Source organism: Pinus tabuliformis, chromosome 6, assembly GCF_031772625.1.
Source record: "Pinus tabuliformis cultivar Carrire ecotype Pingquan chromosome 6, CPIR1, whole genome shotgun sequence".
In the NCBI taxonomy this organism is placed as follows: domain Eukaryota; kingdom Viridiplantae; phylum Streptophyta; class Pinopsida; order Pinales; family Pinaceae; genus Pinus; species Pinus tabuliformis.
In genome coordinates this window covers 794,999,117-795,071,205 of record NC_142292.1, presented here as the reverse complement: position 1 = coordinate 795,071,205, position 72,089 = coordinate 794,999,117, and the positions used below count along the sequence as shown (strand labels likewise).

The 72,089-nt window shown below is 39.4% G+C and overlaps 1 protein-coding gene across 1 annotated transcript; it reads left to right on the top strand.

The window, feature by feature from the left end:
- Nucleotides 1–30,851: 30,851 nt before the first annotated feature.
- On the top strand, nt 30,852–69,719 carry LOC149261195 (calcium uptake protein, mitochondrial-like). Its single transcript, XM_089368077.1, has 11 exons — nt 30,852–31,020; nt 31,221–31,398; nt 33,008–33,057; nt 33,316–33,383; nt 33,813–34,036; nt 34,673–34,756; nt 36,116–36,329; nt 68,520–68,696; nt 68,834–68,953; nt 69,117–69,303; nt 69,414–69,719. Exons 1-11 carry the CDS (start codon nt 30,852–30,854, stop codon nt 69,596–69,598), a joined length of 1,656 nt encoding a protein of 551 aa, XP_089224203.1. The 3' UTR covers nt 69,599–69,719.
- Nucleotides 69,720–72,089: the final 2,370 nt, after the last annotated feature.

The following is a 72,089-nucleotide window of genomic DNA, read 5'->3' as shown; positions in this document are numbered from 1 at the left end:
AGTGTGCTTGTAATAAAATAATTTATCCAAATGTGCTAAAATTATTCCCAAACACACTTTTGCAATAAGACTCGATATAACACTAGGACTCACCTAAGACCTTGTCAATGAATTCGACCCTAGCTTTGTGGTTTAAGATGGAAGAAAAGCTCTGCCGATTATTCATGTTTAGAAACACATATAGTTCAGTGACGTTAAAAAACTTCCTAGGATGAAATCTATTGCCAAAATCAGATGCTTACCTAGGTGTTGTTACATAATTAAATGGTCATACTAGCATCATTTACAATAAAACTTGCAGAAATTTGGTTTACAATAACATAATTGCACTGGCTGATGACATTGATCTTCGAAAAATTTGTTCACTTCTTTGTACCCTGCTTTCTTGGACTGTTGACAAAGTGTGGTCAACACACCCAAAGAGGACTTCTCCTGCATGCAAGATACCATCCTATGCAGAAGACCTTCTGAAGTTACAAAATCAACATTGACTTGTGTCGAAGGGATGTTTTCAAGAACGAACTGTTCAACAAGAAATGTTTTCTTGTTGGCCAAGGATTATGTTGATTAAAGTCTTAAACTATTGTTGTTGATGTTTGTATGCTTAAATGCTTTATGTTTTATAATATGCTTAAAAATTTGATGTATGTTTGTAATTGCTAGAATATAGATGGTTGATGCTCGAATAATTAGTCATTGATGTACATACTAGTAACTACAATGGAATCGTGGATGCCATATCTATCTTGATTTATGCAAAAATATGCATATTTTCATGTCTTTTACAACTAATTTGGTATTTGGGATGTTTATTTTGAATATAAATGCAATATTAGACGCTTTGCTTCCTAGATTTTTGGAAAATGACGCTTCCGCGTCCCCGCTTCCAAAAAACGTCCTCGCTTCGTGCAACATTGGATTAAAATATTGTTGTTGATGTTTGCATGCTTTGATTGGTAGGTGCACTATATGGATGTAAAAAAAAATACTTGAGATGGGGAGAAATTTGTGGAAAAACTTGGAAGGTTTTGTTGTGGAGGAGAAAGACCAATTTGTTTGTCTATTATAGAAGTCCATTTATAGATTGAAAAAGTTGCCCAAAAAATAATCTAAGCAAATTGATTTTGTAATGTTGGAGATTGAGTTTCAATATAGTATTGTTAATCCAACATTAACTATAGAAGAGTTGAACACGTCTTAATCATTGCCTTGTAAGTCAACTACTTGTTACTTGCTAGCAAATATTCTGAGTTGATTGGTAGGTTGTAGCATTATTTGTTGTCTTTGTTTCAGATTAAGAATTTGGGTGAAGTGCATTATTTCTCAGGGGTATATAGGTACGCAAAGAGCTGAAGAATAAGAAAGCATTACTAAATAAACATAAATGTTTTAGGAATATTGTTGAGGACTAGGATTAAGGATTGTGAGCAGTGTTGTTAAAAGCGCGATCGGGATTAAATCGGCGCGGGGAACGAATCGGAAAAAATCGGAAAAATCGGGAAAAAATCGGAAAAAAGCGGGAAAAAATCGTTTGGTACAAAAATATTCATTTTTTTTCAATTTTTTTAATATCTAAACCATCTAAAACATAAAATAAATACATTGACACATAAATATGATAAAAAAACTAATATATAAGATGTTTAATATCATTTCTAGCGCTAAAATCACACATAACATTGAATCATGTCCTGAATAGTAAGTCCTGACTCCTGAGTCCCAACTCAGCCTCAAAATATCAACAAAAAATATGATAATGTATCTCATAATGTCATAATGTCATATACAATAAAATGAAAGTCTAATCCTATTGATTTCCTCTGCCCCTCTTGCGAGAAAATGCCACAGCTTTCCCTTTCCCTCTAGATGTAGATGCTGGTGCCCGTGCAAGTGGAAATGGCAGTGGAGTCTGATGTGCTCTAGACGTTGAAGAACTAGAAGTAGGAGCTATAGGAGGTAGACCACGTCCTCTACTGGTGGCAGGGGTAGCCCGGGCAGGTGGTGTCACCTGGAAACATTACAATCTCCCAATCCTGAAATCCTGAAAAACTGATAAGTCTGCTGAATTTTAAATGAAATCTAAAATTCTACTTTCTCCATATGAAATCCAATGAGGCTGGAACCACTCTCAAACATCCTGAGTCATTTCATGGTAATGTTAAAAATTTAAGTAAAAGGATGAAAATGAAGATTAAGGAGAATGTCACTTTTACTTTAAGAATTTAACATTACCATGAATAGCATATCCATACTAGGGCCTAGACTTGATCATTAAGCTATCCCACTCAAAAATTATTTGTTTCTTTCAAAAAACATTGCATGAAAAAACCCAAAAAAAGTTATAAAACTATGCTGTCCTGAGCCCCCACGATTTTTTCGTTAAAAATCGCGCTTTTTTCGAAAAAATCGCGATTTTTTGAAAAAAGCGCGATTTTTTCAGTAAAAATCGGCAAAAAAAAAGTAGGCGATTTTTTCGTATAAAAATCGCGATTTGATCGGCAAGGTGAAAAAATCGCGATTTTCCGATAAAATCGCGATTTTAACAACACTGATTGTGAGCCTTAATCTACACCCATCGATGAGCTGTAAATTGTTGAGGGATGTGAAGTGAGATGTATAAGATGAGATTGATTGGATGAGGTTAGGAATTTCCTTTCACAATTCAATCGAAACCTTGATATATGTTTTAGTTTGTAGAAGGATAAAATTTCCTATTCAGTTGGTGTTGTTAGTTAGTTTATGGCTAAATCTTGGATTGGATTGCAGTGAAATAGATCTTCAAGTACTTATAGGTAAAAAACTAATTGAGTTTGTTTATGGTGGCTGTGTTAAGGACAATATGACAAAATGGCCAGTTAATTAACTTAATTCTTATCACAGTAGTACTTAGCTGGGGTGATTATGCCTGACAGTGAAAGGTCAGGGACTAGGTGAATTTTGACTTAAGTTCCATTGTAACTTTTCAAATTGTTTGTATCTTGGTAGACCACATTGGAGTTAAACTTTTATTTCTTGTTTAGTTTTTATTCAATTGGGATTGGTCTTATCATTTACCTGTAGGTTGCTTAAGGGGTATATCGCCTGAAGTTGTTGACTAGCTCTGGTTTGACCTTCACACTTTCACCCTCATCAGATAGGCTAATTTTAAAATAGAGATTATCTAGAATTGGCTGTTTAATTTTTATCCAAGGCTACCTTGGCTGTTTTTCCATGCAAAAACTTATTTTTGAGCTCTTTCTAGTCAAACCAATCCAATCTCATTTGGAGAAACCCATAGATTGTCGTCATCTTCAACTTTCATGTATTCCTACGGTGGCACTTCCCCTCGTTCCAAGGATGGTGCAGTGTAAAGTGGACCACATAGACTATTGTACGCTGACTTGGTAGGAACATTGAATGGGGCCCACATATGTTGAGGCAGCCAGCTTGGCAACTTGATCGTGAGACCTCCTGCTTGCCATTCATAGCTCTCAACAACTCAAGCTAGCCTACAGGGCTTGGTGTAAGGATCACTTGCTAAGACACTTTTTTATATTTTTGGAATATTATCATATTTTCTTTTGTGACCTCTAGCTTAATAACATCATCATCTACGACCTTTACCTTATGAACTATCTATACACTATTTTATTTGGTATGATTTGCTTCACAACTGTGTAATTCCATTGATTTGTAGATGTGTCTTGCTTGTTAGTCCTATCTTGTTTGTAGACACCGAATAACCATATAGATATCGATTTATATTGTTATATGTTTTTAAACATTTTCATGTATTCTGGTATTTTGAAGGGCAGTCGTGGAAACATTGAGTGGACTTTAACTACTTTTTGTCGTGAAACAATTTTTCTAGATAGTGTAACTTATTTGATTTGTAGACATGTGCTGCTTGTCAATCGAATCATGTTTGAAGAAACTATATAGGTATTGATTATTTTTCAATGTTTTCATGTATTTTTATTTTCAAGGCAAGCTTGGAAATGTTGTGTGTGTTGCACAATTTTTGTCAAAGTTCCAAGGAAGTGAAAGTACCAATTTTTTCAACATGATCAGGTCATCTATTAACATTTTATGTCTCATTATAAACCCATTCTGCAAGTTGTTATGTAATGTAAATGATGTTAGTAAGACGTGAATGTATATAACAATCTAGGTAAGCCTATTATTTTGGCGAGAGTTTCATCCTAGGAGGTTTTTCGTCTTACTGATTCATTTGTGTTTCTAAACACGGATGGTCAACAGATTTTTTCCCTCCAACCTCACCCCAAAGCTGGGTAGGAATTCTTCGTCAAGGTCTTACGTGAGTCCTAGTGTTTTAGTCGAGTCTTATGTAAAAGAGATTTGGGAATAATTTAAGCTAATTGGTTAAGTTATTTTATTACAAATCACTTGGTCTACTAGATCATATTGTGCCGCAGATTGGGTAGGTAGTGTTAGGGTCTAAGCTGAACGTGTATTCCCCCATTGAGGTCCTCCACCAAGGGAATATTGGATATTTAAAGAAAATTGGACCGTTGGACTTTGGTGGTTCAGTGAAAGTCTAAAATTTTAAGGAAATTAGTTCAAAATAATTAATTTTGAGCTAATAAAAATAGAACTAAATAATAAATTCGAAAATTCCTCCAAAAATAAAAATTCAATGGCTAAGATTCAAAGATGATCAAGTATATTTCGACGATGGAAATTATTTTGACAAGGATCAAGCAAACTAGCCGTTATTTTTCCATTTGGAGGATTTATTTATAAATTAGAGTCATTTGAGTCTTTAGCTATTTGATTTCTGGCTAAGAAATTGTTGTTGAAGCATTGACGTAACGCTATTGTCCTGCTTGGAACTTTTGCTTCTATCATAATAAAGACTTTGGAGTGTAATTCAAGGTATTCCATGTTCCTTGATTTGTGGTATGTACTGACTATGGGCTTTCCTATGTTTTGCTGGTAATGATAAGATTTCTTTTTCATTAGATGGAGATAAAGTCATTCTATTGATAATTTTGGGCTAATCTAAGATGATTTGATTCCCCATATGATTAACGACTTGTTTTGAGATAAATACATAGTGTTTGCAGGTACTTCAGTCCTTGGTCTCGAAGTTCAGAAACTTTGGGCAGGGACCAACTTTGGTTGGATCCTGAATATTTATGTGTTAGATATAATCTTCGCTAAGGCTATAGACATTTATCAAAGAAAATATCCATAAAAAAATTTATTTCTCAATTTTTTTTTAAAACCCTTGTATATTTGTAAAATAATTTTGTAAATTAATTTCGCTAATTGGGGTTTTGGGTGTTTTATTTTCATTTTGGCAGGTGAAGTCAAGAGAAGAAGCTGAAATAGAGCTAGATCTAGGGCCTTGAGAGTAAGATTTAGTATCTAGAATTTTTTGCAAGGCCAACCATCGAAAATTTTGCAGCGAAATTTAGATATGAAACTAGAATTTTTTTTTTAATTTTTGTAAAATTGGGGTTTTGAGTTTCAACCCTCTCGGGGCCAGATCCGGCCTCTCTAAGGCTAGCATCCTCCTCCTCCTTTCCCGTGTCAGCCTGTTCTGCCCCTGCGTCTGAGTTTTAGGGCTCTCTGAGGCTAGCCGTGAGGCCTAGAGGCCTTGATCTCATCTTATTCCCCATGAGTCTTGGTTTGAGGGGTTTCTAGCCCTAGCCATGAGGTTGAGGGCCTTCGACTTCCCTCCTCCCCTCGGTTTCCCTAAGGCTGCAACCCTAAAGGGCTTGCGATTGCCCTTTGAGGCTCCATTTAGGGTGTTGTAGGCCTTAAGGGCCTAAAAACCCTATACCACAACCCCTAAGGGCCTCTCGACCTCCCTCTAGCGAAGCAGCAGCCCTCTAGGGCTTGTCATTTGCCTCTTTATGCCCCCACCTTGAGCCGCTAGGCCTACAAGGCCTTTTCTAGCCTTCCTTGACCCTCTTCCTAGCTCCTCCTAGCCCTAGTTTTTCCTAAATCCATCTCTGAATTTTCTGGACTGAATACTTGGTGGTTTTGCAGGTTTTTGCCCTCAAAAAACATATTTTTCAGGTGGCAAGCTCATCCTAAAGTTTTAGCAAATTTAGACCAAGGTATCCTCAAGGCTTTGGGCTTAGTGTTTGCTCTCTAAACCCTAGATTTTCACTGTTTTACTTCTGTTGTAATTTTTATTTTATTTTATTTTATAATAGTTGGTGGTTGCAAGGGGCTGCGAGTTGAGAACCATCTTGGAGAAAATTTTCTCGTAGGAATATCACCCAAAAAATGGTGGGTAACAAGGCCACTATCTGCTTCCCCATTGTCTTCCATCTCACAACCTACTTTGAACATTGTTTCTCAAAATAGTTAATGAAAAGGTTCCACTTAGATTAGGCATTTAATCTAAAAATCAACCAACATCCTTGCATCAGACCTAGTTCTTAGGAGTTGCATCATCATATAGGTTAGTTCATCATATTAGTGGCAGCTATCCATCCAGTTATTTGGCTATAATTTCTAATAAGCAAGAAGTTTTGATTCCATCAGGCACTGGGCCTAACATTAAATCTAATCAAATTCTTAATCTTGCTAAATTCTACCAAGTAGCTAGCCCACTCAACTGTGTCTCCCGAACAAGTCTATCGGGACTACCCTCCATCGCTGCTTGTTGGGAGAAAACTAGAACAGAGTGGGCGGGGATCAAAGTGACAACCCCCACCCTGAGCGGTTCTTCCGGTGCCTGTAAAATCCGTGCGACAATAGTGTGGACTTTAACTATTTGTTTACGAGAATCAGTTTTGCGAGATGAGGCAAAGATAACATAGATGACTAGGCACAAGCTTTGGATTCAACAAAAAATAATTCTGCCTTTATGGCTTTTAGAATTCTTCTAGGATGTTGGGAATGGAAAAACCCCTTCTTATTCTGAATTTAAAACCATAGATTGATTTGTTAATCAAGGTTTTCATTGATGTCAATATGGAATTATTGGGATAGCAAATATTCTTGTGATGCATAATATGATGATGTCCTTGCTCATGATGGGAAGTCCCTCTTGTTGATAAGGATGCCATTATTGAAGATGTCAAGCTATTAATGATGCCATTATGATGTCAAGCCACTAAGAAGATGTCTTGTCCTAGATGCTTGAACTAACCATGAAGACACCATAACCTCATGTATCCTTGTTCTTGATGAAGAAGCCCTAGAAATCATGATGATGTTCTTACTCTTAATGAAGAAGCCGAGAACCGGATGATGTCCTTACCCTTGATGGATACTACACTATTGGAGGACTATACATGAATGACCACACATGATATTGATGACATACATGATGACACACTATGATGAAGAGCTTGGAGTCAGAACAATAAAGAAGCCCTAATGATCTTGTTGTCCTAATCACTTTCTGTAGTAAAAATTTCAAGAGCAGTCACAAAGAAAAATAAATTTGGACACCTTGGAGGCATCCTTTCAAAATTGATCCTACACCATCTTAAAGAGGATTTTTTCCTCTTTCTTATGAGCTCTTATTTGCCCCCAAACTCTCGGTGGTTGATGAGATAATGATTTTTTAAATAAAGAAAAATATAATTAATTGTGAGCGACCTACACTTACACATTCATGTCAGCCTCCCTCTAAAAAGACGTGTCCCTTCAATTTTAAAATGAAATCACTATATATACATGATTCAGACTTCATTTATAGCATTCAATTTCAGTCAAGACAAGAGCAGAAGTACAGGGTAGCGAAGAAAGGAAAACAAAGATTGTTTGGATTTTCATTTTCTTGGACGAATTCAGATTGCCTTGTCTAGATTACTTCTCAACCTTGTGAAAGAAAATTGTTCACATCTGTTGCAAATGTGTGGAGACATAAAGCTCGCACTTGTAAAATGTTCTGTGCTGGCATCTTGCGGATCTATAATTGCACTGCAATTTGGCCCTAAACAGATCTGAAATTTTGGCCCTAAAGGAACAGATATTTCAGACCTACAACTCTGATATTTTCGGACCTGCAACTCTTATATACTTGGACCTGCAGCTCTGACATACTTAGACATGCAACTCTGACATATTCAGACCTATGATTTGCTGAGGAAACTTAGACTGTAAAACTTGACCTCAAGCAACAAACAAAACATTGTTGATGAGACCTCCTTGGAACAGAAGCCACAGTCACTTTTGAATCCATTCATTGAGCAAACATAAACTTCAGTGGACAGACATTTGAATCAGAACTTTTACCTAAAACCTCAGATCTTGAGGGACTGTTTATTGAACCAGACATTAAAGGCTTGTTGAAGGAAAATTGAACATCTTGGAGAATATCTTAGCACAACTCAGTGAATACATCTTGAGAAAGACACCATTGTCTTGAAGAACCCTTGAAATAGTTTATTGGAGACTCTTGAGCATACTTTGGAAAGATACAGTTTGGACTTGCTTGAAGAAAGTTGTTGGAGACATCTTGGAGCTGCCTCTTGAGTATTTCTGGAACACACTTGATCATCCTTGCCCTTGGAACTGACTTTGAAGATTTGTGGAGATCCATGGAGAACATGGTGCACTAGCCATCATGAGGTGACATTGGAGAAATTGTTTGGGTACCGTGAAGAATAGCGGAGACACCTTCATGTGAAGATCAAGGTTGTCATTGATGACGTGACGTGGAGACTAAGTGAAGGGATAACTGAAGATCGACAGGGCTCGTTGAAGTAGACATCAGGAGCCGTGAAGTATAACCAAATATATCTTGATGAAGTAAACTAAGGGTTGGAGCCTTGAAAAGACAAGCTTAGTGCCTTGGAGGATATGGTTGGAGCCCTAGAGGTTGGTGCCTCAAAATTGACAAGGTTGGAGCCCTTGAGGTTGGTGCCTCAAAATTGACAAGGTTGGAGCCTTGGAAGTCCAAGTTGGTGCTTGGCAAATATAGGTTGGAGCCTCGAAAAGACAAGGTTGGTCCCTTGGAGAATAGGGTTGGAGCCCTAGATTATCAGAGTCCTCAATAAACCAGGTCGGAGCCTGAACCAGATATAGGGTTGGAGCCCTTGTGGTTGGTGCCTCAAAATTGACAAGGTTGGAGCCCTTGTGGTTGGTGCCTCAAAATTGACAAGGTTGGAGCCTCGGAAGTCCAAGTTAGTGCTTGGCAAATATAGGTTGGAGCCTGAACCAGATATAGGGTTGGAGCCCTTGAGGTTGGTGCTTCAGAATTGACAAGGTTGGAGCCTTGGAAGTCCAAGTCAGTGCTTGGCAAATACAGGTTGGAGCCTGGGAGATTGAAGATCGATGTCTTCATCTAGGGTTGGAGCCCTATATATATTGTACTTGATTTATTGTAAAGAAGAAATTAATAAAAGCATTTATTCTTATTCTTCATTTTGTGTTCTAAATATAAGGGATCTAAATGGTAAAAGTAACAAAAGAAACACTGGTTCACCCCCGCTCTCAGTATTTCTAACATGATTAGCCTTGCAGCTGTTCTCTTGTAATATGGTGTATATATGTTGGTAGAATTTCTGATTTCTTCTCCCCTTTGTACTTTTCAATAGTGTCTTTTTATTAGTGGCAAGTTCATTAGTCCTATAATCCTTCAAACAAATACAATATGAATGTAAGCTTGGTGCTAAAAAGCATTTATGTTTGACCAACCTACTAGGTGTACTGGTTGTAGGCTGCATATTCTAGTTGTAAAGAGTCAATGATGATAGGCTGCTCACCAATGTCGTAAAGAAGTAGAATTCCCTAAGTTAAGAGGGAGCCTAGATAGAAGAAATCTCCCTAAGCTAAGAGGGAGCTTGGATAAAGAAAATCTCCCTGGTTGAGAGGGAGAGCATAGTTTTGATTGGAGAATGAAGGATATGTTGTTGTATGTGAAGTAGGAAAGGAAAGTGTATGATTAAGGAATCTTCTGTCAAAGATTCAGTTGATAGTCCTACTGTGTTGAAAAGCAACATCTGTTGTTTGAAAGACCCCGAAGGTTTGTATTTGATTATGTACATGTGAAAGTATTTTATTGATTGGGATTGCGTTTGTACAAGTAAATCTCTTGAAGATTTTTTGCTGGTTATGATCAATTTGATCGGGAGAGATTTGTGTTCCTTGATCTGGTGGATCAAGGGGTGTTGAGGCTTTGTGAGTAAAGCATTGCCTGAGAGGACATCTGGCCGACACTTTGTGTTGATGTCTAGGTCCCGAAGTTGGAATGGTGGCATTGGTCTTGAGCTCTGACACACACTCAGAGCCTTGGGTTGATGGTTAGCAAGTAAGCTTGATGGTACCTAGAGAGGCTGAAAGCTTGAGTCCATCTTAGTCTCACTTGGATAGATTTCCCTAGTCTGGAATCTAGTCCATGGCATTGTGGTGCCTAAATTGTTGAGAGATCGATGGATAGATTGCTCTTGTCAGGAATCTAGTCCATGGCATTATGGTGCCTAAATTGTTGAGAGACCAATGGATAGATTGCCCTAGTCAGGAATCTAGTCCACGGCATTGCGGTGCCTAAAATTCTTCATAGATGATGTGGTTTGAAATCTTCCATGTACTTATTTCATTATATGTAAATATGAATACCTCCCTAGTTAAGAGGGAGTGTTGGAAAATGTAACTAGGTTCGGTCTTCATTATTGTACTTGAGTCAAATGTAATATATTTCTCAAAAGAAAAGCAAAAAGAATTTGTTAGGTTTCTATAATACTAGTGTATTCTCTTATTATTATTGTCATTGTACCCCTTATTGTTATTGTTGTGCCCTTACATTATTATTATTATGTCGGCTCTAATTATATTGTGACCCCTTAGATTCCTATATATAGAAAGGAGGTCTTGTCATTTGTATCATCCAAGAATTGTTCATTTATGTAATGTAAAGGAGGTTGCCCCCTCGAAGAGACTACACTCTAAGTCGTTGATCTATCTCTTTCTTCTATTTTGTGAGTTGGCTGCATAACAATTGGTATAAAAGGTTTGGATTCTAGGGTTTTCGCTGCTTCAAACAGGTCATCGTGGCATTTTCGTTATAAATATTTTTCTACGAAGCTTCAGACGCTGAAATTAAAGCCCATTTGAGACGAAATCGTGATGAACCGCATGATCGAATTTCAGATCTTGTCTCGCTATATTTTCGGAGATATGAACAGAGGAAGTTAGGGTTTTTGCAAGCTCCCGAATTGGATCTCAAATAGGGCACCTTGGGAAATTCGTCATAACTTTTTCTCTCAACATTTGGTTCAAATTTCGTCATAAGTTAAGTGACAGAAAGCAGATAGACTGTAGTTTGTTGGGTATCGTTTTCAAAACCTAAGGTCGAAACAGTGACACGTGGCACGTCGTATAAGTTCGCTCTACTGAACCAGTCTATAATTAGGGCATCACAAGAGATTGGGCATAACTCTTTCTTTGGGAATCCAATTGCGATCAGACTTGTGTGGTTGGAAAGAAGACTCAGAGGGCTAGCATAATAAAATGGCTTAGCATTTCTCTCTGCATTTCTTGAGTATCTGCTATATTCTGTGTATGCGTTATTGTATATTGCACTACTGTTATTTTTATCTCTGTGAGCTTCTCGGCTACTATACCTCTTGTGTGTTTTTCTGGTTGGAGTTTGCTTGTGTTCGAGGGATATTCCTAGAAAGGGATATTACAGTGGTATCAGAGCATAGATTTGGCCCAGCCTGTGGAGCTAGCAGTCTATGACACCGAGGGAGAAGCCCTACATCTGTTACAAAGGTAGGAAATACAGAGATATTGAGCGTAGGTTGGAGAACACCTACGGAGAGGGAGACTGTGTTCGTGTGGTGGACACAGAACAGGAGGAGCCAGTGGTGAACACAGAACAGGAGGAGCTTGTGGTGGACGCAAAGCAGGAGGATCCGATGGTAGATGAGGACGGGAAGAGATTTGCGAACATGCTCCTCAAATCAGTGCAGGATCTGTCGAGGCAGATCAAGGTGATGGGGCAGAGATTCACGATAGTGGAGGCTACACAGCGTGAGAACCCACGGGTTTTCTGGGATCGGGTACATCCCACCATTTGCCAGAGCAGGGTGCCACTCAGCGTGATACTACTCCGCAGATGGCCTCACATGCCCCTACACGCTCTACCATGCCCACTTTCTTAGGAGCAGACATGGGAGCCGGAGCCCAGCAGGAGGTAGAGCCCGGTCATATGGGCGATTATTTTGGAGAGTACCAAGTCTATGGGCAGGACTTCAGGGATTCTCTTTCATTTAGAGACTTTGTTCAGCTCTAGCTGGATAGTAGACCCCGCGACCATGACAGAGGATACTGGCATTATCATGATGGTGACACCCACCGCGTAGCTAGTAGATTCCACTTGCTACGTTTGATGGTTCATCAAACAGTACGGCAAAGTCTTGGGTGGAGAAGCTAGACATCTATTTCCAGCTTAACCAGATGTCAGAGACAGAGGCCATCAAGGTGGCGACATTACATTTGGATGGTGAGGCCCAGGATTGGTGGTTCCATGGGATGATTGCACTCGGACACTCCACAGTGATGACATATGCCAAGTTCACCAGGAGATTGATAGAGAGGTTTGACCGGAGGGATCCAGAGCAGCACTTTGTTGAGCTAACGAGGCTCAAACAGACCGGAAGCCCAAAGACCTATATCGCAGATTTCTTGAGGGTTTCAGTGATGGTGCTAGATCTATCCGCGACACGGAGGATCTACATGTATGTTGAGGGGTTAGCAGAGCCACTTCGGGGTTTAGTCCGATTCACTAGACCAGCCACACTCTAGGATGCTATTAGCAGGACTCGGGACTTACAGGGTGTCTTACCCAGGACCCGGACACCTTACCCCCAGAGACAGACTTTCCAGCGTAAGGGGAAGGATGTCAGAATTCCGCCTCCAAAGGGGAATCTAGGATGAGCACAGATTGACGATGATGCCAAGAGGGAGCTGAAGAAGAAGCGATTGTGCTTTTACCTGTCAGGAGCCGTGGGCACTGGGATATAGATGTGCTGCTGGCAAAGCACATTTTATTGAGGTCTTCTTTGAGAGCAGCAAGGAAGAGGATGAGGAGGTTGATGTGGAGGCAGGAGATAGTCATGCTGTGCAGGGTCCTTCGCCACCTCCACCGCCAACAGCAGGTGGTGCAGTTTTTGCACCTACTGGAGGGGCCCTTGCAGCATTGCGAGGAGTCCCCAAGTATTTGACGCTATGCGTATGGGGGACAGTACGTGGCCAACGAGTATCAGTTTTGGTTGAGAGTGGGGCAACCCACAAACTCATCGATGCACAGATGGTTGAGCGGAGAGGTATAAAGACAGAGAGCTTTGATGGATTTTCAGGTTTGGTCCCAGGGGATCAAACCATGGTGTGTGCTCGTTATGTCCCAGAGTTATCAGTGACGATGGGCACCTACACACTGACTGACCACTTTTTCGTGGTTGATATTCTGGGCACCAACATGATACTGGGTGTTAAGTGGCTTATCACTCTAGGGAAGGTCACGACAGATTTGAAGACCCTAGAGATGGAGTGGGATGATGAGAAGACAGGGAGGCATGAGAAGATACGGGGACAGCACACATATCCGCCTCAGACTGTTTTGGCTCATCGGATGGAGGCAGTCTTTTGGATGAGAAGATACGGGGACAACACACATATCCGCCTCAGATTGTTTCGGCTCATCGGATGGAGGCAGTCTTCTGGAAGGGAGACATAGAGTGGGCAGTGGAGCTGCGTGCATTAGAGGCAGGGACTACAGGGTAGACGGTACATCCAGAGATAAAGTCCATCCTTGACCAGTGTGCCACAGTGTTTGGGGAGATTTCGCTGGGACAACCACCGAACCGGGGGTTTGAGCACACCATTGAGCTTGAGCAGGGCATACAGGCAGTGATTACTACCCCCTATTGGCATCCCAAGGCCTATCGGGATGAGATTGAGCAGGCCATTCAGGAGTTGCTGGCTCTTGGGCACATTCGGCCGAGCGCTAGTCCTTTTGCTTCTTCCGTGGTGTTGGTGAAGAAGAAGGATGACACATTGAAGATGTGCATTGACTACAGGGCCCTGAACAAGAAGACACTGAAGAAGAGGTACCCCATACCCAGGATCGATGAGTTGATGGATGAGTTGAGAGAAGCACGGTTCTTCTCAAAGATTGATTTGAGATCTGGGTACCATCAGATTCACGTGAGGGAGCAGGACATTCCCAAGACCGCCTTCAGGTCTCACATGGGCACTTTGAGTTTTTGGTGATGCCCTTCGGGCTAACCAATGCCCTAGCTACATTCTAGTCCTGCATGAATCACATCTTCCGCAGTCACTTAAGGAATTTTGTGTTGGTGTTCTTGGATGATATCCTCATCTACAACAGGACTTGGGAGGAGCATCTCCAGCACATTGAGACAATGTTGCGCATCTTGGAGGAGCAGCAGTTCTATGCCAAACTCTCCTAGTGTGAGTTTGGGTTGACGGAGATGTACTTGGGACACATCATAGGGGTGGACGGAGTGAGAGTTCACGAGGAGAAGATCAGGGCCATCAGAGATTGGCCGGAATCGAGGAACGTGACGGAACTTCGGGGGTTCATTGGCATTTGTACTTACTACCGGAAGTTCGTCAAGGGTTTCGCACGACTTGCTGCACCCCTGACAGATTTGACGAGGAAGGGAGCATTCAGTTGGTCGGATACAACGCAGCGAGCCTTTGACAGGCTCAAGGAGGTTATGAGCAGCTTCCCAGTGCTAGCATTGTTGGATTTTTCACAGCCATTCATTTTGGTGTGTGATGCGTCGGGAGGGGATCGACGCAGTGTTGATGCAGGGAGGTCACCCTATAGCCTTTGAGAGTCGGAAGCCCCTTCCGCACGAGAGGTTGTATTCTATATACGACAAGGAGATGCTGGCCATTATGCATGCATTGGCCAAGTTCCGGCAGTATTTAGTGGGTAACAGGTTCAGGGTGAGGACTGATCACAACAGCCTTAGGTTCTTTTTGGAGCAGAAACAACTACAGGAGAGGCAACAGAAGTGGATCAGTAAGATCCAAGCGTATGACTTTGACATTGAGTATGTCAAGGGTAAGAACAACGTGGTAGCAGATGCCCTTTCACGTAGACCAGCCATGTTGTCTCTTATGAGCTTGGACACAGACTGGAGGGCTCAACTCTTAGTAGAGTACTCCAAGGACAGATTTGCATGTGGGGTTTTGGATGGGCAGGTGGCGGATGACAGGTACAGGGTGGTCGATGAGATCATCTACTACAGGTACCGAATCTTCTTGACTGAGGGATCTCAGCTCAAGAAGAAGATACTTCGAGCATCACATGATTCACCATTGGCCGGCCATCAAGGGTTTACCAAAACCTACAGGGCCATTAGAGAGAGGCTCTCATGGAAGGGCTTCAAGGAGGACGTACTCCAGCATATCCGGGAGTGCGATGTTTGCCAGAGGAACAAGGGGGAGATGAGCCATCCCGCAGGATTATTGCAGCCTCTTCCCATTCTGGAGGGGAAATGGGAGTGTATTTCGATGGACTTCATCACAGGGTTGCCCATGGTACAGGGCAAAGATTGTATCTTTGTCGTCGTTGATCGACTGACAAAGTACGCACATTTTTTCGCCATATCCGCACACTACACAGCAGCGCAGGTGGCCGAGCTGTTCTTCAGAGAGGTCTTCAGGATACATGGTCTTCCTAAGACCATCACCAGTGACAGGGACAACTTTTTGATGGGCGGGTTTTGGCAGGAGCTTTTCCGGTTGGTGGGGACGGAGTTGACACCGAGTACCAGTTATCACCCACAGACGGACGGGCAGACAAAGATAGTTAACTAGTGGTTGGAGGGCTACTTGCGTAACTATGTCAGTGGGCAACAACGGGCATGGCTGAAGTGGCTGCATCTAGGGGAGTACTGCTACAACACTACACATCACATGTCCATTGGTATGTCGCCATTCTATGCTTTGTATGGATATCATCCTTTATCTTTTGCTGATGTGATGTTTGGTGATAGCAAGGCTTTGAGAGCCAAGATTTGGATCCAAGAGAGTCAAGATATTCTTCGAGCTCTCAAGGACAATATGGCTACAACGCAGAACCAGCAGAAGCTATATGCTGATAGGGGTCGGGTGGAGAGATAGTTTGAGGTAGGGGACTTGGTCTACCTATGATTACAGCCATACCGACAGTTGTCACTAAAGCAGAAGGGGGCTGAGAAGCTCAAGCCCCGCTTTTATGGGCCATACAGGGTGTTATGCAGGATTGGACAGGTTGCGTATGAGTTGGTGCTGCCCCAAGGCAGCAAGATTCATATCGTTTTTCATGTATCATGCCTGAAGAAGGCATTGGGGCAGCAGGTGACAGTGACAGACGAGCTACCACCCATGGATGATGAGGGGCATTTGGTGTTGTAGCCTGAGGCTATTATTGACACCAAGGAGAGGCAACTGTGGAGCAGGATGGTTCGGGAATTCTTAGTGAGGTGGAAGAATTTACCGGATGAGGATGCCACTTGGGAGAGTGAGAAAATTTTGCAGCATTTTAGTTGTTTGAGGACAAGCAACATTTTGCTGGGGAGACTGTAATATTCCTAATTAGCCATGGCTAATTAGAATATTCGATTTTGTTCAATTTTGCCTTCTATAGTTATTTATAAATAAAAAGGTGAGGAAAGGGGGACATAACTCACTTTTAGAATAAAGTCACTCCCTAGTAGCACAACGTTGTGACTTAAAGGGGAGCCAAGGGGGCCATAGGACCACGTAGAGAAGGGGGCCCACGCAGACACTTGGAGGGACTGCGCAGATGGAGAGGAGCACGTGGCAAGAGATGGCTACGTTGGAGGAGGTGGGCCTTAGGGTTTTGAGAAAGGCCAATGCTATAAAGGAGAGAGGAGCCTCCTCATTTTGGCATTCGATTATGTGCATTTGAGCTAGTCACTTCGACTTAGAGCACACTGGCTGTTTAGCCTGTCTGCAGCACTATTTAGTGCATTGAGTGTCTCCGTTCAGAGATCTCACCCGTAGCCCCGGGGGACTTCGAGTGCCTGCTCGGGCAAGGTAGTTTCATCAGTCTTTTGCAGGAGGATCGATTTTAGAGTTGAAGAGGAATTGGGCATTGTGATGACTGCGCAGTCTTGAGAGAGGAAGATGCAATTCCTTCTGGTATGAGTTTTGGATTGGGTTTATGTGGAGGATTTGAGCTAGGAGATTGAGCAAGGGATCAACCCTTGCATATTGGAGGATTTTGGTAGAGTTATGGGAGATCAAAGTCTTCCAAGTTTCGCTGATGCTGGAAGTTGTTATGTAGTCGAAGTCACTGGAAGAGAGGTCGAAGATCTGGGAGGCTAACTTGGTGTGGGGGGAAGGTTTGCTCTTTGTCTAGGTTGAAGAGTCTCAAAGAATACTATTGAAAGGAAGATAATTTTGACTGGGTTTCTCCCTCGTGGGGGTTTTTCCCTGGCATAGTGCCTATATCTGGTGTCCATTGTTTTTTGTGCTTTTGCTTTGGTAATTGATTGATGAGCTAAACGAAAGAAGATATAAAACCTATGTTGCACGGGTTCCCGAACCCGGGGGTGGGGTTCTCGAACCCGTCCCGGGTTCTCGAACCCAAGTACCGGATTCTTGGATGGGTGCTTCTGAGAAGAAACCATAAGAACCGGGTTCTTCTATAAAGAACCGGGTTCTCCATTAAAAAAAATTGGGTCCTTTTGTCTTGACAAGTACGAAGAACCGTGATGATGGGTACTTGGAACCCCAAAATCGGGTTCTTTGGAGTTCATTTTAATTTTAATTTTTAAAATTTTAATTAATTTAATGGGCTTCCCCTAATATTCCAAGTAGCTAGTTCTGCATCTTTCGAGAGGAATTGGAGTACTTATGTCTTTATCCATTCAGTAAAGAGAAATAGGTTGGGCTCAAAGAAGGCAGAGAACTTAGTGTACATTCATAGCACACTTTGTCTCATATCTCGAAAAGATCTTCGTTACAAGGAGGGTCCTTTCAAGAGATGGGACCAATACACAGATGATGTTATGTGTGTGGATGAGGAGATACAACCAGATGGCCTTATTGAGCTACCTCTAGTTGCTATGGATGAGAAAGAGCCTCAAGATGAGAGTGATTCCTACCTGGAGAGCATGCTAACTGAAGATCTGAGTGATGTTGATGACATGGCTTGAGGAAGCCATTGTTCACTATTAGCTATTTTTATTTTAGTATTTTAAAATTTCCTAGTTTTTGTTTGGAGATGCCTTAAGGCAAATTTTGAATGTAGAATGACAATGGACATATATCATGATTCTTATTAATATGTAAACTCCAATTCACACTTGATATAACACTAGAAATTTTGAAATTTCATTGTGAATGTTGAATGTTTAATGATGTTCATGCTTAAATATCTGAAGTTTAAATCACAAGTATTTTAGTTTTCTTGTTTAAAGTTGAAAAATATACAATTTCACATATATTATAATTTATAAAATATAATATTTATATATTATATATATAAATTATAATATACCCCCGACGAACCCACGCACCCTGTTTCAAAAAATGACGTCCCCGTTCCCGTCCCCGTCCCCGTACTCGTCCCCGAACCCACGTTTCCTGGCAACATAGTATAAAACTTAATAAGAAGTCAAGAACATATTACAAGTAATTATCAACTATAGGAAAATCTTTCCGCCTTTTGATTTTCTTAAAAATATCTAGGGTTTACATCAAACCCTAGTATATGCTATTCATGATGTTGATTAAGCTGTGATTGGTTTTGTTTGTTGAAGCTCATGAATGAAATCTTAGTGAGGAGTTTAACATATGATTTATGAAAGTTTTTAGATTCATTGATTTGATTTGTTTCTAGGGTTTTCTATATAAGGGAACTTGTCGTTGAAAGAAAATTGAAACCCTAGATATAATGAGTTTGATTGATGAGCTGTGAATGTGATTTAGGGTTTGTAACTAAACTTGGGCAAGAAGTTGAAGTATTGAAGTATAGTCTCTTGCTGATTATGTTTGTAAAGTCTAAATGCTTCCGGTGTTTTAAATTTTTGATATGGCTAACTTCATGCTGCTATAATTTTAGTCATACTTGCTATCTAGGTTGTGCAGGTACATCATCTTCAAGTTGGTGAAGATGATCGCAAGTAAAATTGATGTGATAAACATGATATATGAATGACTCTGATAAGAAGGATGTCATAAAGAAGTAGAATTCCCTAAGTTCTGAGGGGGCTTGGATAGAGGAAATCTCCCTAAGCTAAGAGGGAGTTTGGATAAAGAAAATCTCCTAGGTTGAGAGGGAGAGCATAGTTTTGATTGGAGAATGAAGGATATTTTGCTGTATGTGAAGTAGGAAAAGAAAGTGTATGATTAAGGAATCTTTTGTCAAAGATTCGGTTGATAGTCCTACAGTGTTGAGAAAATTGAAACCCTATATATAATGAGTTTGATTGATGAGCTATGAATGTGATTGAGGGTTTGTAACTAAAATTGGGCAAGAAGTTGAAGTATTGAAGTATAGTCTCTTGCTGATTATGTTTGTAAAGTCTAAATGCTTCCGCTGTTATAAGTTTTTGATATGGCTAACTTCATGCTCCTATAATTTTAGTTGTACTTGCTACCTAAGTTGTGCAGGTACATCACCTTCGTGTTGGTGAAGATGATTGCAAGTAAAATTGATGTGATAAACATGATATGTGAATGACTCTGATAAGAAAGATGGAAGCCAAGTAAAATTCTTGGATGTCGTAAAGAAGTAAAACTCCCTAAGTTAAGAGGGAGCCTGGATAGAAGAAATCTCCCTAAGCTAAAAGGGACCTTGGATAAAGAAAATCTCCCTGGTTGAGAGGGAGAGCATAGTTTTGATTGGAGAATGAAGGATATGTTGTTGTATGTGAAGTAGGAAATGAAAGTGTATGATTATGGAATCTTTTGTCAAAGATTCGATTGATAGTCCTACTGTGTTGAGAAGCAAAATCTGTTGTCTAAATGACCCCGAAGGTTTGTATTTGATTATGTACATGTGAAATTATTTTTATTGATTGGGGTTGTGTTTGTACAGGTAAATCTCTCAAAGATTTTTCGCTGGTTATCGATCAGTTTTATTGGGAGAGATTTGTGGTCCTTGATTTGCTAGATCAAGGGTTGTTGAGGCTTTGTGAGTGAAGCATTCCCTGGAAGGACATCTGTCCGACACTTTGTGTTGATGTCCAGGTCTCGAAGTTGGAAGGGTGGCGTTTGTTATTGAGCTCTGACACACACCTGGTTCCTTGTGTTGATGGTTAGCAAGTAAGTCTGATGGTACCTAGAGAGGCTGAAAGCTTGAGTCCATCTTAGTCCCATCTGGATAGATTTCCCTGGTCAGGAATCTAGTCAGTGGCATTGTAGTGCTTAACTTGTTGAGAGACCAATGGATAGATTGCCCTGGCTAGGAATCTAGTCCATGGCATTGTGGTGCCTAAATTGTTGAGAGATCAATGGATAGATTGCCCTGGTCAGGAATCTAGTCCATGGCATTGCGGTGCCTAAAATTCTTCATAGATGATGTGGTTTGAGATCTTCCATTTACCTATTTGATTATATGTAAATATGAATACCTCCCTAGTTAAGAGGGAGTGTTGGAAAATGTAACTAGGTTCGGTCTTCATTATTGTACTTGAGTCAAATGTAATATATTTATCAAAAGAAAAGCAAAAAGAATTCTTATTATTTTATTTTGACTTATTAAAACATGGGTTTCATGCTTGGGTCATTTGTCTTAGGTTAAGCCTCCATTGTAGGCTTTAGGTTATTTGTCAAAGTCAAATTTGTGAAGACTCCTCCATCCATCAAAGTCTTCTTTTTGTTGAAAGGATCCTCTACAAGTCGACTTTCATAAGCAGAGCTCATGTCGGCCTATATGAAGACACAATTGTTTGAAATGCCATGTCGTCTCAATTGTATGGTCGAACCACTATATATACAAGCACCGAATCTTCACATTTTATACATATCTACGTTCAGATTTCAGAGAATCTCTTTTTTGGTGATCACAAAAATTTCAGATATACCTTTAGAGATATATATTTCGGGGTCTCTACAATAAGTGGTTTGGATGTCTCAAAGTGTGGCGTTTGTTATTGAGCTCTGACACACACCAGGATCCTTGTGTTGATGGTTAGCAAGTAAGCCTGATGGTACCTAGAGAGGCTGAAAGCTTGAGTCCATCTTAGTCCCATCTAGATAGATTTCCCTGGTTAGGAATTTAGTCCGTAGCATTGCAGTGCCTAACTTGTTGAGAGACCAATGGATAGATTGCCCTGGCTAGGAATCTAGTCCATGGCATTGTGGTGCCTAAATTGTTGAGAGACCAATGGATAGATTGCCCTAGTCAGGAATCTAGTCCACGACATTGTGGTGCCTAAAATTCTTCACAGATGATGTGGTTTGAAATCTTCCATGTACTTATTTGATTATATGTAAATATGAATACCTCCCTAGTTAAGAGGGAGTGTTGGAAAATGTAACTAGGTTCGGTCTTCATTATTGTACTTGAGTCAAATGTAATATATTTGTCAAAAGAAAAGAAAAAAGAATTCTTATTATTTTATTTTGACTTATTAAAGCATGGGTTTCATGCTTGGGTCATTTGTCTTAGGTTAAGCCTCCATTGTAGGCTTTAGGTTATTTGTCAAAGTCAAATTTTTGAAGACTCCTCCATCCATCAAAGTCTTCCTGTTGTTGAAAGGATCCTCTACAAGTCGACTTTCATAAGCAGAGCTCATGTCGGCCTATATGAAGACATAAATGTTCGAAATGTCATCTCGTTTCAATTGTATGGTCGAACCACTATATATACAAGCACTGAATCTTCACATTTTATACATATCTAAGTTCGGATTTCAGAGAATCTCTTTTTTGGTGATCACAAAAATGTTCAGATATACCTTCAAAGATATATATTCCGGGGTCTCTATAATAAGAGGTTTGGATGTCTCAAAGTGTTCGGTGCTGCTTCAACTTGATGCTATTTCAGAAGGAAAGGACCGTTGCTAACACAAAGATGAACTTGCATTGCTGGATTCAGTGTTGTCACAGTGATACTAACTTGGTGCTCTCACCACAATGATATCATCTCAGTGCTCGGTGCTCGGATTGGTTGCATAAGTGTCACAGTAATACATGAAGGAGCTCGGATTGGTTGCAGAGGTGATCTCTTCAAGGACAAGTATGAAGAAGATTGATTGCTACAGGAGCAATGAAATTGAAGCATAACAAGGTTGACTTGATGGATGGAGATAGTCTCGAGTCTGAGTTGTAAGGGTCTTGGTCGTCTCATCTGGACATTAATCTTGATGATAAGGAAAGATAAATAAAAGATCTAATACAAATAAAGAAATCATCACAAGTTAATGTCATTAAGAGGATATCGTTTTAACTGCCACCTCTATGGATTTCCAACAATGAGCCCACTATGAGTAAGCTGCCTCTCTTCCAAGGAACAATGCTATTAATGCTGAAAGTCACATAAACAAGTTCAACTGGTTTATCTAAAGATTTGCTCATGCTATTGCCGATAATCACGAGGATTTTCGAATAAAATTATTTGTGCTCTCTAGAAGATGATGCTCTTGATTGGTTTTAAGACAAAGCTGACAATGCCTTCGACTCTTTGAGATCCCTTCTTGATGCATTTAAAGATAAGTATAGAGATAAGAGGGGAAGGAAAGGATTTGGTTAAAGAATTCAACACTACTAAGAAAAGAGAAAACAAAACAGTTGAAGAATTTAACCAAAGATTTAATAAACTATTAAGGCATATGAATTAAGATTACAAGCCTCCTGACAAGGCAATTCTGGAACAATATTTTGAAGCTTACCCTGCGGAGACATAGTATGAGATAAGACGTGCTAATCCCAACACTTCAGCTATTTCCCAAAGCACCACTGGGGAATTGGAAAAGGACAAAAAAGCCTCAGAAAAGTCAGAAATCCCTGGTTTTGAAAGAGTCCAAATCAAGTCTAAGGGGAAAGACGTTAAAGAAGAGGAATTTGAGACAGTGAAATAATTGATTCTATTAATGAAATAAATGAAGGTTGAACATGCCAGACAGACGAGCGAGATGTAAAATCAATTAATACAAATGGAAAGGTCCCGAATGCATAGTATGCTGCCTAGAAATAATAATAACAACAACAATCCATGGCCGAGAAGAAATCCACCAAATGATCAAAGGCCTCCTACACCACTTGAGTCTGCTAATGTGATTGATGAGCCTGTTCCTTTCTGCAAACCTTGTAAGAGTTTCCATGAAGAGAGTGCATGTGCCCTTGCTAGAAGAATCTTGAAGGAAAGTAGGAATCAACAAGATCATAGCGCAAGCCAAAATAACTCCAAGGAAAGTCGATGTGCCGACATGATATTTTCAGCTTTCGCCATCAATACCTTCAATGAAGAGAAAGACCCCATTACTCAAGCATATAGTGAGAAGCATCTCAAGAGAAGATTTTAGAGCTTGCAAAAAGTAAAGGTTATACCAGGAGAGGTAAGGATTAGAGCCAAAATAGACAAGTTTCATCCGAAAGGTGTAAGTCAGGATTAAAGGTAGATTGGGCAGCATGGATCAATAACATTAAGATTTTAGTTCCAGTCTTAGAATTGCTGAAGATTCCATCACAAAGAGATTCAATCATTAAAGCCTTAGGCATTGCTCAACAAGAAAGATTTGATAATCAGCCTAAAGATGAAGAAATCAAGTTAAAGGACTTAAACTACTATATGACTAATGAAGACCATCAACATTTCTTCCTGACATTGGACATAAATGATCGTTTGCTCCATAATTGCATGCTTGACTCTGGTGCATCTACAAATGTTATGACTAAGAAAGTTATGGAACAATTGAACTTAAGAATCTCTAGGCCTTATCATAACATTTTTTCAATGGATTCTAGGAAAGTTGAAGTCCTTGGCGTGGTTAAAGATCTACAGGCTTCATTGGCTGATTACCCATACAAGATCATCACCATGGACATAACAGTAATTGATGCACCAGATGTGTGGGGAATGCTTCTTTTTAGGAAGTTTGCAACTGATCTTAGTGGTTATGTTTAAATGGATCTATCTTATACCATTATTCCAGCAGCTGCAGGTGGCATGGTCAGATTATATAGAGAGGTGGAGAGAATGTATCATGTGGAAGTCCCAAAGAGATTGGAAAATGGTGAAGAGGTCATGCCACATGGTCATCCACCGCACTCCGAGTCAGAATTTGTTTATGCCACAGGGTCTGGCACTGTTTTTCATTCCATCGACCATCCCCTCCTCCTAGTAGAAAGAGAAACAAATTTCAGTTTGACAGAGATATGCAACAAGTGATGAGCAGTTACACCAACCGAAGAGGGTGAAATTTCAACAAGGGACAACTGGAAAGCAACCCATTGATCTACCAATCAGTAGGCAAATGCCCGAGATTGTGCCTCATTGATGACATCTGATGCCATAGGGCATCGTTCTGTATAGTATCTCTAACCCTACTCCCTTTTATTTCATGTCATTAGATAGTTTTATTTCACGCATTTATATTGTCTTTTATGTTTCGGTTTGTTATAATAGAATTTTCTGTCCAACGACATTTATTTTGTATGCATGATGATTTTGATTTTGAATGGATATCTATTTGATGGACTTCTTTTTTCTTGGATGCAAGATTCTGGGATTCTCACGTTACTTCTTGGAAGCAACGTGTCTCCATATGGGGCCAAATGTTGCAGAGTTTTTGTCAAATTTCCAAGCAAGTGAAAGTACCAATTTTTTCAACATGATCGGGTCATCTATCAACAATTTATGTGTCATTATAAACCCATTCTACAAGTTATGTAATGTAAATGATGCTAGTAAGACCGTGAGTGTATGTAACAAACTCGGTAAATCTATTATTTTGGCGAGAGTTTCATCCTAGGAGGTTTTTCGTCTCACTGATTCATTTGTGTTTCTAAACATGGATGGTCGGTAGAGTTTTCCCCTCCAACCTCACTCCAAAGTTAGGGTGGAATTCTTCGTCACAGTCTTAGATGAGTCCTAGCGTTTTAGTCAAGTTTTATGTAAAAGTGATTTCGGAATAACGTAAGCTAATTGGCTAAATTATTTTATTACAAATCACTTGGTCTACTAGATCATATTGTGTTGCAGATTGGGTATGTAGTTTGAGGGTATAAGCCAAATGGGTATTCCCCCTTTGAGGGTTGAATTGTAATTTTTTTTTTTTTTGTAAAAAATATTTTAATGCATGGTCTCTCATACTTAGACACCATGGTTAAAATATTAGAGTGTGGAAAAAACATTAAATTCCATGGCAAAAATTAATTAATCAATTTTTCTGGCAAAAATAATTAAATCCTAAGCCAAAAAACTAATTAATTAGAGTCAAATTAAAATGTTTTAGGAAAATTAAATTCTCTAAGTGGAAAAATTTGTGGGTTTTATAAGAATTAATTTTTGGAGGTCCTCCACCAAGGGAATATTGGATATTTCAAGAAAAATTGAATCTTTGGACCTTGGTGGTTAAGTCAAAGCCAAATTTTTGACAAAATTAGATCAAAATAATTAATTTTGAGCTAATAAAAATGGAATTAATTGATAAATTCGAAAATTCCTCAAAAGTAAAAATTCAACGGCTAAGATTAAAAAATGATCAAGTATTTTTCGATGGCCGTGATTATTTTGACAAGGATCAAACAAACTAGCCATTATTTTTTCACTTGGAGGATTTATCTACAAATTAGGGAGTCATTTGAGTCTCTAGCCATCTGATTTCTGGCTAAGAAATTGTTGCTGATGCATTGATGTAACGCTATTGTCCTGTTGGGAACTTTTATTTTTATCATAATAAAGACTGTGGGGTTTTGATATTTTGTATATATTTGGGGTTTTGGGTGTTTTATTTCCATTTTTGTAGGTGAAGTCAAGAGTAGAAGCTAAAGTAGAGCTAGATCTAGGCCCTTGAGAGTAAGATCTAGTATCTACAAATTTTTGCAGGGTTAACCATTGAAAATTTTGCAGCAAAATTCAAATCGGAAAGGAGGAAATTTTCTGAAGTTGGAATTTTGAGTTTCAGCTCTTTCGGGCTCAGATATTGCCTCTCCAAGGCCAGCGTCTTCCCCGTCTTTCCCGTCTTTCCCCGCGTTAGCCTATTTTTCCCCTACGTCTAAGTTTTAGGCCTCTCTCAGGCTAGCCGTCAGGCCTAGAGGCCTCGACCTCCTCTTATTGACCATGCGTCTTGGTTTTAGGGGCATCTAGCCCTAGCCATGAGGCTTAGGTCCTTTGGCCCCACTCCTCCCCTCAATTTCCCTAAGGCCGTAGTCCTAAAGGGTTTGTGACTGCTCTTTGAGGCTCACTTTAGGGTGTCGCAGGCCTTAAGGGCCTAAAAACCCTAGGCCACAACCCCTAAGGGCCTCTTGACCCTCCCTTTAGCCAAGTGGCAACCCTCTAGTGCTTGTCGTGGGCCTCTTTAGTTCCCCTCCTTGAGCTGCTAGGCCTCCAAGGCCTTTTCCTACCTTCCTTGACCCTCTTCCTAGCTCCTTCTAGCCCTAGTTTGCCTTAAATCCGTCTTTGAATATTATGGATTGAAGAATTGGTGGTTTTGTAGGTTTTTGGCCCCAAAAAATCTATTTTCAGGTGGCAAGCTCATTCTAAAGTTTTAGCAAATTTGGACCAAGGGATCTTCAAGGCCTTGGTCCTAGGTTTTTCTCTCTAAACCCCAGTTTTTTACTATTTTACTTCTGCGGTAATTTTAATTTTATAACGATGATATAAGTGCTCTAAAACACATCTAAATGGTAAAAAATACTCTTAAATTGCAAAATTTAATTTTCTCAAAATTTGGCCAATTGGGCATTAGTTTCTAGGCTAGATCTATTATTTTGCTTACTGGAATTTTCTGCATAAATCTTTGAATCATATCTGTAATTTTCTGAATAATTCACCTAAAAAGGCTCAAAAGCTAAAATTTTGAGTTTTGGCAATTTTTTCCTAGTTTCTGTCTACTTACTGCTGTAACAACTTACTTCAGATCTGATATAATCCTGAAATTTACATCATAAGAAATCTAAAAATTCTAATTTTTTGATTGGCAAAGCTAATTCTCAATTCTGGGTATATTGTGGCACTAATAACACACCAAGTGCGTGATTTTCTCACTGCTGTCATGAGATCAATAAGTACTGGAATTTCTGAAGTATTATTGCTGATTTGGGATATTTAAGATCTAACATTCACTTGTCTTGTTCTAAGGTAGAAGTATTTTTTAATTTTACACTTAAAACACTCATACACTTGAGCTCTAAATTGCTGATCTTGTTGATGGTATAAGTTACTTCGGCATTTGAAATCTAATTGGCATTGTGATAAGAACATTTTGAATAAATTTTATTGGCATCATGTAATAATTGGGAAATTGGATAAGTTGTTCCAAGTATATTGTGGATTGATTCATTGGCACTTATATCCTTAAGCACTTGCCTTGTTTTAAGATTGTCTTCTAATTGCTATTAAGTACCGTTGTCATAAAAAGTAATTATAACTTAAGTGCTTAAACACTTAAACAATCTTAACTCAAGTGACTTCACTCATAATCATTGCATAAGCATTCTAGTCTTAACTTTGCACTTAATAACTTACCTCCAAGCATAAGCTTGGTTGATAGACTCCTAGGACAACCCTCTGTCATCTAGCTTGAGGGATTCAACGCTTCTTAGTGTTTAAAAATTAACATAATGACCTTGCAGTCGTCAGAGCCATAGTCTTTGCAGCGCTGGAGGCATTGGGTGGTTGGAACACAAGGGGAGGTGTCGTTAATCAGGCCACTACCTTTTTCCGTTGGCTTCCATCTCGCAACCTACTCTGAACATTGTTTCTCAAAACAATTAATGGAAAGGTTCTACTTAGATTAGGCATTTAATCTAAAAATTAACCAACATCCTAGCATCACACCTAGTTCTTAGGAGTTGCATCTTCATATAGGTTAGTTCATTAGATTAGTGACAGTTGTTCATCCAGTTACTTGGCTATAACTTCTAATAAGCAAGAAGTTTTTACTCCATCAGACACTAGTCTTAACATTAAATCTAATCAAATTCTTAATATTGCTAAATTATACCGAGTAGCTAGGCCATCAACTGTGTCTCTAGAACAAGTTGGTTCTCAACTTGTTTTCCTCCACCTCATTTCCATCGGGACTATCCCCCATAGCCTACTGTTTGGAGACAGCTAGAACGGAGTGGGTGGGGATCAGAGTGACAACCCTCGCCCTTAGCGGTTGTCGCGGTCCCTGTACAATCTAAGAGACAACAGTATGGACTTTAACTATTTGTTTACGAGAATCAATTTTGCTAGATGAGGCAAAGACAACATAGATGACTAGGCACAAGCTTTGGGTTCAACAAAAAATAATTCTGCCTTTATGGCTTTTAGAATTGTTCGCGGGGATCAGAGTGACAACCCTCGCCCTTAGCGGTTGTCGCGGTCCCTGTACAATCTGAGAGACAACGGTATGGAATTTAACTATTTGTTTACGAGAATCAGTTTTGCTAGATGAGGCAAAGACAACATAGATGACTAGGCACAAGCTTTGGATTCAACAAAAAATAATTTTGCCTTTATGGCTTTTATAATTGTTCTAGGGTGTTGGGAATTTTGATTTGGAAAAGCCCCTTCTTATTCTGAATTTAAAACCATAGATTGATTAGCCTTGCAGCTTTTCTCTTGTAATATGGTGTATTTATGTTGCTAGAATTTCTGATTTCTTCTCCCCTTTGTACTTTTCAATAGTGTCTTTTTATCGGAGGCAAGTTTAATGGTGAATTTTTTTTCATTCATCTTATAATCCTTTAAACAAATACAGTATGAATGAAAGCTTGGTGCTAAAAAGCATTTATGTGTGACCAGCCTACTAGGAGTACTGGTTGTAGGTTGCATATTCTAGTTGTAAAGAGCCAATGTTGATAGGCTGCTCTCCGAATCTTACTGTTAAATTTGGTCATATTCATTTTCATCCTTCGCTGTCATGATTCAATAGGGATCATGTCCTTTTGGGACAAATGACGAGCACAACGAGATTTAAGTTAGCCTGATATACTGGACCAACTATCAGATCTGCTGTTAATGATGTTAAATGATTATTAATAGAGTTTAATAATGTTTTCAATTTCTAGTCAAGATTATTGATAAAGATGTAATTTCTCCCTTTTTTGATTATGTGAGGAAATTTTCTTGAAAACTGTTCCGTGACAAGGGCACAACAGGAGTTATGTTAGCCTAAAATTTTGGACCAACTTGTAGAGCTGCTCTTAATGATGCCAAATGATCATTAATAAAATTCAATCCAATAAAATATGTTCATTGTGATTTTCTTCAAGTGGGAAATCTACATATGTTTCCATTTAATAAATCATGTGATATCAAGATATGTCTAAACTTAGATTTTACCTGTGGATGTGAATGATTGCTTCATCAAGCATATGTTGCCTAACATGTATTTCAAAGGATGGAATGTTTTGCATAATTAATTAGATCCTTAGAATCCAGTTGTTGGAAATGGGAAAATTAACAAACTTTTGGAAGGGAGAATTTTCTCTGAAACAAACATTTTTGTTGTTGTTGTGGGTGTGTGTAACAAACATTTATATATTTGTGTGTAACAAATGCACACACACACACACACATATATTTCCAAGGATAGGTCAGATAAGATAGTTATATTAATGTGCAACAAATGACCATAAAAGTAGGTCAACTAGACTGCTTAGTGCAATGATGTTGATACAAAGTAGGAGTACAAAAATGTCTCCTATTTAAAGAACAAGAGGTCTATCTAAAGTAAAACATGATGTGTATATATTAAAACATGTAGAACCATTGACTCCAAGTGTGGGCGGCTGCAAGGGGGAGGATATGTGCAGAGGGAAAGGATCCAGAAACCAGGTCATGGTTCACAAAAACTATCTCTTCTAGCATCTGAGGCTGAATGAAGAAAACTTGAGGAAAATCTTGTGGGATTCCTCCATTTTCTTTGGAATATCTCAACGGAGGGCAGTTCAAGTGCCAGCCACAATTATTGGTTGGTAAACCCCGAAGGACTTGATTGATTAAATTGGAACTTGTGCTGTTGGATCCCCATCAGCAACATGCTTTGGCTGGCCACCTCAACTGATTGTTGAGTTGTCCTCTGTGCCTCGGCCCTCACCTCACTTGGCTCCACACACACACACACAAACACACATTTTCCCCAAGGAAGATCTTGTGGAATCCAACCCTATCTTCCCTAGACTATTTGGACAGAGGATGGCTTAACCTCCAACCACAATAACATTTGGTAACCCAAATGGACTTGATTGGATTTGAACCTGTGGCCTATGTCAGATGGTTCAACTCAGTAAGCTAACCATTGGGACTACATGCACACACTTGTGGGATACTTAATTAGAACTGAGTTGCCTGAATGGAGAAATGACATAAGTTTCTGAAACATAGATTTTTTTCAGACAGAATCATATGTGTGTGTATAATAATCTTTAACTTCATCTAATTGTTGATATGTGTTAAAATTGGCAACTAGGGCCAAAATCGATGTGGGTCAGCTTATTTATGGCAGCTGATATTTTTGTTGGATCCCTCTCGTCGAGAGGTGTAGGATTGATCCCAAGATCATCCGATTTCGATAAGTATTTATGGAGATATGAATTTATTTTGATTATGTAATTATTATCAAGCCGACCAGCTCTTATGTAGGCTCAAGAAGCCCAAACATCATGTCTATTCAACCTATATGTTTTTGGTATAAATAGATGAGGATTTGATGTCATTTGAACACACATTCTTGAGTGATCTCCTCTCCACGTCTTGGGTTTTTGGAGAAGAAGAGACACTAAAGAATATGCTAGCCCATCATGAAGCCCTAACCGCAGAAGATGCCCTAACTGATCCAACGCAGTCAATTACTTATACTGTACATGGAAGACCTCATACGCTGTATATGTATACGCTGTCTCATGCTGTATATGAAGACACTGCTCTCATACGCTATATGGAAGAATGGATATGCTGTATGTGAAGACATGTAGATGCAGTCATGGAGACATGTCAAACTCTGTACATGGAGACATATATATACACAGTCATAAAGAAATTTCTACGCTCTCTACACAGCCAACATAATGCTCTCATCATTTATACGCAAAGAGACCTTACACGCAGTTAGACATTGATACGCAGTCAATGTAATGCCCTCATCATTTATACGCAGGGCAGAGAGACCATACTCGCTGGCAAATTTCGCAGGCAATGAAGGCATCATACACGCTGGAAATTATGCAGGAAATGAATATACAACGCAGCAGACGTAGCAAGATCACACAGGCAATGGTGGCCGCAGTAAGGAAGACAGTTACACGCTGTAAATGGAGACACTTAGTCGCAGTAAGGTACTCACTGTCTCGGTAAACAACAATAGCCACAAGAATAAGCAAATCTCGGATGGATGAAAAAGGACTATGTATTAACATATGATATCAGTATATATATGTGTGTTGATCTGTGCTCCTGCTAGCTCAAGAGTCAGCAGTAATGTCTTGGCATCAATTTAAGGATGAGCTCAAACGTTGTCACAACAGTGATCTCTCAGTTATCACTACAGTTTCTATATAGTGTTTATGTAATCATGATGAAACTGTCATTATAATAATGAAGCCCTAAATGAAGTTATCTAACAAAGAGCACAGTGAAGATCTCAATAGATCTCATCATTGAAAGATGCCGCTGTAACAACTTCAAAAGGTACAACAAACATGATCTCAGTAAAGGTGCAGCAATGGTGCAACTGTGATGAATGATGCAACAGGGAGCATCATGATAAATGAGATCATGAGCATGGGCAGCATGATGCAGATCGTGGACATCATGATGTAGGGCAGCGTGATGTATGAGATCATGAGCAGCATGATGGTGCTACACAGTAAGGTGCAGCAAATGGACGAGATGCAGCACGATGATAGGTGAAGGGGTCACCTTGGAGAATCAGTTGAAGCAGAATGTCTTCAACTGATCTCATTGGTATACGAAATGATCTATGCTAGATCGAGATAAGTCAAAGTGTTGACTTCTGTTGTAAATGTACTCTCTCTCTCTCTCTCTCTCTCTCTCTACTGAACTTTGAAGAACATAAAAGAAGAATTGATCAAGGGTTTCCCCACACATTGTGGGGCTTGTCCCTGGCTAGCGCCACATCTTGTGTCCTCTTGTCTTGGCTTGTCCTCTGCGATTTATATTTATGTTCTATCTGCAGTTCATCTTAATGCTGATGTGATTGCTAACTGTGAAAATTTAAATAAATTGCTCTAGCATAGAACATACCTAAAAGTAACAATATGTAATTGCCGATTGTTTTGTATTGTTACCTTGAGCTATATTGTTTTGTAATTTCTGATATTTTTATATTGTTACCTTGAGGGGTGCCATTACTGGTTGTCTGGATATTTGAAAATCCCAAATGGTGAATTGATATTTAAGTCTAGTGGTTCAACATGTGGAGTCCAAATGGAGGTATAGTTTGGGTGATTCAAAGCCTTAGTTTATATTTAAATAGACCCAATATTGCTCTAGCTAAAGCTAAAACTTAAACTTGACTTGATATCATTCTAGCTATGCTATGCTTTTGTCTGGCATGTATTCGTCTTAAGGAAATAAATATTACATATCTTTTCCAAGATTGTGAACAATATGGAAGTAGGAATAATCTAATGAAGCTCTTTAAGTGGTGTGTAATTTAAGTTGTTTTGAGAGCATTATGATAGCAGGAATAAATTAGAGAGGTGCCCTTAGTGGGGTTCCATTTTTATTATGAGCATCATTTCTGGATTTGGGATCTCCTTGCATTGTTGTTTTTGTGTTTATGTGCAATCTTTGAAACCAAACATACAGAGAGTAGAGTTCTTTAACTGCATCCAATTGTTGATTGATTTGTATTTGCTAAGATGAGCTATTTGTTTTCATCTTGATTTGGTTATGCTTTTTCTATGCTTGCTTGATTTTCAGGGATACTCGGGACATTGTTACTTTTATATCACACAGAAAATGTATCTATGGTAAGCCAAGCAACTTTGGCTAGTGAGGTCCCAGTTCCCCAATATGATTGGACACAAGACTCTGATTTTATTTCAATTAAATCCTTTTCCTTCTTTTTCAGACACAACAACAACAACCAATTCCACAGAGAAATAATTGAAGTGGGCACATGAAACTGTGTGTGGAAATTTGTGAATTGTTTTAACTTTCATGATGAGAAATGTTGTGAAAAGGCATCCATAGTGTTTTGATAGGATTTTCTTTCGTATGTATTGAAGATTCGTACAGGAGACGACTATTTTTCAACTACGAAAGGAGAATAAGGATGCGAAGTTCTCCCGAAAAGGTAATATTCTAATTTTGGCAGTTGAAATATGGTAATACTTGTTAGGAAGACTAGAAGCTAACTTAATGGAAGGTTATATTCAGATAATGCTGATGAGGCTTGGAGTTTATGTAGTCTAATTATCAAAGAATTTGAACTGTTTCATTACTTGCTTTTGGGAATATATCCAGTATAGTGTTGTCTTTTTCGCCTGCCGTCCAATTACTTCATAAGAGAAGAAATTTAGGTGGAGAAACATAACATACACCGTGCTTTTTTGTAAGCTGTGCTTCTTGCTAACTTATACATCTGCCATTGCATGAAGCTTTGAGCTGTTGCATAAATATTTTTTTAGAAGTTTCACTCTAAATACTGTCTGATTTGTTGTTAGTCGTCTTCATCTTTTTGGGCACACTAAAACACTATCGTTTATATTTGCATTTCTTTCAGGTATTTGAATACTTTGCATCCTTTAGAACTCCTGATGGAGAGTTATTTATGACTCCTGCTGACCTGGTGCAAGCAGTAGTTCCTGTATTTCCACCACCAGATTCTAATATTGTCAGGAATGGATGTTTGAGAGGGGAACGATCTCCTGGAGAACTTCATTGCCCTCACTCAGAGTTATTCATGCGGTTTGATACTAATGGGAATGGCCTTATCTCCTTTCCAGAGTAACTCTTTTTAATCTAAAAATATTGCTTAAAGGCCTTGAAGGAAGCCCCTGAAAGATCTCTTTCTGGCCCTGAAAGAAAGCTAGTTACCCAGGTAAATACTTTAGAGAAATAAAGCATTGCATGGGACTTTTTGTAAAGATCTGTCCATATAGACTAGGTGAGAAAAAGAATGTGGTATCCCTCACATTATTACAGATGGAGCAATCATGGGAACCTTGCTGCCTTCAGTTGGTTGGGCATAAATAAAGAGATAAATTCACACTGATGTAGTAGTAATTGTGCATTCTGTCATATGATCTGGCAACCTGCTGTCATTTTTGAGTTAGAATTTTACAAGTTTTAGGTTACATTTGTCAACTCATAAAGTCAAGACTCCTGGAGCAAGCATTTGCAGACAAAAAATATATCAATATTGAATCCTAATATCATATAGGGCTACTAAATCCTTAGTTTCCTGGGATGCTTGACATTTCAAGGTTCAGTTCAAACTTTTGTTGGTACATTTTTATTCATTGAAGAGAGGTTTCATTGTAGTTTCTTTATATTATTTTCTTGTCTGAGAAATTAAACATTTATAAGCCTCAGTATTATGTTCTTCAGCATTGGATGCTTACATGTTATTATGTTAAACAGGTATATTTTTTTCATAACACTCTTGAGTATTCCCGAATCAGATATTTTAGCTGCGATCAAAATGTTCAATCTGGACCGCAATGGGTATGCCCTCCTCTCCCTCCTTATAAAGCGCAACAACTGTTTTTTTGCTGACTGTACATGGACATTGACGTGATAGAGTACAAACAAAAAGTTATTTGCATTGCATAGTAATCCAGTGCTTGCTAATCAGTTCATTGACTGGTAATCATGCTTGAAAGTAGTTTCAATCCATTGCCTGCCGTTAATGGGGATTTTATTATCAGAATTGTAGAACTTGTCCCCTGATAAGGCATTTGCCTTAGCAATGTTAGTAGTATAAGGATAGTCCAGTAATATAATCACGGGGTGTTGTTGTAACTTGTGATCAACCATATAAGCTGTGCTTACCCATGCACTGCTACTCATTCTGTAGTACAATAAGTAAAACCCTCAATTTTAGGTCTTATATTTTGCTGCAACCTGTGAAAACTTTGTGCTTCTTACTGTCTAATTTACTGAAGCAGGTTGACATGAATATTATTGTCTTCGTCCACATTTTGTTTGACTGGAACTAATATTCTAGGTTTGAGATGTAAGTGTTTTTTGATAAAAATGCAGAGTAACAAGAAATCCTACTAGATTTAGTTAGGCAGAGGGGCTGAGAGTATTATCCATCTTTGATGATTAGTTCAGATAATTTATAGTTTCTCAAGAGTCTTACAATATTCTAGACTCAAAAGATTGTTTTGAGATTAACAAAGTGATTATCTTCTTTTTACTCAAATAAAAACTCAATCTAAAACTAGAATATTGTCTGAGGAATGTTTATTTTGACATCTCTAAGTGATCCATACACTGTATGAAACTTGGGAAGCAACGAGCTTTATCAAGATTTCATTTTCTCTCTTCAAAAGTTTTCTTCCAACTGGCATGCTTTACTAAAGCTGTTTGTATGAGGTACTGCGACATATCTTCAAGTCTGTTCAATGGTCAAATTCGCTGTTTAAATTTCCGAGCAACTGTCACTAGCTCTTATTAAAAATCACTTTTCATGTTTGTTCATTGATTACTCATTTAATTAAGGATTTAACATGGAGCTGGTTCAATTGTAAAAATGTGCTTATTCTTCACAAATTTCCTTCCAACTGGCACATTTAATAAGGCTGGTGCACTTTCCCAATGATTACATCTGGATGATGCACTGGGATGTATCTTCTAGTTATTAAGACTTTTGTAGGATTGCATATTTACATTGGAGTCTCTCGATGTATTAAAATAGTTCTCTTAGCGGCACTCAATAATTTTTTTAATTGCAGTTTTCTCCCTCTCAGAGTTCGGAATGTTCATTTTTGAACTCCTGATAAAATTCAATTTTTGTGTTTGCTTGTTGACTACACATCTAAAAAAAAGCTTTAACGTGGAGACTGTTCCCTATTTCAGCGAGATAAAGAAAGAAGAATTCAAGAAAGTAATGAAATTTTTGCGAGCTAATAACAGGCAAGGGTCTGCTCAACGTGATGGTCTTCGTATAGGACTTAAAGTCGACAATTCTGTGGATAATGGAGGTCTTGTGGAGTATTTTTTTGGGAAGGACAGGAAGGACCATCTTCAGCTTATGAACTTTGCACAGTTTGTCAATGATTTGCACAAGGAAGTATGTGTCTATGGTTGGCCATAACACTTAATGTCATGTTCATTACATTTAATAAAAAATTTCTTTGAAAAACTAATCAACTAATAATTACTAAAGTACAAATGTTCTGTTCATGCTTCAGTTTAATATGCTTTTACGGATGTTCCATGGGCATGCATGCTGCAGGGTTGGCGGTGAAGCGACCCTCGTGCTTCCCATGCCCTCAGGATGTGAGACACCTGGTGAAACATTTTGCCATGCCTTCCATTTTGTGAAGCTTTCAAAACACAAGGGAAACATTTCTCCAATGTGGGTCATATTTGGCAAAATGTGGGGCTTTTGGGCACTGACAACCCCCACCCTGGAAAAGTGGGATTTCTGAGCAACCCTTCCTAAAAACTGGATGTTTTGGTGCCACCCCCCACAGTTTTTATACAGAAAACCTCAGAATAAAAAAAAAAAAAAAAAAAAAACTTTGAGAACAGTAAAAAGACTATGCAAGGAAAGAATCCATTGCATAATGATGAATTTACATGGGAGAATTGTCATGTTGTTAATTTTTTTTTGTTTAATTTTTATAAAACCTTCTTTGGTGCCTTTCCTGAAGAGTTGTGGATATGTTATGATGTGCACTTGTAGAACTATAAGATTGATATATATTCTCAATAGGTAATATACTATTAGCATAATTATAAGACTGAGTGATATTCACGATAAATAACATACTGTTAGCTAAAATGCATTTTCTTTCGTTAGGGATGAATGCATTATTTATGACAGTGGAAGTGGTTGACATAGGGTGCTATCTCTTACGAAAGTATGGTTTGTTGAATTGACCTTAGAAAAGTATGCAATTATACATCACAAAAATGTATAATTGCCAGACACCAAATTGATTTTATTGTTAAAGTCTAATAAGGGATGGATGAGATCCCCTTGTTTGCTTGAGAATGGATCCCCGTACACAGTAATTTTATCGCTAAAGTCTATAAAGGTGTACATACTCTACCCCCTCCTTGGATTTGAACTTGTGACCTCTTAGGAGGAAACACATGTTCTTAACCATGAGACTCTTACTCAATCTGTATTTACATCAATATCAAGAGACAAGGGTTCACTTTCTAAGATGAGTAGGTGACTATTAGGTTGTGAGAGACGGAATAAGACAAGAAAGAATGAGCATTATGAACATTGGGAGCCAAGGCTCATGTTTGAAAGGGATGCTGGGAGATATTTGTTATTAACATTGTCCATATGCAAATATTATCAAATATATTGTTATTCACATTGTCCAAATGCAAATTTGATCAGATGTGGTATAAGCTATGTTGCACGGGTTCGCGAACCCGGGGGTAGGGTTCTTGTCCTCAAGTACCAGGTTCAGGCACAAGTTCTTCTAAAACACACCCAAAAGAACCGGGTTCTCTGAGTAAGCACCGGGTTCTTCTTCGCAACCAAAATTTGGTTTCTTTTGTCTACTTGGGTGTGCCAAACCTTGGCAACAAGTGTGTGGAACCCAAAAATCGGGAATGTTAGGGTCAATTATTTTTAATGATTTTGTTGTAATTATTTTCAAGCTCGGCCTTTTTATTTCTCTTTTGGCTGTTTCGACCTAGAGATGGCCACTGTAGATTTATTGTGTAGACCAAATGTCATTACTAGTGTAGCTATGTTAAGGTCCTGACTAGTGTAGGTATGTAGCTGGAGAGCATGCTCACTGAAGATATAAGTGATGCTGATGACATGGCTTGAGGAAGCCATTGTTCACTATTTTGAAATTTCCTAGTTCATGTTTGGAGATGCCTTAAGGCAATTTTTTAATGTACTATGACAATGCACATATATCATGATTTTTATTAATATGTAAACCCCAATTTGCACTTGATATCAATTTGAATGTTCAATGATATGCATGTTTAAATCTTTAAAGTTTAAAGAATAAATATTTTATTTTTCTTGTTTAAAGTTGGAAAATATTTTGGGGGTATATATATATATATATATACCCGCGACGAACCCACGTACCCTATTTCAAAAGTGATGTACCCGTCCCAGTACCCGTACTCGAATCCATGTTTCCTGGCAACATAGGGTATAAGTTATATTTTAGGAAGTTTTATGATACAAACAGTAGGTGTGTCCATGACTTGACTGTGTGGATGAGATCAGTTTAAACTCTTAGGTTGATGCTATCTTTGAATGTGAACCTGGGCCTTTCAATTTCTTTGTAAAAACAGAAATAATCCAAAATGTTGCTATCATTGGCAGGTAAAGCATCCGTCTAGCTGCAACTGTTTCTTGCATATATTTTTAGTTTTCCATTCTCATATCTGAAATGGCACAAACAAAGGTAGTGCAGGATCATCTTGTCAAATTAAACAATTTGTCTTTCCCCTGACTTAGCTCAAAGGATTGTGCATATCTGTTTCTGCAAGGTGACGATTTTAGTGGATGCACATAAAGCTGAATGACCAGGTTTTGAAGGGAACCAAGTGCATCCGTTTGCATGTTATATAAATATTTGTATATTTTGTAAAATTTCATGGAGAACCAGGCATCTAATCCATTCACTGTGGACCATAGGGTGATGCTAATGGCTTATTTATTATGGTATATATCTTCATTGTGTCATTATCTTGACAAGTTTATTTTTCTTTTTATCCGAGGAAAACAAGCGCAACTTTCATTAAAAGATTTTGAAAGTTACATTTTGTATGTGAATCAAGGTGCACTCACAAGTATAACCCCATACTGTTCAGATACTGTCGATATAAACATCCAGGACTCTTTAAAAGCCCTATTGAGTTCAGAAATATATACATATACATAAAGCAGTCTCTAGAGAGACTATTAGTAGAAGAAAAAATACAAAACAACACAATAGAGCCAATATTGCAGGCTTTAGGCATAAATACAAAAATGCAAAAAATCAGCTGCGAGGTACTTCAGGAACATCCATCTGCCTGTCGTCTATAAATGGCTGATGGTAGTACTCATAAAACTGTCCGTCTAACTGCTCAAAAGTTTTCAAAGTGCCCTGAGTTTGTGAAGTGCCTTAGATAAGTAGTCTACAGTCCCATTTCTTTCCCTGTAGATATGATCACAAGGTATTTGATCAAAGGACTGCTTTAAAAGGAAAATCTCTTCAAGCAAAGGACACTGTGTGCATGTGGCATCGTGAAGTTTCATTGAACCAATTACTGACAAGCTTTGAATCTCCAAAACTCTGAAGCCTTGGAACACCCTTCTCTATAGCGAACAGCAAAAGGAGTTTGAGAGTCATTAGTTCTTGAAAATTGTTTGTGCCTCTGCCCAACCCACTCTGCATTTTGAAAACATGCTCTTGACGAAGGAACAAGGTAGCCCCCCCTGGATTCACCTCCTGCCAGGGAGGCACCATCAAAGTAGGCCCAGGGATAAGATCTGTCGATAGGTTCTTCAGAAATAATGCGTGGCTGGTAGACAGGATCCTCTGAGGAAGTGAGAGCATAAATAGCAGTGACCTGAGCTGCCACCTTGTGAGGGATATTTGTTTTGGGTTGAAACTTTGAAAGATTTCATCATTTCGTGACAGCCATATACCCCAGGAAACTAGGGGGGGCAGGATTCGATTCTTCTTAGTGGTGGCAGCATTCCACCAAGCCTCGCATGCCTCCTGGAAGGACTCTCCCTGCCAGATAGATTGGAAACCCAGAGATTCTCTGACAGCAACCCATACTTCCAAAGAGAAAGGACATGATTGAAAATGATGGTCAACTGTTTCGTAACAATATTTACAGAGCGCACACCAGCATGGCCCTATAATACCTCTTCCTTTTAAGTTGTCCCCTGTTGGGAATTTATTTTCCAGAATACACCACAGGAAGAGACATGCCTTTGTAGGACAGTTTAATTTTGTTGAAAATGGTAGCGAGAAATGGATTCCTTGATTTGTGCCTTAATTCAAGGATTCAAATCGAGTTTCTTCTTTGGCATGCTTGATTTCCTAAAGAATATGAGATTTCCTAAAAATTAGGACGAGTTATGTAGCAGTTAACTAATGTGTTAAAGTAGAAGGCCAAGTTCACTGTCTTCTAGTGTGAGTTGAGTTGGAAAAGGACGAGTAAAAGACTCTAACTCTAGATCGAGACTTAGGACGAGTTGCATGACCCACTCAATCACCAGTTTGATTCCTAAAAATAAGACTTGCTAACTTTAGCCATTCGAATTGCCTTTAAAAGGAGGAATGAAGGCACTCATTGTATCATAATTGAGCACAGGTTTGTGTGAGCTTATGAGAGAAAGGTGCCGAGAGTTATTGAGCGAATTGTTGGAGAGGAAAGCAATTCCTCAGGGAAGTGTGCATAGAAATAGGAGGATTTCTTATTTAATAGGGGCTACTAGTGTGCATGAAAATCGGAGGCAGGATCAGGGAACAAGCTAGTGTTTCAAGCCTGGTCTAAAGCAGTGAGAATCATTGTATTATCTAGCGAAACAGAGATTGTTTGTAAGAGGTCTATTGCTCATTCTTCTTCAGTAATATTCTCAATCAAGCAGAGGGTTTTCCCAGTTGGGTTCCCTAGAAAATTGTGTTGTTCTATTGTGTGAATTGTGTGTTTATTTCTGTTCCTATTCCGTTGCAATTTGGTAGAAATTTTTTGTCTATATGAAAAGAGACCTGTTTCCAGATTGTTCATATTAGCATTTGCAGAATTTTGTGGATTTTGTACATGGTATCAAAGCGGTGAACAGGATAAACACCAACACGAAGGGATCAATCTATTGTTGGAGAACAGAAATCAGTTTTTCAAGAACAGTTCTTTTTACAGGCAGCATTGTGTACAAAGGACTGAGTGTTGATCATTTTATTGAAGGAGCTTCGAACTGCATCTCTTGGAAAGGGAGGATTATGGATTATGATAGTGTTGGAGGATAATGGTGTGGGAGACTTCGTGAAACAGGCTGTCCCAGTACCTTAAGATCCCCGACAATTGGCCCAACATACTAAGAATGGTGTCAAGGCTGGGAGGATTATTCTAGAGGTGGTCAAAGATCATATAGTTCCTCATATAGTTGCTCTTAAGGAGAAGCTAGGGAGTATCTGGATGAAACAAGGAGGGCCCATCACACATATCTTACTAGGTTATCTCAGGTTCGAGATGAACTAGGTGGTGTGTGGCGGTGTTGTTCCAAGATGTTGTTAGTAGGAGAGAGAACTTTCCCAATTGGGAAAGGTTTTGGACTGGATACATATAGGAAGAGATCCAAAGAGGAACCTTAGAAGGGAGATCAGTCAACACTGAGGACGAAGAGAATTTTGCTCTTGCAAGTAAAGCCAAGGGCAAGAAAGGAAATAGAAAGGCAAGACTAGTCAGAAGAGTGACAGGAAGAAGAAGGATCTAAGTAAGGTCAAATGCTTCCATTGCCATGAGTTTGGGCACTATGCTAGTAACTGTCCTAATCGGAAAAAGGGGTCAAATAAGGAGCATGTGGCTGCTTTAGCTAAGGTAGATGGGTTTGCTTCTCTGTTTGAGAAATATTTCTCATTGATAGCTTGCATGGCAAGCTCAATAGGCAGCAACACATGGTCTATTGATTTAGGTGCCTCTTTCCATATGACTAGGAACAAGGAGTATTTCAACCAGCTAGAGGAGAAGGATTTATAGGTGCATATCGAGCTTGGAGATAATGGCAAGTATGCAACCAAGGGGGTTGGTATTGTCAACATTGAGAGTGAGTCTGGGAGCACTATCCATCTCAGAGATGTTCTCTATGTTCCAGGGTTGAAGAAGAACATGGTTTCAGTAGTTACCCTTGAGGACAAGGGATATGATGTCATCTTCAGCAAAGGTAAGGTGTACATCAAGCGTCTAGCTTCTGGATCAATGAAGCAGATAGGTGTGAGGATGAAGAACCTTTACAGGTTGTAGGTGGAGATTTGTGCATCCTTGAGGAACAAGGCAAGTGGTGAGTAAAGTAGAGATATTGGAAAACTTTGGCACGGGCGCATGGGACAATTGCATCATGGGGCGTTGAATATTCATCAGATCTATAGGATTACCAACATGCATCCTTGACAAGAATGGAGTGTGCAAGGGATGCACGCTTGGAAAGTATTTCAAGTCTTCTTTTCAGGGCTGAGACAACAGAGCCAAGGGGATTTTGGAGTTGGTGCATTTAGATGTGTGTGGACCCTTCTCTTTTCCGTCTCTTATGAGACACAGGTATTATGTTACTTTCATTGATGATTATTCTTGTAAAACTTGGATTTATTTCATTAAAAAGAAAGATGAGGTCTTAACCAAGTTCGTGGAGTTTAAGGCTTAGTTGAAAACCAGACAGGGAAGAAGATCAAGGTAGTGATAAGTGACAATGGTGGAGAATATGTCTCCAATGCCTTCAAGGAGTTGTGTGCAAAAAAAGGCACCAAGAGAGAGTTGATAGCACCTCATAACCCTCAACAGAATGGGGTGGCTGAGAGGAAGAACCGCAACATTGTTGGAGTAGCCAGGGCCATGTTGTATTATCAGGGGCTACCTATGTTCTTGTCGGCAAAGGCATGCAACACTACAATGTTTCTGCAGAACATGAGTCAACACAGGGTTCTTGGACGAGTTACACCAGAGAAGGCTTTCACAAGCAAGAAGTATGATGTTTCACACTTTCGGATCTTTGGCACAAGAGTTTATTGCCATGTGTCCAAAGATAGCATGAAGAAGTTGGAGCCCACAACAGAAAAGGGTATTTTTGTTGGGTACAGTGGGACAATTCAGGTATACAAGGTGTATCTACCACGACTCAAGATGATAGTCTTGAGACCAGATAAGAGGTTCGAGGAGGACAGAGCCTTGAGGGATTCCCTTGAGAGGGAGCATACAATAGTAGTTATGATGGAGGAGCTACTCGCTCCTAAGGAGGAGCCTTAGGTAGGATCATAGACAAAGTCTCAGATAGGTGGCAAGAGGCCCGCACAGCAGGATGATGAGGAGAAGAGAACAGGACAAGAGCAGGAAACTACTCAGATGGAGACTCTTGACATAGGGAGGACGAAGGCCAAGTGGGTCGAGAGGTTGATTTAGGTAGCCTAGGAGCAGGTTGAAGCTCCTAATACCATGTTCAGGCAGAGTAAGAAGCCATAAAGGCACACAAGTTATATGGCAATGATGACAGAGTTGGTGGACACTGAGCCTTCTTATGAGGCAATGATGACAGAGTTGGTGGAAATTGAGCCTTCTTCTTATAAGGATGAGACAATGATGACAGAGTAGCTTTGGCAGATGCCATGGCGGATGAATAGTCCTCCATCATGAAGAACGATGTGTGGGGGATTGTGCCATGACCTAAGGGAAATCAGTGGTTGGATCGAGGTGGGTGTACAAGGTGAAGCATGGTGCAGATGGGAGTGTGGAGAAGTACAAGGCTAGGTTTGTGGCCAAGGGCTTCTCATAGAATGAGGGCATAAATTATGATGATATTTTTGCCCCAGTAGCACGGTATTCATCCATCAAGACTATTCTGGCACTTGCAGCATAGATGGGGTGGAAGATCCACCAAATGGACGTGAAGACAACCTTCCTCAATGGAATGGTTGAGGAGGAGATTTATATGGAGCAGCCAGAGGGGTTTGAGCAGTTCAACAGAGACACATGTGTGCAGGATGAAGAGAGCTCTTTATGGGCTCAAGTAGACTCCAAGAGCATGGTATAGTCGTATTGATAGTTTCCTTTAGGGATTGAGCTTCACTAAGAGTGAGGGGGATGCCAACTTGTACTACATCATGGTTGGAGGACTTTTGCTCATTCTAGTGCTCTATGTCGATGACCTATTATTGACTGGAGTAGACAACTTGATCTGGGATTGCAAGGAGGACCATGCAAGGGATTTGAGCTGAAGGATATGGGGCTTATGCACTATTTCCTTGGCTTGGAGATTTGGCAAGGTGATGGTGAGATCTTTGGGGGACATGGGAAGTACACTAGAAAGATTCTCCGAAGATTTCATATGCAGGACTGCAGGCCCATGACCATGCATCTAGTCACAAACTGGAGGAAGATGGATGCTAGTAGATCAAAGTGAGTGGATGCTACAGGATACGGGCAACTCATTGGGTCGTTGATGTACTTGGTCAAAACACGACCTTATATTTGTTTTGCAGTCAACCAGTCGAGTCAATTCATGTTAGAACCGGACAAAGTTCATTGGGTTGCTGCAAAGCTTGTGTTGAGATATCTCATAGGCATAGCGGATTATGGATTGTGGTACAGACAAGTTGATAGAGTGAGGCTTGAGGGCTACACAAATGCGGATTGGGTAAGGTAATCCATAGACAGGAAGAGTACCTCAGGTGGTGTCTTCAACATTGGGTCAGCGGTTGTTTCTTGGTGAGAACAGTTGCACTCAATTCAATAGAGGCTGAGTACATCACTGCTAGTTTGGCAGCATGTGAGGCTATTTGGATGAGGAAGCTACTTGTGGGACTTTTCAGGCAGAGGATGATGGAGCCTACCGTGATACGATGTGATAATCAGAGTTGCATCAAGCTCTCTGAGAACCCAATGTTTCATGATGACTCAAAGCATATCAAGATTCAGGTACCACCATCTCAATGATTGTGTGCAGAAAGGGAGAGTGAGGCTATTGTACATTCCAACAACAGAGCAAACAACATATATCTTGACCAAGAGATTGGCAAGAAGCATTTTTGTTCATCATGGAGATAAGTTGGGAGTTGTACAAAATCCCTTCCTCGCTAAGAGGGAGTGTTGAAAATAGTAGCGAGAAATGGATTCCTTGATTTGTGCTTCAATTCAAGGAGTCAAATCGAGTTTCTTCTTTGGCATACTTGATTTCCTAAAAAATAGGAGATTTCCTAGAAATTAGGACGAACTATGTAGCAATTCACTAATGTGTTAAAGTAGAAGGCCGAGTTCACTGTCTTCTAGTGCAAGTTGACTTTGAAAAGGACGAATAAAAGTCTCTAATTCTAGGTTGAGACTTAGGATGAGTTGCATGAGCCACTCAATCACTAGGTCAATTCCTAAAAATAAGACTTGCTAACTTTAGCCATTCGAATTGCCTTTAAAAGGAGGAACGAAGGCACTCATTGTATCACAATTGAGCACGGGTTTGTGTGTGTGCGAGAAAGGTGCCTAGAGTTGTTGTGTGAATTGTTGGAGGAAAGAAATTCCTCAAGGAAGTGCGCATAGAAATAGGAGGATTTCCTATTTAATAGGGGCTACTAGTGCACATGAAAATCAGAGGCAGGATCAGGGATCAAGCAAGTGTTTCAAGCCTGGTCTAAGGCAATGAGAACCGTTGTATTCTCTAGTGAAACAAAGATTGTTTGTAATAGATCTATTGCTCATTCTTCTTTAGTAATATTCTCAATCAAGCAGAGGGTTTTCCTAGTTGGGTTCCCTAGAAAATTGTGTTGTTCTATTGTGTGAATCGTGTATTTATTTATGTTCCTATTCCGCTGCAACTTGATAGAGAAATTATGTGTCAATATGAAAAGAAACTTGTTTTCAGATTGTTCGTATTAGCAGTTGTAGAATTTCATGGATTTTCTACAAACTTCCATATTTTCTTCCACTGCCAAGCCATAATTCTAGGTTGCCTATGCTCAATGATGTACCCATATCCCACTTTTGGGGAGGATACTCCAGGTGGAGCATGTGCCCAAATAAGAGACTCATCTCTATCTCTGATCCACACGAGTTGTATTGAGCACTTTAATGAATTGATGCCACATGTTTGTATAAGCATTGGGCAAGTTCAGATGGATCGTGTCTAACAATCCCTGCGCCGATATGGAGGTCTGACCCTCATCAACAATTTGATTCAACATATATTTTCCAATAGAGTGCAAATATTTTACTAACTCTTGAGGCAAGTGAAATATTGTCCCACACCCTACCCAGGGGTCCATGCTAATCCGAACTTTCTCTCCATTGCCAAATATCACAGACAAACCTTCCTCAATCACGTGAAAGGAAGCAAGAACGACTTTCCATATCACCGATATGTTCGACCTCGATTTTATAGGGGCTCTAATCCATTCTTCAAGCGAAATCGGGAAGATGTACACCACTTCTGTCTAGAGACTCACAGTGGAGATCAGTCTCCATTCGACCTTAGCAACCAAGGCCTTGGCCAAAAATTGTAATTTTTTGAGCCCACATCCCCCCACTCCTTTGGAAGGGAGATTTTGTCCATGGAAATACTTGAGCCTCCTTTTTCCGCGACCAAAAAAATCTACAAATTCTACGAACAAAATTAAGGATGCCCTTTGGAATCCATGAGAGGGACATCCTAAAGACTGGGATGGCCTCCAAAACAGATTTGATAAGAATTAGCCTATCACTCGTGACAACCATCTGAAGCTCCAAACTTCTATCCATCTCTCAATTTTTTCCAAAAGCCAGTGTTAGTTCGCTTTTCTATAATTATTAGATTTTAAGTGAAAACCCAAGTATTTGAGACCTTCATCAAACATGTTAGATTGGAAAGAAAGAAGATTCTGAGCATTGGTAAATTCATACCGCAATAAGCCATGAGGTAAAATGGAGGATTTGTCCATGGAAATACTCGACCCTCTTTTTTCTGCGACTACAAAAATCTACAAATTTTACGAACTAAATTAAGGATGCCCTTTGGAATCCATGAGAGGGACATCCAGAAGACTGGGATGGCCTCCAAAAGATATTTGATAAGAATTAGCCTATCATCTCGTGACAACCATCTGAAGCTTCAAACATTTATCCGTTTCTCAATTTTTTCCAAAAGCCAATGTCAGTTCGCTTTTCTATAATTAATAGGTTTTAAGTGAAAACCCAAGTATTTGAGACCTTCATCAAACATGTTAGATTGGAAAGAAAGAAGATTCTGAGCATTGGGAAGTTCATACCGCGGTAAACCACGAGGTAAAAGGGAGGATTTGTTATGGTTTACCTACATTCCTATAGCTTTTTCAAACAAAGATAACAAAGCTTTCAAGGAAGCCAAATCCTTCCCTGAACCATCATAAAACAGTAAAATGTCATCCACAAAAAGGATGTGAGTTATTTATAGATCCTCTGCCATGGCGACTCTCTTTAAGTCTCCCCTACTCTTGGCCTCAGAAATAAGTCTTCTTAGGTCCTCGGCTACTAAGAAGAAAAGAACTGGCGATAAGGGACAACCCTGTCTTAGTCCCTGCTGGTAATGCAAGAAAGGCATGGCTGAACCATTGATGAGAACAACAAAAGACACAAAAGTGATGCAACTCATAACCCAAGTAATAAATGGCACTTTGAATCCCAGATGTGTCATAAGGAGGCGGATATGGATCCAATTTGTTGAGAAATTAAAGGGCAACTTAAATATTCAATTTCTCTTTACTATGATAACTGTTTGTGATATTATTTCCTTTTGATTAAACATGTATTGTTATCATCGACCAACTATCAAAACAAGAAGATCAATCATGCACAAGTACACAAGATATTGGCACCAAGCCAGGGCAAAAACCTCTCCAAATCTTAAGAGGAAAAACCCTTGAACTCTTTCTTATAGAATCTTTATTGATGAATTCCAAGAATCTGAAAAATGACACTAGCCTTCAAAATCAAAATGAAAAACCTTCCGAAACGTACCCAAACAATGAATCTCCTTCTGCAACTTCGCATTGTATAGCAGGTCTGTAACAAGGTGATGACAGTTAGCAAATAATGTTGAGAGCAACTTCCTTTAGCCTTCTTGTACCTTCGCTTTACATGTAAACTAATCACACATGATGTAGCTCTTTGACTTGAGCTTGATCTACAAATTTAGATGCCGAAACAATGACTGTTCTAGAGCAGTGAAGTCATGACTGTATATTTCAGATTGTGGACATACATGCAAGGAGAATTAGGGCTCTTCTAGCCCTTCTACAACTTTGATCTCCTTGACAATGGATCTTCCCTTCAGTTTGCTGCTAGATCGAATCTCTAACCCAATAAAACATCAATATACATGGATGCCCTAGCTCGCATCAAACTTCCGCACATGTGATCAGACTTGATGAGGGTTTCGGATGAGGGAACAAACTTCCCCAATGACTGCGGTTGCCTATCCTTCGTTTCCTTTTCTTCGTCTTGGATACGTGAATGCATGAGAGTGAATGTGAATTAAGGAGGTACCATCGATGCCTATATATAGGCTTGTTCATCCATCTCTAAGCTAACTTGATCCCATTTACTAAGCTGACATCATGGGAGGCTCCTCGAATACAAGCGGATTCCTTTCTTTAATTCGGTGGGTACATTTCAGTGGTTTTCATTGATGGTCTAGAAGGACTCTTTGACTAATATTGAATATATTTATAAGTGTAACAACTCGTGGTTGTCTTCTCTTTCATGACTCAATCTTAACACTCTTAAATGCGAGTCATTACTAAATAAACATTCCTTGAGCATGAAACCCAAGCTCAAGTAATATTACAAAAATTACATTATTACAAAATGAAGACCGAACCTAGTTACACTATTTTCAACACTCCCTCTGAACTAGGGAGGCATTCATACATACATGGTACATGGACATTCACAATATAAGAGTTCTCATAAGCAAAGAGTCGGATTAGTCATCCATCTGTTACAACATTGTTTCCATATAGAAAGGCCTTGACTAACAGCTCTATCTCTCAAATAGATCAGAAGACACAATGTTGGCGAGACCAATGACTGATAGACATGCATCATCATTGTCTCTCTTAGGGTCATACCCACCTGGGTGTTCTCCGAGTATGCCCTACTAGGACTATTCTTATCTTGGGTTCCCATCCCTCAAGAATATCACTCCTCTTGTGCACTCTTGTCTTTGATGCCCTACCACATCCTCAAAGAGTGTCAGATGCCAAATGATTACACATTCCTCCATTTTTAATTCCAACTGAAGACAAGAATGCCGTGTATAACTCTCCCTCTTAACCAAGGATTAGTTCCAAGTTTCTCTTCACTCAGAAACTTACTCGAGTTCCTTTACTCATAGGAACCTCCCAGAGCTCCCTCTTACCTAGGGACTCTATCATCAATACTTTATAGGGTCTTCTAGTTGACTGACGATCCAAGACTTCGATGTCATCAATTTCTTCACATGTAGGGTTTAGCCATCCACCACTTTCCTCCATTATGTCATTCCTTCTTTCCCGGAAAGTATCGTCTTTAGCTTTACATTTGGGACTTCCTTCATAGGGCCATCTATCTTCACTTTCCTTTAACAGTGATTGCTCTGGATCACAAGGTACATAGTTGTGACATTCTTCACAACTCTCCTAACCTTGGCCCTTGGCCCTGCACACATACCTAGACTTTCTCCAAGAGGTTAGAAACCAAAAAAAAATCACATATTACCTTTTTGGTGATGGCCCTTTCCAGTGACATCTTCTTGTAGGTATCAATATCCTGCATACATGTTGACACATCTCCCAACGATATCTGTTGTCAAGGGTCTTCAACTTTTCAGACTTCCATCAGAGTCTTCACATCTTTCTGGGAGATTTCTTGGTCAAAATCTTCTTGATATTTTGGATGTTGATTGCCTTCGTCATGGTTGCATATTTCACTATCTCTTCCATCCTCACACCTTCAGGAGCTTTCAATCAGAGATTCTTTAATTGTGGTCAACCACCTCATACTTCAGGTGAGGACATATTATGTTGATTTCATGTCTTTCTGCATCCTTATAGAGGAGGAGATCCTTTTCCTTTTGATCATGCTTGATCCATGTTACCTGCAACCATATATCATGACATTACAATATTAAATATAAATATAAGCACACATACCTCTAGGTTATCTAGGCTTCTTCCAGCAGTTTCCTTGATTTAAAAGATCTTCAATCCGTAGATCTGCTTCATTTCTCAAGTTATCGGACCATCATCTCATGAATTCCAAAAGTTGGATTTCCTGATGAAGCACTCGCTGCGTTCCCATATTAGAGGATCCTTCGCTGAGGTTTCTATCAGAGAGTCTAGAGGATCTTGCATGTCTCCATCGAGAAAATGTTTTCCCTTTTGAATTCTTGTCCTTTCCTTTAATGTCCAATCAGATTCCCAAGAGTTATGTCCTTCATGCTCGACTGCCATGGATTTTGTCCTTCATGATTACGAGCTCTTGTTTCCATGATGCCACGATGCATCTTATTATCATGATCATATCTGCAGGAGATTTGGAGCTTGTGATAGGACCCTTTTGTGAGGGACACCATCTCACTCATAGTAGAGGTCTGTTACTTCCTCTTTCCTTGGCCCTTTTTCTTCAGCTTCCTCCATCCTTTCGACGATATGAGCTTCTTTCCATAATCTTCCCATAGCACTGAATCTTAGCTATACTAAACTGTCTTGTTTGAGGACCAAACTTCCCTTCTCATGCTTTAACCTTCAACACTTTTGTCCACAACTTATCCTTTTTCCATTTTGTATAGGTGCCACAAGTTGTTAGATGAGGAAGCTTCCTTGTCCCAAGGACACTTGACATCTTGCTTATTAAGAAAATAGATGATTGTCTTCTTATCATCTTTCTCAGATCTCCCAATTGAGATCTCATGAAGATGACCTTCTTTACTGCATTTCAGAGAGTACGTCTTCTAGCATTCCAGTTAGGTTACTGTTGCATCATGACTGCAATCATCCTTGTTTCTCCTTCACCGAGATCATCATTGTTGTACCTTTATTGAGATCATAACAATGGGGTCTTTATGATAGCTACACCGAGATAGGGATCATGACCTTGCCTTCATCATGGTCGGGATCATGCCCATGACCTTGTCTTCATAGAAGAACAAGATCATGATTGCTATTTTATTGTCACATCTTCACTAAGAACTGTACTGTTCTTTTACTAAGATAATCTCTGCGCTTTTACCGAAACCATAACTATAACACTGAGATCTCGATATATTAAGACAGCGGTATCAAGACCTTCTCATAATCAATGCTGAGATCGAGATCATGATTTCGTTCAGGTGGTATGACTTGTTTATTACCAATATATCGAGACAGAGTATGATGTGAATGCATTACTGTGGGATCACAATCTTTTCGAGACATGAATGTATCAAGACAGAGAGTGTGTACCTTGCACCAAGATCTTTATTGTTGCTTCTTCATTATGTCAACGAGGTCTGTTGAGATCTTCATTGTTACAATCACTATGATGACTGATTCATCATCACTGTACACTAGCTGAGCTTTTCATCACATTAATTGTGAGCATGCCGAGAGTATATTGTGATTATCACAGTGAGATCTTATTCCAAGACAATGAGACTATATAAATACATTGAGGATTCTGAGCCCTTCTTCATCATAGGTATACATTGAATATTATGAAACAGGTCCACTGAGTTTGTGATAATGAGATCCTTACCCTCCAGTGAGACTATAGTAGTTATTGTTGCTTCTAATTGTGTCGAGACTGTGATCTTAATTCACTGTCATAATTCTGAGATTGATCATCTTTGTCATTGTTGTTTCTACGTCTCTTTATCAAGACTCTTCTCTTCTTGGATTGATGTTGTCATGATACCTTCGAGTATGCTGGGATATACTGAGATCCTTATCATTTTATTTGTGCCAAGACTGCAGCCTTCAAGGTATGCACAAAACTTCTTGCGTCCTCTTGTCATGCATTCCTTAGGTCCTTGTGATCATGCGTGTTGTCATGTGGTAGAGTGAGACTAGCCCGGGCTTTTCTTTTGCTCCTTATACCCATCCGAGGTAGCAGTCAAACCCGAGTTCTGTCCCTCCCTTGATGCGGATCTCTGTTCCCATATTCACCCGAAATTTCAGAGAGAAATGCGAGTTCTTCTTCTGCCTTTTTGCGCTGACCCATACTTGCTTGATCTTTTGGCTGATGAAGCTTGTCATAACTGATCCAATGCTTTCCAACTTCTTCGTGAGGGAGGTGATCTTCTTCATGCCCTTAGTAGTACCTGCCTCTGATACCATGTTGAGAAATTAAAGGGCAACTTAAATATTCAATTTCTCTTTACTATGATAACTGTTTGTGATATTATTTCCTTCTGATTAAACATGTGTTGTTATCATCAACCAGCGATCAAAACAAGAAGATCAATCATGCACAAGTACGATATTGGCACCAATCTAGGGCAAAAACCTCTCCAAATCTTGAGAAGAAAAACCCTTGAACTCTTTCTTATAGAATCTTTATTGACGAATTCCAAGAATCTGACAAATGACACAAGATAGCCTTCAACATCAAAATGACAAACCCTCCGAAATGTACCCAAACAATGAATCTCCTTCTGCCAAATGACACAAGATAGCCTTCAACATCAAAATGACAAACCCTCCGAAATGTACCCAAACAATGAATCTCCTTCTGCAACTTCGCACTGTATAGCAGGTCTGTAACAAGGTGATGACAGTCAGCAGATGATGTCGAGAGCAGCTTCCTTTAGCCTTCTTGCACCTTCGCTTTACATGTAAACTAATCACACATGATGTAGCTCTTTGACTTGAGCTTGATCTACAAGTTTAGATGCCGAAACAGTGACTGTTCTAGAGCAGCGAAATCATGACTGTCTATTTCAGATTGTGGACATACGTGCGAGGAGAATTAGGGCTCTTCTAGCCCTTCTACAACTTCGATCTCCTTGACAATGGATCTTTCCTTCAATTTGTTGCTAGATTGAATCTCTAACCTAATAAAACATCAATATACATGGATGCCCTAGCTCGGATCAGACTTCCGCACGTGTGATCAGACTTGATGAGGGTTTCAGATGAGGGAACATACTTCCTCATTGACTGCGGCTGCCTCTCCTTCGTTTCCTTTTCTTCGTCTTGGATACATGAATGCATGAGAGTGAATGTGAATTAAGGAGGTACCATCGATGCCTATATATAGGCTTGTTCATCCATCTCTAAGCTGACTTGATCCCCTTTACTAAGCCGACATCATGGGAGGCTTCTCGAATACAAGCAGATTCCTTTCTTTAATTTGGTGGGTACATTTCAGTGGTTTTCATTGATGGTCTAGAAGGACTCTTTGACTAATATTGAATATATTTATAAGTGTAACAACTCATGGTTGTCTTCTCTTTCATGACTCAATCTTAAGACTCTTAAATGCGAGTTATTACTAAATAAACATTCCTTGAGCATGAAACCCATGCTCAAGTAATAATACAATAATTGCATTATTACAAGATGAAGACCGAACCTAGTTACACTATTTTCAACACAATTGACCCTCTCATAAGCTTTTGAAAAGTCAATCATGATGATCGAACCCTTTAACATCTTTGTCTTTAAGCTTTGGAGGCCTTCCTGCGCACCTGCAATGGCCTCATGCATATGCATGCCTTCAAAAAATGCAAATTAGTCCATTGAGAGATTGGTTGAAATAATAGGCTTCAGGCGATAGATAATAAATTTTTGCAATGACCTTGTAAATGCAATTACATAAAGAAATAGGCCTTTAATCATCATAGAATAGCGGTGTCTTAGATTTTGGAATGAGAGCAATAAGGTGTAGTTGAAGGAGTCATGGATGTTACCAGTTTGATTTGATTCCTCCGCCACCTTTAGCATATCATTGCCAAAGATATTATATAGGTCTACAAAGAACTCCGCCTCCAACTGTCAGGACCAGGGCTTTTATCTCTTTGAAAGATGTGAAGGGTTTTGTGCAATTCATTTTTTGAGATAGGATCCATCAATCTCCCATTTTCTTCCATCCCAACAAATCTGTGAAAAACTCTTACCATGGATAACACCTCTGCAATGGAAGCCTTTAGAGGAGCTTTATACAAATTTCCAAAATGATTTTTTCTTAGAGTTGTAAGTTCATTAAAGGTTGACACTTTGCTGCCATTCGATTTATCCAATGTCCATATGGTATTTTAAAGTCGCTTGCCTTTGGCATACTACTGAAAGAACTTCGAGTTTTCATCTCCACTCTTTCGCCATATGGCCTGACTCTTCAGAACCACATCTCCTTCCTTTTATCAAGAATTCTCCTTTTGGGTTTTCAGATGAACGATCCTCTGTTTAGAATCATCCAAAAGATAACACCCGCCCCCCAACCCTCCCCATTTGGAACTTCAAGACTTTCCAGTTTTGCTTCGACAACCTTAAGAACTTCCTCCCCTCCTTACTTTTTTTTAGCCTTCCAAGAGATCGATTCTTCCTTTAATTTTTTGAGATTCATAGCAAAATGGGTTGTCGATCCCCCTTAATCAGGTTAAAAGGGGACCAATTGTCTGCAACCAACTTTCGAAAAGATTCATCTTTTATCCAGGAAGAGTTGTACTTGAAAGTACTTCCCAACTTTCTTTGGTCACCCCGCAGTTCCAAGAAAATGGGATGGTGATCAAAAACACCGCCCACCCCGATCCATTGACAAAATAAAGGAATTTGATCCATTAAAGGTTCAACCATAAGGCATTGGTCAATTCTTTGAGCAATTATAGCATCACCAGTCCTTTTATCTCGCTAGGTAGCCCTATTCCAGATCAGGTTCACATCACAAAGATGGTGCTCTTCAAGTTTGTAACTAAAATATTCATATAAGGGATCGGGGTGGGAACGAGGTCCCCATATCTCAGAGGCCCCTAATCAGAAATTCAAATCCCTCCCCCCCTTCCCCCACAATAATATTTTCCTCCTTCATGAAGGTCTGTTTAAAAATGTGTCCCAAAAAACAATTATGTTCTGACATGATCCATATATGTTTATCACTTTCAATTCTATCCCCAATTTCGAGGAAAATAAATTTGCACCCAAATACATATTCGACCTCTAGGAGCCAATCATATGAACCGATTTAAGATTGTAACCCAGAGCTAGACCACTAGACTATTCATTTTTGTAGCATCAGATGTGTTCTAGCCCCAAAATACATGAGATATCGAAAACCCAGAAATCATTTCTGGAAATTTCACCTAGATATGACTTAATTAGATTATTAACCAATTTTTTAATGTTTCCTAAGTCTAAACTTAGGAAAACTGGTTAATTAATCAAAACGAATTAAGTCAAGGTGAGAATAGTCTAGAAAGTCACATGGATTGACTTCAAGATGATCCCAACCATTGATTAAGTTGTAATCTTAGCTGTTGGTGCTCCAATAGTGGATTATAAGAAGAAGTCAATGGGCACTAGGAGAATACACAAGAGTCACTTGGAGAATTCGATTTTCCAGAGTAGCAACAACCAGTTGCCGGAGAGTTCGAGCTTTAGTGAGGAAGCAGAGTCAGTGAGGGGTAGGGACAATGACGCTGGTGAAAGTTTTCCAGATCTAGCGAGTACATTGGCAGAGAGGTTGAGATTTCTCCAGGAGGCTGCGTAGAGGTAGCGCACAGCCTCAAGAAGGCAATTCGATTTGCTGGGAAGGAAGATGTTTTCAGTTCAAGAGGTCGGGCATAAGTTCCAGAGTGTCAAAGAGATGTTTTTCTAGTCAGTAGCAGGCATGACGGTTAGACTAGTAGACAGTTCAGGCAGCAGTTGTAGCTGGCAACACCAAGTTGACACAGAGCCTGCGCAGGTCTAGTTGGACAGCTTGCTTTTCAGAGGCATTTCAGTGCCAGAATTGCCTAGAGTGAGGGTAAATTCCCTCTAGATATTTTTTTCTAGTATTTTCTCTGCAGAATAGCCATATTGCGGCATCCAAATTATTGTACTCGGAATTTCACTACTGCATAATAATAAAAACCCTCAATTGCTGCACTCGTTTTCCCAAGCTGGGTTTTTCCGGGGACATTTGTCCAAAAATAATGGTGTCATTTTTTATGTGTGTGCTTGTATTTTCTCAGTTTCTAGCGCTATTTATTTCCGCAGTTTTATTTGTGAAGGTTGCAATGTGATTAATTTGGTATTTGCCATAGCAAATAAAATTGTTAAATTAATTAACAATTAGAATAATTAATTCCAGTCGCTGCAATAAGCTTTCAGTTTTGAATTTTTCACATGGTATTAGACTGTGAGTGATCAGCCGGGAAGCTCAAAAGAAAATTGCGATGTTTAGAGGGAGCAACAAGCCGAAATTTTTTGGTGTTGCGTAGTTCCTATCCAGGTAGTGCGAATTGTTGGGAAGAAAAGTTCGAATTTCTCCTAATAGTGATTCCAGCAGGTAGAGGAAGCAACAATAACTCAAATTTTCGCTAAGCAGATTCCTTGGTTGGACTCAGAGGGTTTTGCAGCAACAGAACCAACATCGGGTGAAAGAGAAAAGCACACATAGCAGAGGGGAAATTTCTCTCAATGGATTTGGAGTTTTAGAGATCTAATTTTTCCAGTTGCAGATTGGCAGTAGTTGTGAGTAGATCTTCTCAGTCTAGAAGGGAGTGAGATTAGAAGATCTAGCATCCGAATAGCGAGAAAGAGGGAGATTTTTGGGTTTATTTTCTCTAGTTTTGAGTTTCACAGATTTTGCAGCTTTGCAGGGTTGATTGTACGAGATTCGTGAGGAGGTTGTGTGCGAGTTAGCCAGAATGCAAATTTGGGCAATAGTTCGACTTCCAGTTGCCAAAAATAATTGTCGGAAGAAGTGCGAGTTGTTTAGTGTGAGTTGTTTAGCGTGAGTTGCAAAGTAAGGAAGGGTCCCAGCTAGTGACTAGGCTTGAAAGGAGACAGTGGGGCACTAGATCTAGGAGTATGAAACTCCAACAACGCAGTTGCAATAAGGAGATCAGTTAGATTAGTTTCGAATTGTTGCAGCGGGACCATCCATCACCTTTGCTACAGGAGCCTGCAGTATCATAGTAGCAGGTTCAGTGTTAGCAGACCAATGTTGCACAAAGCGGGGACGAAATGGGGACGTTTTTTGGAAGCGGGGATGCAGAAGCGTCATTTTCCAAAAATCTAGGAAGCGAAGCGTCTGCTATATATATATATATATATATTGCATTTATACTCAAAACAAACATCCCAAATACCAAATTAGTTGTAGAAGACATGAAAACATGCATATTTTTGCATAAATCAAGATAGATATGGCATCCATGATTCCATTGTAGTTACTAGTATGTACATCAACCATCTATATTCTAGCAATTACAAACATACATCAAATTTTTAAGCATATTATAAAACATAAAACATTTAAGCATATTATAAAACATAAAACATAGAGCATATTATGATTTATCTAGCAAGTGAGCAACTGTCAACATTTGTCATGTCCAAAATTCAAATAATAATGTTTACAAAATATGTCACTTGGTCATCGCCAAGACAAAAAAGGTTCAAATTCACAAGCCTACAAGTCTAATGATTAATCTATGACAAAAGTAGTAAATTGTGAATATATCTGCTAATCTCTCCTCCTTCCACCACGAAGAGAATGTGGCGGCGGGCCTCCATGTGGTGGCAATGAAGAAGATGGTGCCTGTGGAAGTTGTGGCAGTGGCACTGAAACTGATGAAGACGAACCCCCTGCTGTTGGTGTTGAACCATGGAACCTAGGAACCAAGGGACTAGATGGGGTGGCATCTCAACACGATCATCATCATCCTGGAATCGCTCAAAAAATTCATACAAAAAAAAACACTAGTTAACAAAAAAATTAAAAACATGAATTAGAGAAATGCTTTATAAAGAAAATTCATACCACAATGGATATACCTGGATAAGAGCATCCTCTAATTGCTCTAATCGCAACACTCCATCCTCCAAATTGGGCTCCTCTGGATTCTTGTCCCAAATCTTAAGGTCTTTATTAGTCTTTGCATCATCACAGTAATGGGACAACAATCACAAGTTGTAATGAACATAAACCAAGCTCTCTGCCTGGTCTAAACTCAACTTGTTCCTTTTAACACTATGGATGAAACAATAAGAGCTCCAACACCTCTCTGCAGAAGAAGTGTTTACCACCTGTGATAGCACCCGCAATGCCAAGGTCTGTAGAAGTGGAATAGCCCCTCCATGCATGTTCCACCACTCAAGAGAAGAAAAAGTCTCTCGATCTCTAATTGCATGCATGCTCCCAAATGGACCAGTGTTAAGCGTATAGTTTCTCAACTGCCTCCGTACCATGGCAGCCTGCTCCTCATCAAGGATTAATTCACTGGTGCTGGTGTTGAAAGCCATGATGGATGATAGTATTTAGGTGTCAAAACATATGCTAATGCATGCAATGGAACATTTAGCATTTCCCATCGGTTTTCCACCTCGGCACGAATATAATTGTACAAGGTGATATCTCTAGGCTCAACAATGTCTTTAATCTGCCCCAACATGCTATCCATTTGCTCATACACCTCCCCAATTATTGGTCGATCTGATTCTCCAAACTTGATTATGTAATAAATTGGTTTGGTGAATTGCAAAACATATTTAACCTGTGACCAAAAGTACATGTCAAGAATAGTGTCCTTGGCTGCATTAGCACCATCTCTATCAGTGTTAATTTCATCCCATGTTTCAGCACACACCATATTAGTTAAAGCTTGTCTCACCTTCACTAGCCGCCTAAAGGTGAGGTAATAACTGGCAAATCTTGTCTTTGCAAGTTTAAGCAACTGCAACTTGGAGTAAGTGCCATAGAAGTAGTTTACCCTTGTATGCCCTGTGATGAATTTAATGAGTTGCTTCCCTCTCCTGTAAAGCTCATTAATCCACCCACATTCTTTATGCTTCACGATATCGTGCATCAAAAGGTTCAATGTGTGAACTAGGCACCCAGACCAAAAGATGTGTGGATGAGTATGCTCAATAATTTTTCCTGCTGCCTTACAATTTGCTGCATTATCTGTGATCACTTGAACCACATTATTCGGACCAACATCTTTGATTGATTGCAATAGGAGATCTGTAATGTTTTGTGAAGATGCACTGATGGAGGAGGAGTCATGACATGTAATAAATACTGCACCACTAGCAGAAACACCAAGAACATTTATCAAATGTTGGTTTCTAATATTTGTCCACCCATCTAATACAGTGGATACCCCACAATCTACCCACTCATTTGTAAAACATGTCAAAGCTCTTTGAACATTTGCTTTTTCTCTTTCTAATAACATTGTTCTAGCTTTCTCATAGTTGGGGGACTTGTATCCTTTTGGGGCTTCATTGATGGCCTTTACCATTTCATGCCAATAGGGAGAGCGAAGCACATTGAATGTTACACTGCAAGCATAAAGAAATCGGACTATCTTTCCATCCACATCATCCCTCCCAGCAACATTAAGGAAATCCCCTATTGTTCTTTTACCTCTAGAGCTTCCGGAAGTACCATGAGGAGATGAGCTACCAAATCTAGAGGTTGCACTTGATTCAGAATGAGTTTTTTGTTTCTTGCTTTTTTGTTGTGCAGCCTCCTCTATTTGGATGTATTTTCTTCTTTGCTCAGATGAAATGTTTTGGTGAATTTGTATCCCCACAACACCTTTTTTATCATCACTGTCCATCACCCCACAAAGATGCCTCCTCACACAGGTATATGAACCACTAAATGGTTTTCCTCCTTGACAACCATGAGGGCACAAAAATTTGTAGCTTCCACCACCCTTTCCCCCTTCAAGTTTGGTCACATAGTTCCACAAGGGTGTTAATGCAACTTTCCCCTCTAGTGTTTTAGTTTCCCCTTCAAGTTCAACTTCATCCCCTTTCTTTTGAAACCCTTCCTCCTGTGCTTCAAACATTGGGTCACTCATATTGGGACCACTGTCCTCTTGTGCTTCTTCCCTTCTATTCCTACTCCCCCTTGCCATCATTAAAACCAAAAGTGGAATGATACATAGAAGCCAAAAGAACACCTTCTAGGAATATGGATATAGGTGGTGGACAACCTGCAAGTAAAGGAGCAAGTAGAAACAATGGGAAAGAGTAGGAGAGGGAGGAGAAAAATACAAAAAAAATGTCAAAAAAATAAGGGAGTTTGGGGTTTGCACTTACCTCTTTAGCTCTTGTAGATGAAGTCCTCCAAGCTCCTCCTCCTCTTAGCTCCTCCTCCTTCACTCCTCCAAGCTCTCCTCTCTTCTCTACTCTTCTCTTCTCCTCTCCTCTCTTCTCTTCTCCAACTCTCATAGACTCAAAGTGAGTAAATGAGGGATGAATGGGGGCTTTAATCCTTTCATTCTTCACCCTAACCCAAGGTGGACCCACCCCCAACAAGCCAACTCACAAAAAAAAAACCAGGGTTTTTTTGGCCGCGCGGCAGAAAAAAGGAAGCACGTACAGAATCGTACGTGATTCGTATGATTCGGCCTCTGAAGCGCTACGCTTCGTACGGCCGAAGCACCATACGAAATGCGCTTCAGACACACGCTTCCAGAATTTCGAGGAAGCGTGTTTATCAGTCCGAAACGTGTTTCGGTTTTTCCGAAGCGTGTTTTGGATGACGCTTCCCCCATGCATCCGTACGGATCACGTTTTGGGGTTTAGATCCATGGGGGACGTTTCCTGCAACACTGTAGTAGACGCAATCTGTCATTAGACAGTTGCAAAGCTAGTTGCAGTGAGTACTCGGGAGACAGTTGCAGAACTAGTTGTAGTGATACAAGCAATGTGCACGAAGTGGGGATGAAACAAGGACGTTTTTTGGAAGCGGGGATGCGGAAGCGTCATTTTCCAAAAATCTAGGAAGCGAAGCGTATATATATATATATATATATATATTTACTTTTTTGCATTTATATTCAAAACAAACATCCCAAATACCAAATTAGTTGTAGAAGACATGAAAACATGCATATTTTTACATAAATCAACATAGATATGGCATCCATGATTCCATTGTACATCAATGATTAATTATTCGAGCATCAACCATCTATATTCTAGCAACTAAAAACATACATCAAATATTTAAGCATATTATAAAACATAAAACATTTAAGCATATTCTAAAACATAAAACATAGAGCATATTATGATTTATCTAGTAAGTGAGCAACTGTCAACATTTGTCATGTCCAAAATTCAAATAATAATGTTTACAAAATAGGTCACTTGGTCACCGCCAAGACAAAAAGGTTCAAATTCACAATAAGCCTACAAGTCTAATGATTAATTTATGACAATAGTAAATTATGAATCTATCTACTAATCTCTCCTCCTTCCACCATGAAGAGAACGTGGTGGTGGGCCTCCACGTGGTGGCAATGAAGAAGATGGTGCCTGTGGAAGTTGTGGCACTGAAACTGATGAAGACGAACCCCTTGCTATTGGTGTTGAACCATGGAACCTAGGAACCAAGGGACCAGATTGGGGTGGCATCTCAACTCGATCATCATCATCCCGGAATCTCTCAAAAAATTCATACCAACAAAAACCACTAGCTAACAAAAAAAATTAAAAACAGGAATTAGAGAAATGCTTTATAAGCAAAATTCATACCACAATGGACATACCTGGATAAGAGAATGCTCTAATTTCTCTAATCACAACACTCCATCCTCCAAATTGGGCTCCTCTGGATCCCTGTCCCAAACCTTAAGGTCTTTATTAGTCTTTGCATCATCACAGTAATGGGACAATAATCGCAAGTTGTAATGAACATAAACCAAGCTCTCTGCCTAGTCTAAACTCAACCTGTTCCTTTTAACATTGTGGATGAAAGAATAAGAGCTCCAACACCTCTCTGCAGAAGAAGTGTTTACCACCTGTGATAGCACCCGCAATGCGAAACTCTGTAGAAGTGGAGTAGCACCTCCATGCATGTTCCACCACTCAAGAGAAGAAAAAGTCTCTCAATCTCTAATTGCATGCATGCTCCCAAATGGACCAGTGCTAAGCGTATAGTTGCTCAACTGTCTCCGTACGATGGCCGCCTCCTCGTCATAAGGGACTAATTTACTCAATGCAATCATATAGTTTTTGTAAACCTCTTGATCTTGGTATGGTTTTCTCCTGCTCCCCCCCAGGTGCTGGTGTTGAAAGCCATGATGGATGATAGTATTTAGATGTCAAAACATATGCTAATGCATGGAATGGAACATTTATCATTTCCCATCGGTTTTCCACCTCTGCACGAATATAATTGTATAAGGTGATATCTCTAGGCTCAACAATGTCTTTAATCTGCCCCAACACGCTATCCATTTGCTCATACACCTCCCCAATTATTGGTCGATCCGAATCTCCAAACTTGATCATGTAATAAATTGGTTTGGTGAATTGCAAAACATATTTATCCTGTAACCAAAAGTACATGTCAAGAATAGTGTCCTTGGCTAGATTAGCACCATCTCTATCAATGTTAATTTCCTCCCATGATTCAATGCACACCATATTAGTTAAAGCTTGTCTCACCTTCACTAGCCGCCTAAAGGTGAGGTAAGAACTGGCAAATCTTGTCTTTGCAAGTTTAAGCAACTGCAACTTGGAGTAAGTGCCATAGAAGTAGTTTACCCTTGTATGCCCTGTGATGAATTTAATGAGTTGCTTCCCTCTCCTGTAAAGCTCATTATTCCACCCACATTCTTTATGCTTCACAATATCATGCATCAAAAGGTTCAATGTGTGAACTAGGCACCCAAACCAAAAGATGTGTGGTTGAGTATGCTCAATAATTTTTCCTGCTGCCTTACAATTTGCTGCATTATCTGTGATCACTTGAACCACATTATTTAGACCAACATCTCTGATTGATTGCAATAGGAGATCTGCAATGTTTTGGGAAGATGCACTGATGGAGGAGTCATGACATGTAATAAATACTGCACCACTAGCAGAAACACCAAGAACATTTATCAAATGTTGGTTTCTAATATTTGTCCACCCATCTGATATTATGGATTACCCCACAATCTACCCACTCATTTGTAAAACGTGTCAAAGCTCTTTGAACCTTTGCTTTTTCTCTTTCTAATAACATTGTTCTAGCTTTCTCATAGTTGGGGGACTGGTATCTTTTTGGGGCTTCATTGATGGCCTTTACCATTTCATGCCAATAGGGAGAGTGAAGCACATTGAATGGTACACTGCAAGCACAAAGAAATCAGACTATCTTTCCATCCACATCATCCCTCCCAGCAACATTCAGGAAATCTCCTATTGCTCTTTTACCTCCAGAGATTGCAGAAGTACCATGAGGAGATGAGCTACCAAATCTAGAGGTTGCACTTGATTCAAAATGAGTTTTTGTTTCTTGCTTTTTTGTTGTGCAACCTCCTCTATTTGGATGAATTTTCTTCTTTGTTCAGCTGAAATGTTTGGGCAAATTTGTATCCCCACAACACCCTTTTTATCATCACTGCCCATCACCACACAAAGATGCCTCCTCACATGGGTATATGAACCACTAAATGGTTTTCCTTCGTGACAACCATGAGGGCACAAAAATTTGTAGCTTCCACCACCCTTTCCCCCTTCAAGTTTGGTCACAAAGTTCCACAAGGGTGTTAATGCAGCCTTCCCCTCTAGTGTTTCAGTGTTTCCTTCAGGTTCAACTTCATCCCCTTCCTCTTCAAACCCTTCACTCCTCACCCTAACCCAAAGTGAACCCACCCCCAATAAAGAAAAACAAAAAAAAAGGAAAAAAAAAATAAAAAATCGCCGCTTTGTGGCCCATGTGGCGGAAATGGCTGCTTGCTCGGGCGAAGCGGTCGCGATCTGTACGGATTCAACTCGAAATGCCTCGGATTGTACGGTCGATCTGTCATACAAAACGCGTTTCAGAAAAACCGAAACACGGATTGGCTGTATGTTTCCGAAATGGCAGGAACTGTATTTTTCAGACTGATTGATCCGCGTTTCGGTTTTCTGAAACGCGTTTGAGAGGGCAGATCACCCACGAATCCCTACGGATTGTGGTTTGGGCTTTTGATCCCCGGGGGGGGGGGGGGGCGTTTCCTGCGACACTGGACACAAGTAGTGTGAATTGCCCAGTTGTAGTGTGCAGGTAGTAGATCTAACATTCGAGCTGCGAGAAAGAGGGAGATTTTTGGGTTTATTTTCTCCAGTTTTGAGTTTCATAGATTTTGCAACTTTGCAGGGTTGATTGTACGAGATTTCCTAAGGAGGCTGTGTGAGTTAGCCAAAATGCAAATTTGGGCAACAGTTCGACTTCCAGTTGCCAAAAATAAGTGTCGAGAGAAGTGCGAGTTGTTTAGTGTGAGTTGCAACGTAAGGAAGGGTCCCAACCAGTGACTAGTCTTGAAAGGAGATAGTGGGGCACTAGATACAGGAGGAGTATGAAACTCCATTGTATCGAATGGGCAGGGTCTAGCACAGTTGCAATAAGGAGATCAATTAGATCAGTTCCGGATTATTGCAGTGGGACCATTACCTTTGCTACACGATCTCGTAGTATCATAGTAGCAGGTTCAGTGTCAGTAGACGTAATCTGTCATTAGACAGTTGCAAAGCTAGTTGCAGTCAGTACTTGGGAGATAGTTGTAGTGACATAGGTAGTGTGAATTGTCCAATTGTAGTATGCAGGTGCAGTTCTATCCAGAAGATTCCCAGGTTAGAGCTAGGCAGCCCAGTTACAGTGTAGGAGGATAGTGCGAGTTGCTAGGAGGGAGCAGAAAGATTTCCCATAGGGAGATCAAGACTCAGAGGGAGTCTAGTTTCAAAGGGAGAAGCCCTATGGAAGCTAGAATTTCAAGATATGGGGAGATCAAACACATTATTGTAGTAGTTGGCAGTTGTATGAGTACATCAAAGTTTGTGATGATGGTAGCCATACCTCTAGGAGTGAGGTGGGGTGACTTGGAGTTGTAGCCCTAGAGAGCTACAGAGATTGGGCAGGGTCCTTGAGGAGTCCATCTCATGGATCATTACTTGGCTACGGGGGCCCACAGTATTCAGTAGAAGGATGGATTAGTGGCAATTGTGCAGTCAGTACTAAAGTGACAGTTGCAGACTAGTGGCGGTCAGATGCTGAGGAGCGCAGTGTAATGTTGACAACAGAGAAGGTGGCTCAGTGCAGAGTTGGCAGCAACGCAAATTCTTCAGTGACAATGTAGATGCTAGTAGCTGTTAGAGACTCGGGAGACAGATGCATCATACTGAACACAGATGATTCAATATTTTGGATGCTTCTTAGTTGCAACAATAGCATATGAGAGGGAGTTGCAGTGCAGATGCAGCGTTGGCAACAATATGGCAGTGTCAGCAGAAGCACAGAGGCAACATTAGAATTGCACAGTGGTTTGTGGGTAGTATGGCTAGAAATCAACAACGTGACAGAGGATGATACAGAGATAGAGTGTTGTGACAGGGTGTGCAACACTAGGACACAATCCTCACTAAGAGAAAGTGTTAGTTTCTATAGCATCAGCTGTGTTCTAGTCACGAAATTTGGTAGGGGGCTAGAATACATGAGATCTCCAAAACCCAGAAATTATTTCTAGAAATTCCACCTAGAGATGACTTAATTAGATTATTAACGATTTTTTTAATGTTTCCTAAGTCTAAACTTAGGAAAATTGGTTAATTAATCAGAATTAATTCAGTCAAGGTGAAAATAGTCTAGAAACTCACATGAATCGACTTGAAGATGGTCCTAGCCGTTGATTAAGTTTTAATCTTGGCCTTTGGTGCTCCAACAAAGGATTATAAGAAGAAGTTGATGGGCACTTGGAGAAAACACCAATCACTTGGAGAATTCGATTTTCCAGAGTAGCAGTAGTCAGTCGCTGGAGAGTGTGAGCTTCAGTGAGGAAGCAAAGTCATTGAGGCATAGGGACAGTGAGACTGGTGGAAGTTTTCCAAATCCAACGAATACATTTGCAGAGAGGTCAAGATTTCTTCAGGAGGTTGCGCAGAGGCAGCACAAAGCCTCAAGAAGGCAGTTCAATTCGCCGGGAAGGAAGACGTTTTCAGTTCAAGAGGCCAAGCGAAGGTTCCAAAGTGTCGAAGAGACGTTTTCCTATAGCAACAGGCAGGACAACTAGACTAGCAGTGAGTTCGGGCAACAATTGCAGCAGGCAACATCAGGTTGACGCAGAGTCTACGCAGGCCTAGTAGGACGACTTGCTTTTTAGAGGCACTTTAGGGCCATAATTGCCTAGAGTGAGAGTAAATTCCCTCTATATATTTTTTCTAGTATTTTCTCTACAGGATAGCTAGATTTCGACATCTAGATTATTGTACTTAGAATTTCACTGTTGCATAATAATAAAAACCTTCAACTGCTGCATCGATTTTCCCAAGTTGGGTTTTTTCCGGGGACATTTTTCCAAAAATAACGGTGTCATTTTTATTGTGTGTGCTAGTATTTTCTTAGTTTCCAACGCTATTTATTTACGCAGTTTTATTTGTGAAGGTTGGAGTGTGATTAATTTGGTATTTGCCGTATCAAATAAAATGGTTAAATTAATTAACAATTAGAAGAATTAATTTCAGTTACTACAATAGGATTTCGGTTTTGAAATTTTCATATAGGCCTCCCCCTGGCGTTTGAAACCACAAAACCCCACCTAGGCAAGAGGGATTCCAGAGCCCTCACATTCACATCCCCATTACCCAGAGTTTCTTGCAGAAAAATAATGTGAATGGACTCATAAAGCATCAATCTTTTCAGGCCTAGCTTCTTGGGGGGCTAGCCAACCCCTTGCAATTGAAAGATAGAAAAATCATGGACGGGGGACGTCTGGGGCCTGCTGCTCTAAGCACCCTGACGATATATTTTTGTTTCTCGGCCACAACTTCAAGACTTTCCTTTTGTTTAGCTCTCATTATGGAATATTTTTGACCCCTCCCCCAACCTCCGTTTTCAATAGGAGATGAAGAACCTAGGCCACCTATACCCAGGATGCAATCTGACTTCACATGGGATCTAGTATCTAGAAAGAGAGGAGGAAGATGACACCTTCAAAGTGGAAGGGAACAGGATAGGGGACAAAATAGATGAGGGAGCTAGGGGGGTTAGACATGAAGCGTGTTCAAAATGTTTGAATAGGAAAGGCCTCAAGGACCGAAAGAGGGGTGTAAGCATATTACACGATCCCACAACAAGAGAACAAAAAGGACTTATAAGATTTAAGACAGGAGTGGGGGAGGAAAAAGTACCCAAAGGAAGAGGTTCATCGGAGGAAGTCCTGTCCGTAATAGTCTTCGTTTGGCTAGAGGCAGTGATCTGACAAGTCCCTACTATGGCTGCGATGGCAGAAATAACCATATTGACTATGGGTGAGGAAGGGTCACTGCCGTAGGTTCACACTGACTATGAGATGGGCTCGAGCCTCGTAGCAACCGCTTCTTCTGTGTGCATGAAATCAGCCCCCTCCTATTGAAGCCCCATAGATGTGGAGTCTAAGCCCTAAGCTTCACTATTCCTCCTTCCCCCACTATCAGAATCATCTCCTCGTGATGAATCCCTAGCTTTCTTCTTTGTGTAAGGTACTTGTGCATTTTGATAAAGCGATGGCCCTTCTCCTATTGTTGCATCACAAGGCAAATTAGGGTTTTGGTCCTCGCAGAAAATACCCTCAACCCAAAGAACGGCCAATACCCAGAAAATGTAACACCTCCAGTGGTACCAATCATATGCTAGCCCCCGGAGAAAGCAAACCCTAGTCCCTCATAAGTCCCTCCACTATAAAACCTTGTAGAGAGCATTCCATAGAGATCCTTGCTCTGTGATAATCTTAGGTGTAGAGCACTGGGTACCAAAGGGCCTTGTTCATTGAAAAACCTTGAAGAACCAAAGACTGGAAGAGACGTTGGAACTGTCACCAAATCACTGGAACTAACATGAAAATGAATGGATGGAGAAAATTGCATACCTAGTTCCCAGGAATGGGATAGAGCATTGTTTCCGATGACTGACCCTCCAGATGTCCTTTCATCTGCGCCCGCATGAATCCTAGGAGGCACGTCAACCCAGATAGACTAATAGTTTTCAGACTCTGGCGAGAAATCCACGAGCTCTACCATACCCACTCTGCTGACAGGGAAAATCGCTAGCTGTGTAGGAAGGAGGGGAGTCTGCAGTCAACAGCTTGTGGGAACTGAAAACTATAAACCACTGTAAAAACTTTTGAAAAAAAACTCCGAAAAAAGTCAGAAAATAACCCTAACCCCCTCTTGACAAATTGTGAGAGTGTTTGAGAAATTTTATTGGATGTTTCAATGCGATTGGTTTGTGTGATGGATTGGCTTTTTTCTAGTTCAATGGTTCATTGGGACATTCTGATGATGATATGCTACTTTGTCAGCCATGCTTTCTTAGATTCCGTCTTCCTATTTGGGGAGGGTTTCTTTGATCAACTGTGCATGATATTGATGAATAAAATTTAGCCTATTTTCTTGTACCCTTCTAACAATCTTGTACTGTTATGTTCTAGCAGATTACACTTCTAGAGTTTTTGCACTATGATCATCAGGAATGTGGCAGCATATTAGCCAGAGATTTTGTGTTGTCCATGGTTGCTGCAGCATATGTGATATGTGTAAATCAGTACTTGGATCGGGTGGATGATCTCAGCAAGGACCCTAGTCTCAGTAATATACACAATACACGTGAGGTATGACCTATTCTTGATAAAAGGGGACTTCTTTGATCTGATTTTGGTTCTTCAGCATAATGTGGGATATATCATATATGTGCAATGGTTCTCTATTATGATACCCTTGTACATGTTTCATGCACTACTATATGCAGGCGTTTGAGAACTTTGTTGAGTTGGGCAAGAAACTACAACCTCTATCATTGGCCATATCTAGTTATGGAGAAGTTTGTGGAACCTTGACCAAGTCTGATTTTCGACGAGCAGCATTTGACGTAGTAAACCAATTCTCTTAAGCTTTGCTTGATTTTTCTCATACAATTGTGCTAAATATGCGCAAGCATTTAAATTTTAGATAGTTTTGTTTGAAGAAAATGAAGTTCTATGGCTTCAGGATTTTAAATGGTGAATAAACTGAGAAAAATTTGTATTGTGCAGGTTTGTGATGTTGACGTCACAGACAACATGGTTGATATCATATTTTATATTTTTGACATAAATATTGATGGCAACCTTAGCATGGATGAATTTTTGGCAGTATTAGAGAGGCGTGAAAGAGATATTGCATACCCTATAGAGTCTGGGATCATTGTCTCGCTGACTTGTTGGTGGAAATGTGCAAAAGGTTGTCGTTCAGCATGGAATTATTAATGATTTGAAGAACCATTCATTATTATCCCATGCAAATCAAGGAATTTTACAATGAGGTTTGATGAGACTCCACAATTGCAACAGGTGCAGGACTTGTGACAGCTAGTTGTGTACATTGGAAGGAGCAAACAAATCCTGGCAGCTCAGAGCTTCTATTGCGGCTGATATATATTCAAATCATATCATCATTGGAAAGTCCAAGCACTGGCAGTTTTCGTTTTTGTAAGCGTAGAACTTTGGCGAGTTTTTATTATCTTGAGAGTGACTGATTCTGGCTAAAAACTTAAAATTTTTTCCACTTACCAAGGAATACTTTATAGAAAGTTTTGATAAATTTTCAACGGAAATAAACGCGCAAATACTCTTTAAAATCAAGTTGGGAAATTTCTTTATCATTTATATTTATATGATTTGTTTAAATTTTCAATCGAAATAATTTTTTTATCATAAAGTGCGGTGCAAATAGTCTTTAAAATCAAGTTATGAAATTTCTTTTTATTTTTTACTTTGGTTTTCTAACATGGATGAAGAAGGAATTTAATTGTTCATTTGTTTTGCTCTGTTTATATTTTTTTGAGAAATAACACAAGTTATGGGAGAGTTTTATTTTGCATTGTCTACCGACGTTATAAATTGAATTTTATTTGGACGACAATTTTCTGCTAGAATCCGGTCAAATGAAAAAAAAACAGAATGTTGGAGGGTTTGAATCATTTTTTTGATGGTGGGAATGGATTCAGCACCATAAAAAATCCCTGGGGCACCCAAAATCTTTAAGTTTGACAGATGCAACCCAGATTTTGTCATAATCTTGCCGGAATTTCCATTTTTTTCCAGGCTAATTTGTGGGTTTTTAGACTATACTTTTAAATTTTGTTAAAGCAAGAATACCTTGAAGTTTGTGTCAAAGTACAGATAATTTTTTGAAGCAAGAATTGAATACAGCGAAATGAATTTTAAGTAAAACTAGTTCTTGAATCCGTAATGGTAATAAATTAGAATATTATCACACCTATAGTACAATAATTGATTAGTAGAGAAGATATGGGTTGTTAAAATGTGGAGAGTAATATTGTGTAATCAATGCAGAAGATATCAGTTGTTAAAATGTGGGAAGAGTAATATCATGTGGAATTATATTATTTCCTTTTTATCAACAGATTTTATGATCAATTGATAAAGTGAGGTTTATTTATTTTACTTGAACAACTTCTAGGATGAATGGGGGAGATTATTGCAATAGATAGAGTTGAGTTTGCTGAGATCATTTTTAGTTTTTTAGTCTATTGTTAAGATGCAGGGAGAATATCTTCACATTGGAATCAAATCATTTTAGGTTTATTTGGGAAGAGATGAATATATGTGTTTGTGTGTGTGTGTATTTGTCAAGTTGTCCGAGTTTTCCAAATATTACTTCAGGCTTGCCCTGTGTCCTGAGAAACCGTAACCAAGGGACATCTAAGCCATTGATATCACCCAGGGATTGCACCTGCTCTTAACATGGTTGGGATTTTTGCACATGGAGTTTCGAACTCGTGAACTTTACATCATGGAGGGACTTAACAATACACCCCATCACTGTCTATTCTACACCCCATGGGCGAAAACTAATGTGTGTGTGTGCGAGTGATAAAAACAACCATATTAGTTTTTCCCCAAAATCATAATATTATGACAAACCATGTTGACAGCATTTGTATGGAACCTGAAAGTTCATATATGTATGTGTTTTCAGAATCTTCACATCCCTATCAAGCTTCATGTCATCATCAAGAAATAACATTGTTTAACTTTGTAATCAAAGGTGACATAAGCATCCAAAAAAAATAGTGTTTCACCATCCTACAAAAAAAGAGAGAGTTGTACCCTATCTTTTCTCCAAATCCAACCAACCAGTGTGCACTGTCACATCATCTTTGAAACTTGTTACCATCGATAAAAATGATTATCATAATTTAACCATATTTACAAAGGCCAAGTAAAATATAAAATGTCACTTAAAAAATATGAAGACTAGTTGGTTAGTAATTTATAGTGTATTTTTTTTGTCTTAAATCAAAATAAGAATTAGTGCCATTATTACAGTGTTTCTTTATTAGAAAAGCATTTATAAGTATATCTTATATGACACTTTAAAGATAATATTTTTATAAGATGGTAATTGGAACCATTATTATTACATAGTATTTACATAGAAAGTTTCGATATATTAATATGAGAATATAATGAACACATGGTGTGAAATATTAAATATGGGAGCAAGAGATGGTTTGAATAAATAATAAACATCTAATACATACGTCACATGGAAAAATAAATTTAGATGTCAAAACTGAAGGATTGAAAAACCATCACTCAAAGAAAAATATAATAAGTTGGTGAGTGAGAATTGATTAGACATAAATACTATAACAATTACAAACATCATGAGATGGATAAGAAAAACAATCACCATCAACAACCATCAACCATATATAAAAGGAAAAAAACACAAATCACCAATTAAATAGAAGAAGAAGGTTGGATTTAAATATTTAAATGATAATCCAAACATAATGTAGTTGAAGGTAAAATAAAGGTTGAAATAGATATAGATTACAATACCATTTGACATCTAATGGTTACTATTATTAATAATTGTTTTAGCCATATCAGTATTATTATAATAATAATAATAACAAACAAGATAAAAACAATAAAATAAACAACTCGGGTCTAAACCAAAATACTTAGTTACCCTTTTCTTCCTTTCTTCTTTTC

Coding starts and splice junctions, on each gene's coding strand:
- LOC149261195 (XM_089368077.1), top strand. CDS start 30,852: ATGCTAGCCCATCATGAAGCCCTAACCGCAGAAGATGCCCTAACTGAT. Junction 68,954..69,116: donor TTCGACGAGCAGCATTTGAC/GTAGTAAACCAA, acceptor TGTATTGTGCAG/GTTTGTGATGTTGACGTCAC. Junction 69,304..69,413: donor TTGGTGGAAATGTGCAAAAG/GTTGTCGTTCAG, acceptor CAATTGCAACAG/GTGCAGGACTTGTGACAGCT.